General features: G+C 53.6%; 4 protein-coding genes and 4 non-coding genes across 22 annotated transcripts in view; 4 read left to right on the top strand and 4 right to left on the bottom strand.

Moving 5' to 3' along the window:
• Positions 1-84, top strand: part of HES7 (hes family bHLH transcription factor 7) — a 4,657-nt gene extending 4,573 nt beyond the window's left edge. For all 12 annotated transcript variants that reach the window (XM_045570184.1, XM_045570185.1, XM_045570191.1 and 9 more), the window contains one exon: positions 1-84. This exon is cut by the window's left edge and continues 962 nt beyond it. The gene's annotated coding sequence lies outside the window, so the exon portion shown is untranslated.
• TRNAR-UCU lies at positions 50-137 on the bottom strand. The gene is given in 2 exon segments: positions 50-85; positions 101-137. It is a non-coding gene; the product is annotated as a tRNA-Arg (tRNA).
• A 515-nt stretch (positions 138-652) lies between these two features.
• TRNAL-UAG lies at positions 653-734 on the top strand. Its single transcript has one exon. It is a non-coding gene; the product is annotated as a tRNA-Leu (tRNA).
• Positions 735-1,174: 440 nt separating this feature from the next.
• Positions 1,175-1,246, bottom strand: TRNAQ-CUG. The gene has a single exon. It is a non-coding gene; the product is annotated as a tRNA-Gln (tRNA).
• A 698-nt stretch (positions 1,247-1,944) lies between these two features.
• TRNAK-UUU lies at positions 1,945-2,017 on the bottom strand. The gene has a single exon. It is a non-coding gene; the product is annotated as a tRNA-Lys (tRNA).
• A 385-nt stretch (positions 2,018-2,402) lies between these two features.
• ALOXE3 (arachidonate lipoxygenase 3) lies at positions 2,403-21,886 on the top strand. Its single transcript, XM_045570183.1, is given in 20 exon segments — positions 2,403-2,470; positions 2,866-2,951; positions 2,954-2,995; positions 2,998-3,080; positions 3,083-3,151; positions 3,153-3,323; positions 3,865-4,069; positions 5,130-5,211; positions 5,758-5,877; positions 6,214-6,339; positions 8,094-8,197; positions 8,752-8,924; positions 9,741-9,884; positions 9,972-10,175; positions 10,266-10,352; positions 10,837-11,006; positions 11,647-11,768; positions 16,293-16,393; positions 17,003-17,173; positions 21,008-21,886. Coding segments are annotated over 20 exon segments (2,508 nt in total). The 3' UTR covers positions 21,188-21,886.
• A 7,840-nt stretch (positions 21,887-29,726) lies between these two features.
• On the top strand, positions 29,727-40,836 carry ALOX12B (arachidonate 12-lipoxygenase, 12R type). The gene is made up of 15 exons (XM_045570182.1): positions 29,727-30,153; positions 30,982-31,186; positions 33,389-33,470; positions 33,604-33,696; positions 33,795-33,917; positions 34,225-34,328; positions 34,618-34,790; positions 34,997-35,140; positions 36,277-36,480; positions 36,726-36,812; positions 37,149-37,318; positions 37,767-37,888; positions 39,761-39,861; positions 40,255-40,425; positions 40,616-40,836. Exons 1-15 carry the CDS (start codon positions 30,007-30,009, stop codon positions 40,793-40,795), a joined length of 2,106 nt encoding a protein of 701 aa, XP_045426138.1. The 5' UTR covers positions 29,727-30,006; the 3' UTR covers positions 40,796-40,836.
• A 13,037-nt stretch (positions 40,837-53,873) lies between these two features.
• ALOX15B (arachidonate 15-lipoxygenase type B) lies at positions 53,874-61,909 on the bottom strand. Of its 4 annotated transcripts, none has more exons than XM_045570177.1 (14): positions 61,691-61,909; positions 61,377-61,599; positions 61,007-61,088; positions 59,361-59,483; positions 59,035-59,138; positions 57,663-57,835; positions 57,302-57,448; positions 57,000-57,203; positions 55,941-56,027; positions 55,642-55,811; positions 55,352-55,473; positions 55,154-55,254; positions 54,905-55,075; positions 53,874-54,425 (listed from the first exon to the last, which is right to left on the bottom strand). In XM_045570177.1, the coding sequence occupies exons 1-14, from the start codon at positions 61,835-61,837 to the stop codon at positions 54,246-54,248; spliced, it is 2,034 nt and encodes a 677-aa protein (XP_045426133.1). In that variant the 5' UTR covers positions 61,838-61,909; the 3' UTR covers positions 53,874-54,245. The 4 variants fall into 4 exon arrangements, with proteins under 4 accessions (XP_045426133.1, XP_045426134.1, XP_045426135.1 ...); XM_045570178.1 differs by having other exon boundaries at positions 55,352-55,437; XM_045570179.1 differs by lacking the exon at positions 55,941-56,027 and having other exon boundaries at positions 61,691-61,837.
• Between the last annotated feature and the right edge of the window lie 5,420 nt (positions 61,910-67,329).

Here is a 67,329-nt window from a genome sequence, read left to right as displayed (position 1 = left end):
CTTTGAGAAAAAACCGGATAAAAAGGAAAGAAAAAAATTCAAATAAAATCGACTCTGGTGGGATTCGAACCCACAACCTTTGAATCGCTCATTTCGTCACTAGAAGTCCAATGCGCTATCCATTGCGCCACAGAGCCACCTCGCGGGCGGCGGCGTCTTGTGGCTTACCGGTACTAGCATGGGAAAGGGGCAGGGTGAGGTGGGGGTGTGTGTGAGGGAATCGGGAGGGAAGTGTCAGGGGCGTGGGTTTGGATCTCAGAAGCTAAGCAGGTGGAGGGGAGCGGGCGCAAGCTTGTGAGCCAGGTGGGAATGAGGGCGCACAAGAAACGGAGGAAAAGAAACCGAATATGAGCGAGTGAGCGAGTGCAGAGCTCCGGCTGCCTGCTTGGGATGCTTCCAGTTCAGGCGCACCCCACTCCCAGATGTGGTCCCACCCAAATAAACATTTTTTGTTGTAAATTTCTGTGTGTGTTTTGTTTCTTATGGCTTATCTTTTCTACCATCTGCTGCTAGGTGGTTTGAAGTCTCGATGGTTTCCTATTTCTGATATAAAAAATGTGGAATAAGACATCAATATAGCTGTATCCACCTTTGCCCCACTTCGTCCTACTAGTCTCTTAGGAGGACAACGGGGACAGCTCACTTCCGTGCAGGTAGCGTGGCCGAGCGGTCTAAGGCGCTGGATTTAGGCTCCAGTCTCTTCGGAGGCGTGGGTTCGAATCCCACCGCTGCCAGGCTGGAGTTTTTCTCTTGGTCTAAGCCCTATATAAGGCGTCATCTGGCATATTCCTGCAATTTTATGAAGCTCCTACTAGTGGTTTCACCATCACCATCTGTCTTTGGTCTTCCAGACAGATCTTACGTTCCTTCCGTGCTCAAATTAAGACTGAATAGAAACTGCTGAAGAAATCTTCGTTTCTTCATGTCTGATCTCTATTGTAACATGTTTTCAAATACAATATTCTCATCTCAAAAGTAGCCCAACCTCGAATATACTCAGGTGACTTAACTGTATGTTCTTTTCGTGGTATGCCAAGTCCTCTTACACCATGAGAAAACCTCAAAGATTAGCGTCTTCATTCGCTTTAGTTTTTCAGATGCTCTCGCGTCATGAAAGAAACATATCATTCATGAAGCCAACAATATGACGTTTTAGTGTTAGGTTAAAAGTTCAAGGTTCCACCGAGATTTGAACTCGGATCGCTGGATTCAGAGTCCAGAGTGCTAACCATTACACCATGGAACCCCCCTACTTAAAGTGCCTTCAGAGATTATATACGTTACTGTACTTCCTAGTCTGCACGTTTTCCGCATTCACTCGTTATTTACAGAAAACAAGAAGAAACAAAAGAAAATCCCATGCTGACTATGGTGGACACCATGGAACCCCCCTACCTAAAGTGCTTTCAGACATTATATACGTTACTATACTTCCTAGTCTGCACGTTTTCCGCATTCACTCGTTATTTACAGAAAACAAGAAGAAACAAAAGAAAACCCCATGCTGACTATGGTGGACACCGCTATCAAACACCTGAAATATAAATTGAGATGTACTGTCAACTTCTATACACCTCGGATTTAGAAGCCAGCATAAAAAAACCACAAAATTTTATTAATAATTTTATATATTGATTACATATTAAAATGACACTTTGGAATATCGGGTCTTAAGTAAAGTATATTACTAAATTTTATTTCACCTTTTTTTTACTCTTTTTAAAGCAAAATATTTAAATTGGAATATATGGCTTACATATGCACTGCTCTAAAACATCTTTATTTTCCCTCCACTGTCATTCTCTCTACTTTTCTGAAAGTAAGTTCCCGCCCCACTTAATACCATTTCCTTTTAAAACAGGTAAATGTGTTTTTGTTACTGTTCTACATTGTTTTATTTGAAGGGGCACAATACATTAATTGCACTCAAAAGCAAAAGGCAGACGCCCGAACAGGGACTTGAACCCTGGACCCTCAGATTAAAAGTCTGATGCTCTACCGACTGAGCTATCCGGGCTCTTGTAAAGCTTTTGCTCTGCTTTCTATAAGAGACATTCGTAAACGGAAGTCCCGGCTGACAAAACCGAGAGAGAATTGCATCTGCGCAGAGGACTCTGGCACAGAGTCAGAGCGAGCGAGTGAAGGCCGCCTGCTGCTTATTGCTCTTTTTTCTTTTGCCTCTCTTTCTCAAAGGCCCCGCCGAGGCTGGGACGCTGGGACCGCCAGTCGCGGAGGCTGAAACTGTGCAGCGCCGGGACTGGCCGCGCGGGGCCGCTGCGGGCTACAGGCCTCCCTCGCACAGAGCTTCCTCCCCAGGCCCTGTGACCTAGATCCCGGACACCTCGGGCACCTAGCTCCGGCCTATCGTCTCGCAGGCCCAGGGAGGGCCTGGAGTGGAAAGCATGCCACAGGGGGCCTTCAGACTCCACTTCGGTTTCCTGGCCGGCCCTATTCCAAGGGAGAGACTGAGGTCGGGCGTGCCCAGGCCGGAGACAGAGAGGGCCAGGCCTGGGGAAGATGGGTGTGTGGGTGACAGGACAGGTGTTCCTGACCACCTGCCGGGTGCTGGAATGCGTGTGCGATTCACCTGCGTGTGACTGCGAGATTGGTAGTCAAGTGCGGCTCCCCTGTGTATAGTGATTCACACGGATGATTCACGTATAGGAATGCAGGTGCCTCGCGCTCAGTTCTGACTGGGAGAGAGGAGAAAATGGTCCTGGGGGGAAGTTGGGGTGTGGGCGGACAAGGGTCCCACGGCATCAGTCGGGCCCCTGACCAGGTGAAGGGCAGTGTCCCAATTATACAGGGACACTGTGTAATTATCCTCCCTGTGTCCATCTCAGCATCTAGTCCCTCCCTCCCCAGTGGGACCCAGGCTCCCGATATCCATCTGGGTGAGTCAGCCAGAGGGACCGGCTGTGCTAGAGGCAGGCAAACAAGTACTAGAGCGCAAACTGTGGGCGGGGAGAGGGAGCTCGAGCCTCCAGCGAAGAGCTTTGGAGATAGCCCAGGAGCACCCTGGAGAGAGCTGGGCCCTTTCTCAGGCCCACGCTGCCCCCCAACCCCCTAGGCCGCCCCCGCCCAAGTCCAGCCCTGCCGGACCTGCCGCTCCCCTCCTCCAGGCCGGCTGCTGCTGTGGCCAGTTTTGCCGGGGGCATCCCTCCATCCCTTTCATCATGGCAGTGTACCGCCTGTGTGTGACCACTGGTCCCTACCTGATGGCCGGCACACTGGACAACATCTCTGTCACGCTGGTGGGCACGTGTGGTGAGAGCCCCAAGCAGCGGCTGGATCGAATTGGCAGGGACTTCACCGCTGGATCGGTGAGTACAAAGGAGACGGGGAAGTGCGACCCTGAGAGGCAGGGCCTGCCTGCAGGGGACCCTGAAGGAGAGGAGGAGCACTCCTTCTGGACTCATCAAATCAGGATGCCGGCTCTAACCTCGTCACTGTCCCTTTTGTGGTCCCTGAAACTCATCCTCAGAGAGCACTGAGCAGGGAGTCGGGAGATGTCCTCTGGCTTCCCAGCTGTTCCTATAATTGATGTTGGCCATTGGAGCCTGGGTATCCTCTTCTCTGGAGGGGACCTCCCTGCCTTCATCAGCCCCCAGGACTGTTTGCTGGTGGCCTACACAAGGGTTCCCCAGTGCCCAAGGAGGCTAGTGAAATCCACTAGCGTCCACTCTGTTGGCACACCATGCAGGGTGCCTGCTTCTACCTGGATGAAGGGCTTGCCTTTTTCCAATTCATACAAAGGCACCCTGTGGTTAGCAGCAGGCATTGGTGTAGACACACATTGCAAGGTGCAAGGACAGTCTTGGTGGTTCCCTGACTCTCACCTGCTTGCTGCCTCGGTCCCCTCAGGTACAGAAGTACAAGGTGCGCTGCTCAGCAGAGTTGGGCGAGCTCTTGCTGCTGCGCGTACACAAGGAGCGCTACGCTTTCTTCCGCAAGGACTCCTGGTACTGCAGCCGCATCTGTGTCACTGCCCCGGATGGTACCATTTCCCACTTCCCCTGCTATCAGTGGATTGAAGGCCACTGCACAATGGAGCTGAGGCCGGGAACAGGTGGGCCAGAGGCGAGGGCTAAACTGTACTGCAGAAGGCGTCTTCGGGATTAGGGGTGGGGTATCACAGAGCCCAGGGTGCAGAAAATAGGATTGGGGTTGGGAACTCTGGGCTCCCAAGTAGATGCTTTCGGAAAAAAGTGAGCCTCTCAAGCCTTGAAATTGAAAGAGCCTTATAGGCAGTATTTACTCCTCTGGAGACACACACACACACACACACACACACACACACACACACACTCACACTCATGTAGATATGCACTGTTTTTCACGGCCTCCCTCTGCACTGCCCCAGGGTGAATTCCTCTGGAGCCCAGAGAGGAATTAACCTCCCAGCTGAGTAATTAGACTTCACTAGGCGAAGAAGCCCTGAGTGTTTAGAGAATGTGGCCAGAGAGGCCCTGTCCTCTATTGCTAGTTTTTCGAGTGTGGGTGAAGTCCCTGTGAGGTGTTGTTAGGGTCCCTTGTGGAATCTGTGGGGCCTTTCAAAGACGCTGGGCTTGACTGCCTGCAGCCTGCAGCGCTGTCTGACCCACAGAGGCAACACTAGGGCCACTCTGAGTGTGGAGCTGAGTCTCAGGGATGAGAGATGGATATTCTAGGTCAAGGTGAGGCCAGTGAACATTAATCCACAGCCCACAGTGAGCTCTTCACGTCACCGTGAACTCCCATCCATTACTATGGCACATCCATCCATAGCGTCACAATATATATTTGCTTATCAGTCGTTTATCAAGTGCTTGTTATGTGCATGGTGCCAGGCTCTGTGCTAGATGTGGGAATACAAAAAATGAACACAGCATGACTTCTGCCCTTGAAGAGTGTATAGTCTGGAGCGGAGACAAACATGCAAACAATTAGGAAGGTTTTTATCAGGTTGTCTCAAATCCCTTCTCCTGGTGAAGTAAAAGAACACAGGGGCGTCCTCATGTGAGTCACATGGATGTGGCTGCGTCACATGGATGTGACAACTCAAGGGTTGGGGGGGGGTTCAGGCAAGGTTTGCAAAAGGTGTTGTTTGAAAAGAAGCTTATGCCAAGAGTAATTTTCATTCCCCACAGCAAGAACCATTTGTCAGGATTCCCTTCCCCTCCTCCTGGATCACAGGAATCGCGAGCTCCGGGCCCGACAAGAATGCTACCGGTGAGGGTGGCCTGATCTGGCTTCTTCCCCCACCTTTGTTCTGACCTCAGCCTCCATCAGATTGTTCCTAACTCTAACCTCAGTTCCAACCTTGGGGACCCAACTTCAATCAGGACTCTCCTTTAAACCTAGTCCCACTTTAACAATGACCCTGAGTCTGAACCCAGAATACCAGTATTAACAATTGTCCCAATATCATCAGTGAATTCATACTCAACCCCCAACATTCCTTGGTGAAATCCAGATCCCAATAACAGCAATGACCCTGGTACTCACCAATCTCAGTCCATTCTCTCCCTCCCAAACCTGCCATGATCTTAATCTCCACACAAACCCATCTCTAAACCAGTATGGGCACTAATGTCATCCTCAAATGCCACCTTGATCTGCAGCCCAGTGCCTTCATGGAGAAAATTCCAGCACTTTATCTCCTGTCCGGAAAGTGGGTGGTTTCTGGAGTTTTCATCTGAAGTCATGTCTTTAAAGGCTAAGACTTCTGTTTATCCCAAGCTTGACCTGCCACCTCTGACCTCTTTCCCTTGGAAGCTGGAAGATCTATGCTCCTGGCTTCCCCCGCATGGTGGATGTCAGCAGCTTTGAGGAGATGGAGTCAGACAAGAAGTTTGCCTTGACCAAGATGCCACCTCGTGCAGACCAGGGCGACAAGTGAGGACCAAGGCTTGGGAGGGAGGTGGAGGGGAGTGAAGTGGAGGGTCTGTTGGGAAGATGGGTCCCTAGCAGCTTGGAAGGAGGGGTCAGGGTCTGTAATGAGTGCAGTTTCATTCAAGAGTCAGGGGGAGAGTAGACCAGGGATGGCCCTGAGGAGTCTGGCAGAGAGGACAAGAGTGAGGAAGTCATTTCAGGTCAAGAGTAGAGAGGGCAGGGGAGGAGCCAGGAGGGAGAGGAGACCTGGGGACTCTGAGGGCAGAACAGAGGTAAGTATTAAGGGGAGTGGACTTCAGGGCCCACTGACTGGTTCCTGTCCTGTTCCCCCATCCCCAGCAGTGGGAATCGGTACCTGCCTGGCTTTCCCATGAAGATTGACATCCCTTCCCTGCTGCACATGGAGCCCAATATTCGATACTCAGTCACCAAGACGACTTCACTGCTCCTCAATGCCATCCCTGCGTGAGGCCGCTGTCCTCTCTGCACTCCCACTCACGTCCCCCTGCCCCTTTGTTGCCCAGTGAATGTCTCTGCCCTCAATCCCCCTCCCCAAGCCCAGTCCCCACTCCCTGCCCCCAGTGTTCCCTCCCTCCCTCCCTCCCTCCAGGCCCTCCTCCCTGACCCCAGTCCCCCTTCCCTGACCGCTTTCCCCCCCCTCCCTGACCCCAGTCTCCCCTCCCTGAGCACAGGTGACATTGTCCCTGGACCTGTCAGATCATTAATCCCCGCTTGCCACCCTGCCTTTCCTCAGTGCCCACACTCTTCAGGGCAGATCAGCATCTTCACACATCCTATCAGATTGACTGATTGCCACAGACCTAACTGTTCTGTGTTCCATTCCCTTTCCTTTGATTCAGCCCACCTAGTGAGTGCTTGTTATGCGCTGGGTATGTCAGAGCTCGTAGTGTAATGCTGGATGATGTGCACCCACTGGGTTTACCGTGTAATGCAGGGATTGATGAGTATTTTGTGAAAGATCCAAGACATGTGTTTGGGGGGAGATCAAGCAATGCTTCACAAAGGAATTTGCTTCTGAGATGTACCCAGAGGAACAGATAGATTTTATAGTAGGTGGAGACGTAGGAGATGGCTTTCTAGGAGAGGAAGCTTAAATGAAGCCCTGGAAATGGGGGAAAGCCAATTTAATTTCAAGCATTTTTTTCCTTATTATAAAATAATGCTGCCAGGCACAGTGGCATGTGTCTGTAGTCCCAGTTACTCAGGAGGCTGATAAGAGAGGACCGCTTGAGCCCAGGAGTTCCAGGCTGCAGTAAGCTATGATCATGCCTGTGAATAGCCACTGCTGCTGAACCTGGGCAACACTGCCAGACCCCATCTCTTAAAATAGTAATAATAGGCCAGGTGTAGTTGCTCATGCCTGTAATCCTAGCACTCCAGGAGACCAAGGAAGAAGGATCTTTTGAGGCCAGGAGTTTGAGGCCAGCCTGGACAACATACCAAGACCCCTGCCTCTACCAAAAAAATTATTAAAAAATTAGCTAAGCAGGGTGGCATGCACCTGTAGTCCTAGCTACCCAGGATGCTGAGGCGGGAGCATCGCTTAAGTCCAGGAGTTCAAAGTTACAGTGAGCTATGATGGTACTACTGCATTCCAGCCTGGCTGACAGAGCAAGACCCTATCTCTAAAAATATTGATATTCACTGTAAAAAATTCAGACAGTATAGACATCCACAAAAGTGAAAAGTGTACATCCTTCAGCTTGCCAACCCCACTTATACCAGCCCAGGGTACAAAGTATGTCTCTGGTTATGTTTGGTGAGCAGTCTTGGTTGGCCTTGCCTAGTCCCCAGGGTGGGAGAAAAACCTGGAAAGGCTGGTGGGAACCAGCTGATGGGGAGCTTCATGGGCTAGCCAGGCTTGGCAGGTGGGGCTTTGTTCTTCAGGCAGAGGGGAATGTGACAAGCTGGAAGCTTGGAGAAAGAAGGCCAAAGCACCAGTGAGGATGACTTGTCTGTATCATAAGGCCATGTGCACCACCTTTGTCCACACGTGTGATTCTCCCTCCCAGGGATGGTTGCATTTGAACCAGAGTCCCCCCAGGCTGCAGAACCTCAATTGGGCACTAGACTTTTTCTCCTATGTGGACTGATCGGCACTTCTACTCTGGGGACTGACCCTCCAGGCTGAGGGCGCAGTGGCTCCCAATAGATGCCAGATCCCACCCTCACCTTCCCCTCCTTCCCTTCCCCCTCAGGTCCTTGGGCATGAAGCTTCGAGGGCTGCTAGACCGCAAGGGCTCCTGGAAGAAGCTGAATGATATTCGGAACATCTTCTGGTGCCACAAGACCTTCACTATAGGTGTGTAGAGCCAGGCAGAAGATGTCTGTCCTTTACCTTGCCCCATGCTCAGACCCTTTCCTCCCCTTCCTGGGAAAAGGCCTGCTCCTAGTCCCCTGGGGAGACTGCTGGATTTGGGCAGGAGGGGCTCCTGGTTTCACTGGTAGCATCTCCCAGTTTCCCCTCAGGGACCCAAGCACCTCGTCTGAAGAGGCCACAAGAAGCGGGAAGTGAGAACAGAGACACTCTGCTTGTCTGGAAGAGGGTCACGGTCATTTAGATGATGCTAATCCCGATCAGGGGGCACATGACTCTCTTTCCCTACTCCTACCACTATGGGTTCCCGGCTTTGGGGCCAGAAAGGCTTAGGTTCGAATCCATGTTCTGCCACTCCACCGGGAAAGTCATTCCATCTCTCTGCCCCTCAGGGTGCAGTATTAAGTTGAAGATATATTTATACCTACCTCCTAGGTTTGCTGGGAGGAACACCTAATGGTGTTGACCAAAGGCCTTGGCAGGACCAGGACCTAGGGAAGTAGTTTTCAGACCAACTGGTCCCATCTCTTGCCCCCTAGAGTATGTCACAGAGCACTGGTGTGAGGACCACTTCTTTGGGTACCAGTACCTGAATGGCGTCAATCCCGTCATGCTCCATTGCCTCTCCAGCTTGCCCAGCAAACTGCCTGTCACCAATGACATGGTGGCCCCCTTGCTGGGACCAGGCACCTGCCTGCAGACAGAGCTAGAGGTAGGTGAGGACCTCAGCAGTAGGCCTGATTGGTGGGGTTGCCACTGTGGATGAGGGTGCATGTGGAGGGTAAGGGGAATAGCCTGGCCTGCGTCCTGACTGGGGGCCTCATCCTCTGGGCAGCCCTGGTCCTGCACCTTTAAGTAGAGCAGATATGGATGAGGGCCGGCTGGGGCTTGGGAGGCTTTGTGGCCTGAGATGGGGCCTGGTGGAGGGGTGTGAATGAGCAGGGCAGCTGCAGGGACAGTTGGGAGAAGGCCTTGACCCTGTTATGGGGCCTCCAAGGTCCTAGGTGCTGAGGCCCAAAGAAGGCTTCTTTAGGACAGGCCAATAGCAGGGCCACCAGTTATAGCAGGGACAATCAAGAGGAGGAGCTCTGAGGCTGCGGGGTAGATGATGACCGGAGCTCTCTGGGGCAGCCAAGCCTTCAGGCATTCTCCAGAAGGCTAGAGCTGTGGTTGATTAATTCTCATCGCGTGCTGATTTTGCTGTTTTGGATGCAGGCAGGTCAGATCTCCAAGGGGATTCCAGCTGAGTTGAGAGAGTAGGAAGGTCCAGGAATGGGGGGAGGAGGAGAGGACGGTGGCTGGGAGGCCAGGTGAGAGGTTGCACAACCAGGGACTCAGCTGGACCTCATTCCGGACATTCTGGGAAGGGCGGGGTACCCAGTGTTGGCCATTAGTGCAGGCACCAAGAATTTCGGGGGCTGGAACATGGGACCTTAGCTCCTCCCTGGGGTAGAAGTGAGCAGAGAACGGAGACGGAAGCGGAGCGCGGGTTGAGACGGCACTCTAAGTCTCTGTGCACCTTCTCCAGAGGGGGAACATCTTCCTAGCAGACTACTGGGTCCTGGCGGAGGCCCCCACGCATTGCCTAAACGGTCGCCCCCAGTACGTGACCGCCCCGCTCTGCCTGTTGTGGCTCAACCCCCAGGGGGCGCTGGTGCCCTTGGCCATCCAGGTGAGCCCGGGGGCGGGGCTTCGGAAGTGGGGGCCCTCAGGGAACACACAGTCTTGAGCCCCACCCTTTGATTACTCTCGGACGCAGCTCAGCCAGACCCCCGGGCCCAACAGCCCCATCTTTCTGCCCACTGACTCCGAATGGGACTGGCTGCTGGCCAAGACGTGGGTGCGCAACTCTGAGTTCCTGGTGCACGAGAACAACACGCACTTTTTGTGCACGCACTTGCTGTGCGAGGCTTTCGCCATGGCCACGTTGCGTCAGCTGCCGCTCTGCCATCCTATCTACAAGGTCCGTGCGATCCCGGCCGAGACCAAAGGGAGCGGGGTCTGGGCCTCCTGCCCTGACCTTCGGCTCACGTGTCCTCGCTCCGCTCCGCAGCTCCTGCTTCCGCACACTCGCTACACGCTGCAGGTGAACACCATCGCAAGGGCCACGCTGCTCAACCCTGAGGGCCTCGTGGACAAGGTGCGGCCTCCCCGCAAGGTCCCCGAGGCCCCGCCCTCCTGCCCTGTTCTGCGCCCAAGCCCGTTCCACGAGCCCCGCCCCACGAGCCCCGCCCCTCTCCGCCAGTCTCCGGTTTGTCCCCCCCCCCCCGCCGGTCCCACCCCCGGGTCTCACTCCCTCAGGCCACGGTTCCACAGGCGGGGCATCCCCAGCCCCAGCACTACTCTCAGCTGACCCTGCGCCCAGCCAGGCTCCTGCCTCTCCGGCTTTCAGTTCATTCTTTTAATTACCCAATACCGAAGGGTCGCCTTCTGTGCACGGAATAGGGCTGCAACCTGAACAGCCCGCGTCAGGCGGGTCCCCATGGGTGTTTGATCCGTGGTCGTGGACTGCTTGATTAACCGAGTAAGCCCCTCCCTGGGCCGAGTCTCTAGCCCCACCTCGTCCCCAGATGCTGGGTTAGGGGTTGGGCTAGCCCCGGAGCCGAGCTGTGCTTTGTCCCCAGGTCACGTCCATTGGGAGGCAAGGCCTCCTCTACCTGATGAGCACGGGTCTGGCCCACTTCACCTACACCAATTTCTGCCTTCCGGACAGCCTGCGGGCCCGCGGTGTCCTGGGCATCCCCAACTACCACTACCGAGACGACGGCCTGAAGATCTGGGCAGCCATTGAGAGGTGTGGGACGGGACCCTGCAGCCACTCCAGCCCCACAGGGCCTCCTGGGCTGGGGCAGTGTGGGCCCCGTGCTCCTGCCCCTGCCGGCTGGGGCGCTTGGGGGTGGGGATTCCAGGTGTTTTCCGACCCGGGCATAGAGAATTCTCAAGGCTATGAATTGTGTTTGGGGGTCCCTGTGAAATGGCAGGTAGCTGTGGTCTACAGAGGGTCTGGGGTGTGCGAATGTAGTGGAGGGAGGGAAAGAAGGGGTGTCTGGAGGAGTCAGGGTGCCAGGGCTGGTGCACCAGCTAAGCATGGGCAGGGGTTCCAGGCAGGCAGGTCTTCCTTCCTCCTGGGTGCTGAGTGAGGAGGGGGAGGAGGAAGCACGAGCCAGACTCTCCTCTCCTGAGGGCACCTGCCCTCAGGTCCCTGTGCGGGAAGGAGGCACAGAGCACCCGTGACTCAGGAGTGGCGGTGGGGCTAAGGGGAAGCCTGGGCGCTCAGGCTCCAGTTGGATCCAGGGGTCCCCTCTGAACCCCTGTGGATGCTCAGTGGACCCTGGCAGTCTGCCTCTTCCCAGCCTGAGTGGTGTGGGCCTTGGTTTTCTGGCGAGGCCTGAGCCCAAGGTTACTCCAGTGGCACCAGCCTCTCTCTCCTGCAGCTTTGTCTCGGAAATCGTGGGCTACTATTATCCCAGCGAGGCCTCCGTGCAGCAGGACTCGGAGCTGCAGGCCTGGGTCGGCGAGATTTTTGCACAGGCGTTTCTGGGCCGGGAGAGCTCAGGTATTCCCTCTCCAACCCACCTCCCCCGTAAGCTTTCATCCTGTTCCCTCCTCCCCCATTAACCAGTTCCTATTTATTGACTAGCCTCTGAAGTACATATATTATTGTCCCCACTTAGCAGATGAGGAAATAGGCACAGGGCAGGTGGCAGAGGCAGGATTCAGTGCCAGCTCCCATTGTCTCCAAAGCCCTTGCTTTCAACCACTGCACTGTGCCCCTCTTGTCCCTTGACCCAAATAAGAGCCTGTCATTCACTTCAGCTCGCTGGGCTGTCCATGCGCTGCATCATGCAGTAGGAGCTATCTCTGACTTCAAATTATTCTAGTACCTTCGCTCATACCCTCTTGTGCCTGTCCTGCCAGGTGGTCCTTCAAGCCACCAACCTCTCTTCACTTCCTTTGGCTGCAAACCTCTTCATGGAGCAAGTTGGTCTTGCTGCTACCTGAGTCTTCATTTACGCTTGTCATCTCACCTTAACTCTCCCCTCTCTCTGGCACTACCTTAGAGGCCTCTGAGACCCACCAACACCAGGGCCCCCTCTTAGGCCACCTTTCCTTAACGTCAGTGCCCAGCAGATGCCCCAGACCACCCTCCTTTCTTTAAAGTCTTCCTTAGCTCCAGGGAGGATGTGTTCTTCTGCCCTTCCCACTTCTTCCGGAGTCCCTGCCACATCCCCATCCCAGCTGCTGGCTTGTCCTGGGTCTCTGACTCCTCTCTCTACCCTCCCCTAATAGAATTAGACTTTTTCCCCCTCTTTCCCCTCTATAGCTGATTCCCAGACTTGGAAATCTCCCAAGCATCCACTCTCTGAAGGACTTTTCTTTTTCGTGTCTCATTGTCGCCCTTAAGACCAGCACGTGAAAACTCTATGTCGCTCCTCTATAGAATGACATCTGTCTATAGAATGACATATGCCCAGGTTACATAATCTATTGCTACTCTTCGTCGCCTACTTACCTAGTGCCACTGTATTATGCAGTCTGTATTCCAGGCACTCAAAAACATAGAAGAGCCCTCTATATCTGGGTGCAGTAGAAGAACAGGAAAAGCTTAAAGTGGCACAAATGTCCGTCCTCCAGTTTCCCCAGCGCTGGCCTGGGATTTCTCTCAGCAGACAGATGGCTTTCAGCTGACTTAGTGCTTCTGGAGGCCACCCAGAGGGGTTCCTCACTGGGGAGACCCAGGGAGGAGGGAGGGTCTCAGGTCACCTCCAAATAGAATAAGTAGCTATTGCAGCCCTACCTGTAATAGGCTTGGAAGATTTTCTTTTTAAACAAAAATGTTCAAACATACAGAAAAGTAGAGAGTACAGTGAACACTCACCACCAGATTCAACTATTGCCAACATTTTGCCATATTTGATTAATCTGTTGTTTTTGTTTATTGCTGAAGGCTTTTAAAGTAAATTACACTCATCATATTTCACCCCATCCATATGCATCTTAAAAACTGACATTTTTCTACACAATCACAATACTGTTATCACACTGAACAAAACTGACAATAATTTCCCATGTCACCTCATATCTAGTCCATATTCAAATTTCTCCACGGTCCCATTTTTCCCCAGCTGGTCTGTTGATTAAGGAGCTGATCAAGGACTATATGGTGCATTTTTTCGGTTTAGACTTGAAAGTCTCTGTTAATTTAAAACAGCCTCCTCTCCTGTGCTTTCTAAAATCACATGATATAGACTTACTGCAGAGCCCAGACTAGCTGTTCTGCAGAATATCTCACCTTCTGAATTTATCTCATTGCTTCCTAATGCTGTCATTCATCTTGTTCCTCTATCTCCTGTGTTTTTTGTAAACTGGAAGCAATATCTGAAGGTTAGACATTTTTGCCAAGAATGCTGTGTCCTCTGCATTGCATCATATTGGGACGCACATAATATCAGGTTGTCTCACTATTAGTGATGCCAAGACTGATATATGGGTTAAGGTGGTGACAGCCAGATCTCTTTTGGATTTTTTAAAGGGTGACCCTTCCCTGTGTTTTGCAAGCCTACTGTTAATCGTGAGCATTCCTGATCCGCTCCCCTCGGGCGGCTGTTTCATATTTGAGGGTGTCTGTTTTCTATTTAAGACCCAGAGGTGGCTCTAATTACTGTTGGTTCACCTTGATTCCCTTCTCCTATCTTACTTTATTAAACTTGTCTCTGTTTTAACACATCGGAACATTCTTCTGGTTGACGACAGCTCTTTTGACCAGTACGAGCTCACTCTAGATTCATATACAATATTTAATGGCAAAACACACTCATCAACCTCAGTCAGTCTGATTTGGCTTCCATATTCCAAGGGAAAAAAATTAACACTATGAACTACAGAAAAATCCCCATAGATAGTCTGACTCCTGCTGTACTTTTCTATTCCCAGCCTCCAAGGTTAGACAGTCAACCACAAACAGGACATTCAGAAAATTCCCACACACTCCCAGCCTCACTGTCCTGTTGCATCAGCCTGTCTCCAGTCAGCTTGACTCCAAACCTTGAGGCCTCTTTGACTCACCTTCCCTCTTTGTCTTCCTACATCCAGTTGGGTGGCTAATCCCTATTGTCCCTATCATTTCCCATTGTCGCCACCCTAGTCCCAGTCCTCCTTACAGTGCTCCTGCATGGTGGCAGCTGCTTCTCAACCAGACCCGCCCCTCCCAGCCTCTTCTTGCTTGCCCACCAAGCCTGCAGGGCTGCCACCCTGCTAATCCTCTGAAATGCTGCCCAGGGACCGCATGACCTTGCTCTCTGCTGCAGCCTTGCCTCCGATTAGGTTCCCTCCCTGTCCTCTCACCTTGCTTATGCCCCACATCTTCCCACTCTGGCCTCTTAGCCTCTCCTGCATTTGCTTCATTCAACCAATAATCACTGGGCTCCGAATATTTATTAGGTACTGTTCTAGGTGCTGGGGTTTAGCAGTGGACAAGACAGATAAAAATCCTGGCCCTCATGGAGCTTGGCATTCTTTTGGGGGGATACAGAAAACCGACAAACAAACATGCCAGGTGGCTGTGTGTGATAAGAATAGCAACACAGCATGGGGCTGTGGCCTGTCTAGGTAGGGAGATATTTCAGATAGGTGGTCGGGGAAGCCTCCCTGAGGAGCCGATTCTGGAGTAGGGACTGAAGAAAGCACGGAGCTAGCTGTGCTGGTGACTGGGCTAAGAGGAGCAGGTGGAGGTGGAGGTGGAGTGCGAGTAGAGGCCCTGAGGTCTGAGGATGCTGGCGTGTTTGAGGAACACCAGGAAGGCCTGTGTGGCTGGAGTGGAGTAAGTGAGACGGAGAAAAGTCCAGAAGTAATGAATTCAGAGAAGGAGCCGGAGCCGGATCATGTAGAGCCATGGTGAGGCGAGTGAGTTGGGAAGCCCTTAGAGGTTTTTAGCGGAGGATGACATAATCTGATTTATGACCTTAAAGGATCACTGTGGCAGTCATGTCAAGAGCAGGCTGTAAGGGACAACGGTGGAAACTGCAGGATTCATCCAGAAGGGAGGTGACAGAGACTGGGTGGCAGTGGCGGGTGAGGTAGTGAGGAGAGACTGGCTTCTGGAAGTCTCCCATGCTGGTACGTGCGGGATGAGGTGAAAAGAGGCGGAGTGCGCTGATAAAGAGCACTGAAGCAGAACCGCTGTTGGGGGGGACAGGGGTGGGGAGCGAGTGGGGTAGGGAACGGAGCAGTTGGTCTTGCTCAAAGTGTCTCGTAGACACTCAGGTGGAGACGTCAGGGCAGCAGCTGCAGGTTCATGCCCGCTGCTAAGTGCAGACTTCAGGAGCCAGGCACAAACAGAGATGTGAATTTGGGAGTTGTTGGCAGTGGGAGGTGGTTAAAGCCGTGGGCTTGGATGATATTAGTGAGGTACAGAGGGAAGAAGAATGAGGACTGAGCCTGGGAGCTCTTCTGCCTCCAGCCTGAGAATGCTTTCCTCTCTCACCTTTTCCCATTCAAAGCTCACCCACCCTTCAGCTCGAGCAGGCCCCTTCTTGTCCTGTAGGAAGTCCCCACAGCCACTCTGGCCCTGGTGCCCATTTCTGTCCTACTTTCCCTCTCATAAAAGAGCCAAGCGCTGGCTTTGGATGCTCCCTTCTGCTTCTGTCACAGCAATCTCTGTGGTCCTCTGTCCCTGCTGCTAAGCCCAGCAGAGGATGGTCTGGTACTGGGTGCTTGGACAGACATATCTTGGTGAACTGGGTAGAATTAAATCATTAAGTGCTAATATGGGCTGCAGACTGAAGTGCCTTGGAGGTCACAGAGAGGCAGCGTGGTGCTTGGCTTGAGCTTGGCTCTGTCCTGGCACCCACCTGCCGGGCATCTCCTGGCCCGATTCCAGCTCCCACTCCTATCCTGTGCCCCGTCAGAGACCACAGATCTTGGCAACATCCATCCCTAGCTCAACCCTAGTCTTAGTCTTAAGACAGTTGTGGCCAAATGTTCAGCCCTTACGTCCTCACTTTCCCACTGTGGTAAGCCCCAGCCCTGAGCTGCCCCTCGGAATCCATCCCTACCCTCTTCTCCTCCTCCCCACACCCAGGCTTCCCAAGCAGGCTGTGCACCCCAGGAGAGCTGGTGAAGTTCCTCACTGCAATCATCTTCAACTGCTCCGCCCAGCACGCCGCTGTCAACAGTGGGCAGGTGAGGCTGCAGAGGGCAGGCCTGGGGGCAGCGGGCCTCAGCAGTGGGCTTGAGCTCAGGTTGAGAGCTTGGGTAGGTCAGAGTTGGGGTGGGTCTGTGGTTAAGCTTGGGCTTGGAGTGGCTACTGGGTGGAGTGAGGGGCCGGCCTCAGGTGATGCCTGGGTGGGGCTGGGCCCACAGTTGTAATGGCCACTCACGTTGATGTTACCTTGGGAGTAGAACTTAGGGGCTCCTGTCATGGGTAGAACCTGGCCAGGTGGAGTATCAGGTTGCTCCGTGTGGCGTGCCAGCCCTAGGCCCTTTGCTAGGATTACCTGCGCTCTAGGTCCTGCGTGACTCACTCCACCCAGTCCTGGAACATTGGGCGGGGAGTGACAAGGAATGAGCTGGGCTCCTGCCCTACTTCTGGGACTTTCCACCTTCTACCCCTCCTCTCTTCCCTTTCCACAATCCCCTCACTTCCCAACTGCAAGACCTGGGATGGTGGAGGTGGGGGCAGGGGTGGTGGAAGTGGGGACAGGGATGGTGGAGGAGGGGCAGGGATGGTGATGAGGGAGCTGGTCCTCCCCCTCTGGCCTGCTGACCCAGCTGGGGTGGGGTTCTCCACAGCATGACTTTGGGGCCTGGATGCCCAATGCTCCGTCTTCCATGAGGCAGCCTCCACCCCAGACTAAGGGGACCACCACTCTGAAGAGTTACCTAGACACCCTCCCAGAAGTGAACATCACCTGTAACAACCTTCTCCTCTTCTGGCTGGTCAGCCAAGAGCCCAAGGACCAGGTGTGTTGGAGAGGATGCTGAAGGGGGTAGGGTTTTGCAGGGCCTGGGCAGTGGAGGTGGCAATGGCTGTTCCAGGGGTCTTGAGGACTGACTGCCAAGATTTATGCCCACTGCTGAGCTGCTTTGTGTTCTTCAGTTGATAATTGACCCCGAAAGACATCTATCGAAGCAGATACCAGTTTAGTGGCTGGGTCACAACTTCCATCCAATTCACAGGTTTACCAGTCTGTCCATCCATTCATCTAACCATTCATCCATCAACTACTCACGCATTCATCCAAACATTGAACAGTTTTTGAGAACTTTCCCTCTGTCAGCGTAGCACTGGGCTCAGGGATATGAAGTCAAGTGAGACCTTCCTGCCTTCAAAAAGCCTGTGGCCTAGTTGAGGTAAATGAAAAGGGCATTACAGTTCTGTAGAAGTTACTTATATATTAATTCCTCCATTCAATACCCATGGTGGGCCAGACACTGCTACGGTCAGCTGTCAACCTTGTTCTTATGAGCTTACAGTCTGGTGATAGAGGTAAGAGCAGGGCCCCGTGGAACCTTACTGGGTCTGGGGGAACCCAGGAAGGCTTCTTGGAGGAAGTGACATCTAAGCTGAAACCTGTGGGACAAGTAGGGGTTTGGCAGACAAAGGAGTGGCAGGTTAGTTTCTAGGTAGAGGGAGGGACAGGACCAAGGAGCCAAGGCGAGAGTTCCCTGGTGTGTTTGTGGGATCACAAACGGTTCAGTGTGCTGAGGCAGCACGGTGGAGAGGCAGGTAGGGGTCTATCTGCACAGTGTCATTCAGAGGAGAATCAGGAGCATCTCAAGAATTTCAAGCCAGAGATGATGTGGGTAAATTTGTTCTGGCAAGGGTGCTCCTGTGGCTGTGTGAATGGATGGAAGGGGCAATTTTGGAGGCCGGAGGACAGAGGGGAGGCAGGTCTGTAGTTTAGGCCAGGGGAGCCACCCTTTAGTGACCAGTTCCCATCATCTCCGTTTCCACATTGCGCCACCAGTCGCACTCCTGCCCGACTTGTCTTACCCACAACTTCTCTGGCAGGTGAAGATCCTCATTTCTCACGTTTGACTCTGTTTGGTGTTAGAAAGATTGCAGATGTTTCCTGGGAAGGGCAGGAACTTGTCCGTAGGTCCTGCCCCTTTCTGGTCCCAGAGAGATGAGGGATGAGTAGGCAAGAGGATGGGGGTGGGGGCTCTCCCCTCGTAATCTGGTAAGAGTCAGACCTGGAAACTTATAATGACAGTAATAAAGGCAGCTGTCACTTACTGAGGCTCGCTCATGTCTCAGTCATTAAATCAGGTATTTTGCATATGCTATTTGAAAATACAGATCAAACAAGTAGCCATATTTAAAATATTTGGTACAGTGCTGACATATGTATTCAATAAATGGTAGTTCCATTTTACAGAGGAGAAAACTGAGGTTCAGAGAGATTAAGCAACTTGCTCAACATCACGTCGACAGTAAGTAGGCTGTGAATCCAGCTGTCCTAGTTCTGTGTTCTGTTGCTTTGATGGCTACACTATAGTTTTAGAAATTAGATATCAATTTGGTAAATAAGATTTAAAACTGGTTCTTTGAAAAAAAATCAATAAAATAAAGCTTTAGACATTCCAATCAAGAAAAAAAAAGAGAGAGGGAACAGAAGTACACAACATTAGGAATGGGAAAGGCATTCAGCCACAAATACAGAGAAGATTTTTAAAATCATAAGAAAATACTGCTTATAGTTTTATGCAAGCAGATTTATAAATCTACATGAAATGAATGATTTTCTAGGAAAACATAAACAACCAAAACTTAACTCCAGAAGAGATGAAAACCATACATAAATGTAATAAAAGGTGTGATCCTTTTAAACTTTCAAGGAACAAGTAATTCCCTAGTCACTCATACTGCTTGAAAGCATAGAAAAAGGTTGAAGCTTTGCGAATCATTTCACTGGATTACAGAACCCTGATACCCACACCTGGCAAAGTCAGTGCTCCTTAACAAGGGTTAAGATGGGTCTCATGTACAGGGCTCCAGTCCTAGATCCACACTTACCAACTCTGTGACATTAGGTATGTATTAGTAATTTGGCCTCCCTAAGCCTCAATTTCTTTATCTTTAAAGTGGAAATGGAAAGCACCTGTCTCAAGGGATGTTGTGTGGTTGTTATGGTCCGTGCAATGTGCTTACATGTTAGCTGTTGTTAAGAAAATGAAATGATAAACTTGTTCCACTTAGCTGTAATAATCTTAAAAGGATATCAGCCAATGAAGGCCAATAGTGAATAATAAAATAATAATATACCATGACAAAGTCTAGTTTATGGAATGAAAGGAATGAAAGGTTGGTTCAACCTTATGAAATCTAGCAATATAATTCCTTACGTCAGTAAAGAAGCATACCATATAATCATTTCATATACGCTAAAAAGGCATTTGATAAATGTGAACATCTAATACTAAGAAAAACTCAGTGTAAAATGAAACCCCCTTAAGGAAACATTACGATAAAAGTATATTTCAGAAAACAAAAAAACCCACTGTATTTCTGGTCAAACAATAGAGGTCTACTCATTAAAGTCAGAGACAAGAAAATAATGTCCACTCTTATTGCTGTTACTTGATACTGATCTGAAGGGCTTTGCCAATGCAATAAAACAAGAAAAGTAATTTTTTAAACAATGTTATTGTATATCAGTTAGATTGCATGAAGGTTATACTAGATGGGAAGTGTGCTGGCTAGGAGGCTGGGCCCATGCATTGTCATGGTGAACTGGTTGTGTGATGTGATAATTGAGGGAGGGACAGTCCTGTACACAGGATTACATTGACTGAAGTTCATTGTGATAGTTCTTGATTGTGGTTGGTTGTGCTATAAAGTGTAATGGTGTATGGTGACGGTGATTGTGTTGGAAAAAGTTCCATTATGTTGGTTGATTGTGAAGATGCCTCAGAACCAGGATGCTGATTGTTTTCAAGGGTTGAATTTTGTGAAATTTCGAGGGTGATAGGTGTTTTCTTAGGTATGTTTGCTGAAGGCTATTTATGTTGATTTCAGTTGTGTGATGAATGTGGTTGTGTTCTTTTAGTTCTTTGAGCAGTGGATCAGGCACTGGAAAGGACCTTTAAAATTTTTCTAGTTCAGGCCGGGCACGGTGGCTCACGCCTGTAATCCTAGCACTCTGGGAGGCTGAGGTGGGGGGATCGTTTGAGCTCAGGAGTTCAAGACCATCCTGAGCAAGAGCGAGACCCTGTCTCTACTAAAAATAGAAAGAAATTAGCTGGACAACTAAAAATATATAGAAAAAGTTAACCGGGCATGGTGGCATATGCCTGTAGTCCCAGCTACTAGGGAGGCTGAGGCAGGAGGATCGCTTGAGCCCAGGAGTTTGAGGTTGCTGTGAGCTAGGATGACGCCACAGCACTCTAGCCCTGGCAACAGAGTGAGACTCTGTCTCAAAAAAAAAAAAAAAAAAAAAAAAAAAAAAAAAAATTTCTAGTTCAACCTATTTACTTTCAGATGCAAGAACTGAGTCTCAGAGTCAGAGTAACCGGCAGAGGGTTACCAGCAGAGGGAGCCCTGAATTTAGGATGGGTGGCTCCCAAGTCACATTCTGTCCCCTATGCTGTGTGGGCTTGGGGTGTTGGAGGGCTGTTCTGTGTCAGGTTGCACGGAACGGTGGTTTGGGGTCCTGGTTGGGTATTTACAGTGGCTGCGGGGTCGTGTTTGAGATGCCACCTTGACTCCATTTGTCTGCACATGGGATCCTTCATTATTCTCCATCCCATCCGGAATTGAACATCATCCTGACCTCTCACCCGATTTTCCCCCAGAGGCCCCTGGGCACCTACCCAGATGAGCACTTCACAGAGGAGGCCCCGCGGCGGAGCATCGCCGCCTTCCAGAGCCGCCTGGCCCAGATCTCAAGGGACATCCGGGAGCGGAACCAGAGCCTGGTGCTGCCCTACATCTACCTGGACCCTCCCCTCATCGAGAACAGCGTCTCCATTTAAGCCCCTCCTCATACGACCCCAAAAGAAAGGAAGGTCCAAGCACGAGGAGGACAGCTTCTCAGGGTCCTCCAGACCCTCCCATCCTTCGTTCTCAGCCAGCCTGAACTTTCTTTTCCCACATGTGGGGAACCATTCCAGCCAAGACGGCTCCAGCATCATACGAACTGGGCCAGAGCTGGGAGGGACGAGTACAGCCGTGTCCAGGGTGAGAGGCCGCTGTCTAAAGTCAAGTGCACAATCGGCCCTCCAAAAGGAAGGAACCCTTCGTCCTTTGCCCTACTCTGGGCAGCCTCCTGTTCCAGCCTCTTGTGGGATCCGTCTCCTACCATTCGGATGCCAGCGCGGGTTTCTGAGCTCGCCTTCCCAGCCCTCCCCATCTCCAAACTCTCTCTCCCACCATGCCTTTTGCTTTCCCTTTCCTCAGGCCTAAGACCAACCAACCCAGCTTTCTTCTCTGGAAGAGTCTGGAAACTGGGCACGCAGGGTGTGTGCCTGGATCTGACACGTGGTCCCCTTTGTTCTCAGCAGCCCAGCTTACCTGGACCTCTAACTGCAGTTCTCGGAGACAGGCTTCCTGGCCTGTGCACGTATGTGGGGATCCCTCTCCAGCGCTCTGATCCCACCTCTCTACCCGACTCTGATCCCATTTTTTCTTTTTGTCCTTGAGTCCAGTGAGTTCAATAAAAACCAACATATTTGGCTCCCATTTCGTTTTTATGCTGTGGTGTGTGTGTTTGGGGCGGGTGGTGGTGGAGGTGCCAGGGACGGCAGACGCAGGGAGCAGCAGTGAATCCACCTGTGGATCAAACGTTCCGAAGACAGGAAGCCTCGCAGCTCAATCCACCAGCCAGCCACACCCCGATCCCTGCCGTTGCCTCCCAGAGCATGTCATCTGGAGGTGAAGGAATGTCTGGACTGAAGGGGCTGATAGGGAAAAAGTAGGTATTTTGCAAAGCCTCAGAGTCTGGCTGCTGGGTGTGGTAGTTGTTAATGTTACCACTGACATCCAGTTCTTCTCCTGGACGCACAGAAGACTCAGCCTCTGTCCCTCTTATGGATGGGTGGAGTCACCAGATAGGTTTTGGCCGAGTTATGAGCAGAAGCGATGCTGGTCACCTCCAGGCTGGCGCGGAGGCTCCTAGAGTTCTCTTCTCTCTGCCTCTCTATTCTGGAAGCCCGTGTTGACCTGGCACTTGCTTGTGTGTCTGAGGGACTAGGGCAGAGGCCCCTGCTGACTGAGTCGGATGTGGAACTGAGTAAGACATAAACTTTTGTTGGGTGAAGCTGTTGCTATTTGGGGAGTGTTTGTTATTGCAGCGTAATCTGGCCTATCCTGACCGAATGGGTGCTAATCTGGGGGATCTGGTTTTCTCCATTCCAGCCCCACAGCCCTTAGAAACAGAGACTTGTGCAGCCCTCACGTCAGTCCCCCGTCTTCTCTCGCCACAGCCACCCAACCCTTTCCTGGTTTCCTGCTTTCCTAGACCTCAGATCCAGCCCACCTAACCTTCTCTGTCACCCGGGTCAAATTCTGGGCCTGACTGAACCCTGGTCACAGCCTCTCTCTGGCCAGAGTCGCATTGTCTTTGGAGAATGACACAGTAATTGCTCCTCCATCCATAGGGTGCTGGTGGCCAGGGGATCAGATGGCTTTAGTGTCAGAATAACCAAGGCCAGGCGCGGTGGCTCATGCCTGTAATCCTAGCCCTCTGGGAGGCCGAGGCAGGTGGATCGCTCGAGGTCAGGAGTTCGAGACCAGCCTGAGCGAGACCCCCGTCTCTACTAAAAATAGAAATAAATTATCTGGACAACTAAAAATATATATAGAAAAAATTAGCCAGGCATGGTGGTGCATGCCTGTAGTCCCAGCTACTCGGGAGGCTGAGGCAGTAGGATCGCTTAAGCCCAGGAGTTTGAGGTTGCTGTGAGCTAGGCTGATGCCACAGCACTGTAGCCCGGGCAACAAAGTGAGACTCTGTCTCAAAAAAAAAAAAAAAAGAATAACCAGTGACCCACCAGGCGCCTTACATGGCTGAGGACTTTGCCGAGTGCAGAGTCTGACAGCCCCACCATAGACCACTGTCAATTCATTCTTCCAGTCAGTGGGGACCCACCAGCTGCCTTGGCCTGGGCCGCCAGCATCTAAGAAAACAAAAAGTGCTGCAGTACAAGCGCAGTTTCCACAGACAGCTCCACATCTAATTTCGTTTGCTCCCTAAGTTGCCATCCCAGGGCCCCTGCTATGTTGAAATTTTGGAGCAGCCACAGTTCCACAGACCTGGGAAAAAACACTACCCATCCCTTTCCCCCATTCTTTCCAACCCAAGGATCTTCTCCTTTTACCTAACCCCTTCTTTGTGTGTGGGCGCATGCACGTGTGTGTGTGTGTGTGTGTGTGTGTGTGTGTGTGTGTGTGTCTGTGCGGTGGGGTAGGCTGTCTTTGGCTGTTGGATTTTCACTTCCTGCGTCTGTGATTGTTGGAAGAGGATCCTCATGCAACTGTGCACCAAGAGGTGTGTTTGGGGCTATCTCAAATGTAGATCCCAACCTAAGAACTTAGCCAAAATCGCCATATTTGTTCTCCCTAGAAAAAAGTTAAAGGACTAAGAAACACCCAGAGGGGCACCCTTGTGGCCAGCAGGGCTGTGACCGAGGCTGGAAGCACAGGACCCTTTAACGCTGCCTTTGACTTAGCACCAGCAGAGAGCAAAGTCGGGGCGTGCTCAGGCACCCCCTCCTGCCAAGAGGATGAACGCTCCTTGGCCTCCAGGAAGGCAGCATTAGAAGGCATACCTATCCTGAAAAATGCCCCTGAGCCGGAGAGGGAGGGACCAGGGCGGATCCTTGGAATCTGGTTTCCCAGAAAGCCAGCTTGGAGGGAGATTTATTGGGCGGACACACCTGGCTGCACATAGGACTTCTGCCCTGACTCTGGGCACCTCTGGGGACAGGATGTGGGGAGGAGACTCACACCAAGCTGCCGGAGCCCTGTGAGGTGTGGGGCTTCCTCCAGCTTGCACCGTGGACCCCTCCGTGCTTTCTGGCCAGTCTGAAAGGCCAACTGGTACAGTGGGAACCGCGTCAGGTGGCCTTGAGCAAATCACTCTGCCTCGGTGGCCCAAATCTGCCAGATAAATAGGTGGGACAAGAAGACCTGGAAAGTCCCTTCCAGCGTTGACATCTAGATCTGCTTGCCTCATGGCTCTTGTCTCCCTGGACACTGTCTTCGACTTCCGACTTCCGGGAAGTGGCTATGAATTCCCCAGGGGCAACCCCTGCTTCCATGGCTGGTGGAAGCGACAGACAATAAACATGTAAACACCTAAATCCTTTTGTACAATGGCTAGTGCAGTCGGAGATACAACCAGGTGGTGGGCCAGCATGACTGGAGACTGGGGAGAAACATTATGTTCAGTGGTCAGGGAAGGTGACCTCTGAGATGTGACACTTGAATTGAGACAAGAACAAAACACTCTTGAAACAGCTTGGGGGAAAGGTATTATAAACCAAACATGGAGCACGTGTGAGGGCCCTGAAGAGCACATGCTTGGAGCACAGAGAAAAGGTCCAAGTGGCTAGAAAAGGTGTTGGGTCATGCACGGTCCTGTAGTCCATGATAAGTCCTTGGATTTGATCCTACGGACAACACTGTTTTAAGCTCTGCTGAATGAATTTTAAGCAAGAGAGTGACCTGATTTGATTTTTTTTCTCTGTGTCCTAGGGGAGTGGGGCCCCAGGAGTTGCTCCCTGCCTCGCCGGACTTGGGGTGTGGCCAAGCAGTGGGGATGCCCTGGCAGTAAGGACCCGGCTTCCTATGTGGGTGGCCCCCAGTGAGACGCCCTGGTAAGTTCGCATCCTTCCCAGGAGCCTCTCCTGCTCTCTGGGTCCACCCCTGGTCCAGGAGAACCAGTTCGTCAGCCCAACGAGCACCTACCGAGAGTCATGCGTCCACATTTTGGTCATACCTGGGGAGTATCCCGTCTACATCCTCATGCCTAATCCCATCTGGTCACATCCACAGCCCCACTGTCCCCACTGTCCCCACCTCCATCTCTATTTCCTGCAGGAACCTGGTTCCCACTCCAGACTTGCGCCCTGAGCAAACCCAGGGCCACCACCCCTGATTTTTCGGTAGAGGGACTGGTTGGGGGGAGACCTATTGATAGCTGGGGAGAGACTTGGGGAGTTATTTTTAGGTCGATCTTTCGCTTGCAGTTGCACCCATCCTATGCCTTGGCTCCCTTCTCCCATCCTGTCCTTCAGGCCTCTGTGTGCCCCTGCCTTCTCCTCACCCCACGCACAGTGATCTTACTACAGGATTACAAAGGTTAAGGTTGGGCCTCTCACTCCAAATGCCCCAGGACACTGCATTCCCAAGGGGCCTGGAGGTGCAGTGTCCCACATCCCTGAGCCTCAGTTTGCCCACTGCGCTGCCCTGCTCCTCCCCCAGCCTGAGCAGCTAGAGAGGGGAGCAGCTAGAAAAGAAGAGGCTGAGAGAGTTTGCAAGGAATTTGTATCTTTTTAAAATTAAATTAAGTTAAAGTCAGTTTTTATTTTATTTCAGAATATTATGGAGGTACAAACATTTTGATTACATAAATTGCTTTTGTACTGTTTGAGTCAAAGTTATAAGTGTGCCCTTCCCCAGGTAGCATGCATTGTACCTGTTAGGTGTGAATTTACCCATCCCCTCCTCCCCCTCCCTGGAATTTTCATCTTAAGATACAAATTTGCATCTTCAGGCTCCCAGCGTCCTGCAAGAGTCACCAGGGTGGCTGAGCAGAGCCCAGGAGGGAGACTGAGCCTGACTCCTCCTGTCTCCAGCCCAGGACAGGCATCCCTGCCACCCAAAGCTCAGCATGACCCTCATCCTCAGCCTTCTCCCTTCTCCTCACTCCATCCCCTTAACCTCTTCCCTTTCCCACATCACTCCTGGCCCCTCCCCTCACCCTTAGCCCAACCCAACTCTCCTTTCTGAATCTTCACCCTAATTCTAAACCCATCATTGATTCAGTCCCCAACCCTGACCTTGTCCTTATCAGTAACCCATCAACCATGTTTCAAGAGTCTCCCAGGTACCAGGTACTGTGCCAGGAACTGGGGAGGAAACCAAACCAAGTTATGGACTAATCTTTAGGGAAGTCTAATCTTTAGGGAAAACAGACATCAGAAAAAGGTTGTTAGCTATAGTACTGTGAGAGCCATTTATATTAAATTTGGCTTTCCTTGAAGAAGAAGTTATCGAGCTATGATCAGTAGGAAGAGGAAGTATTAATATTAACCAGGTTCATGAGGTAGGGGGAGGAACAGCATGTGCAAATGTCCTGGGGTGGGAAGGAGCTGACCTCCCTTCCTTCAGGTCTTTACTCAAAAGTATCCTTCCCAAGGCAAATTTACATAAAAAATTTACTTCCATATATATATATATATATATATATATATATTTTTTTTTTTTTGAGACAGGTTCTCTTTCTTTTGCCCAAGACAGAGTGCAGTGGTGTCACCATAGCTCACTGCAACCTCGAACTGCTGGGCTTGTGAGATCCTCCTGCCTTGGCCTCCTGAGTAGCTGGGACTACAGATGTACACTGCCACACCTGACTAATTTTTCATATTTTTTGTAGAGATGGGGTCTGGCTATGTTGCCCAGGCTGGTCTTGAACTCCTGGCCTCAAGCAATAGTCCCGTCTTAGCCTTCCAAAGTGCTAGGATTACAGGAGGGAGCCACTATACTCAGCCCTGCTTCCCTATACTTTATATTATGCTTCTCTGTTCTATTTTTTCTCTTCAGCATTTACCATTATTTAACAAACTATTTGATGTATTTGATTATTAGGCAATATTGTCTGTTTCCCCCCCCAGAACTCAAGCTCCATGAGTACAAGGGTTTGCTTTGGTTATGTCCCACTCTCAGGGCCTGACACAGTGCTGGGAACAAGTAGGGGCTTGAGCAGTGTCTGCTGATGAATGAAGAAAAGGCACATAGTCCCACACAGAAGAAAGCAAAGGGGAATGTGGCCAATCAAACAGGCCATGGGGGCCATGCGAAGGCACAATGTCACCGTCCCAAAGGCAAGGAGGAGCCACTGCCAGGCCTGATCACGGTTGACAGGAAGGAGTAGAGGGTGATGTGAGCAGATTTGAGTCTTGAAAAAGATTATTTCAATTCATAACTCCAGCCACATCCCTATCCTTAAACTAAACCTGAACTGCAGTCTTTTTTTTTTTTTTTGAGACAGAGTCTCTTTCTGTTGCCCGGGCTAGAGTGAGTGCCGTGGCGTCAGCCCAGCTCACAGCTGCCTCAAACTCCTGGGCTTAAGCGATCCTACTGCCTCAGCCTCCCGAGTAGCTGGGACTACAGGCATGTGCCACCATGCCCGGCTAATTTTTTGTATATATATTTTTAGTTGTCCAGATAATTTCTTTCTATTTTTAGTAGAGACGGGGTCTCCCTCTTGCTCAGGCTGGTCTCGAACTCCTGACCTCGAGCGATCCACTGCCTCGGCCTCCCAGAGTGCTAGGATTATAGGCATGAGCCACCGCGCCCAGCCTGAACTGCAGTCTTAACCGAATTCCTCATCCAGAATCTACTGGAAGCTTCTTTGCATCTTAGAATCCCAGCCCCTTTGGCCCTAACTTAGCCCAGGCACTGTGTGACCTTCCCTTGATGGTGACAGAAGGGTGCCACCAGGAAGGAAACCAGGGCTGGTGCTTCCTGGTTGGCAGGAGCTGCCCCTGGGAGGTGGAAGGAAAGAGGGCAGGTCCGGAAAAAGGGGAGAGGAATGTGACTCTCACCTTACTCTCCCTGGGTCCCAAATGCTATCTGCTGAGAGTATAATTCTGACCCTCTCTAATTACTGCTCCTAATTTTTTTTTTAGAGGCAGGGTCTTACTCTGTCACCCAGCCTAAAGTACAGTGGTGGGATCATAGTACATTGCAGCCTCAAACTCCTGGGTTTAAGTGATGCTCCTGCCTGAGTAGCTAGGATTACAGGCGCACACCACCATGCCGGCTAATTATTTTTATTTTTGTAGAGACAGAATCTTGCTATGTTGCCCAGGCTGGTGTTGAACTCCTGGGCTCCAGTGATCTTCCTGTGTCGGCCTCCCAAAGTGCTGGGATTATAGGCGTGAGCCACCCTGCCTGGCCTCCTGCCCCTAATCTTAATCCTAACACTTTCTCCCTATCCCAGGGCCTGACCCTTCCCCAGTCCTTACTGCTCTGGCTTCTATGACTCTGTCAGAAACTAGCCCCCAATCTCACCCACACCCCCCTGCAGGTTTATTTTCTGCAGAGCACTTAATATCCAAAATCATAGTGAACAAATTATAGTTTACTGTTTCTTGTCCTTCTTTCCCAGCTATTCAGTAAGCTCCTTGTATGTTTTATTTCTTCTTTGTATCTGCAGTGCTTAGAACACTATGCATCATGCTCAAGAAACATCTGTGGAAGAAGGAGGGAAAGAGGGAAGGAAGGGAGAGAGGGAGGGACAGAGGGAGGGAAGAAGGAAGAGGGGACTGACCTGGGTCCTGACAAACCCAGTTCCACTAAAGCCCAATCTGGATTCCAGCCCTCTTTCTGGCTTCATCTTTTTTTTCAGGTGAGTGTGTGTACCTTATAACATTAAGGGATAACATAGATATAGTAAAATGCATAAACCACCAGATCAAAACATAGAACACTTTCAGCTGCCTCTGTGGCCCCCCATTCCAGAGGTCCTCTCTGGCCTGACTTGCGTTAAGAATCGCTTAGTTTTGTCTGTCCTGGAACTTCTTATCAATGGACTCATAGAGCGCATCTTCTTTCATGTCTGGCTTTTTTTCCTCAATATAATCTTTGTGAGATTCATCCACGTTGTACTTTTTTTTTTTTTGATTATTATTATTCTCGGGTAGAATTCTGTTTTATGATTATTTAAAACCACAAATTATTTGTCCATTCTTTAGCTTAATTCTTATGCCTCAGATTTCACTTCATCTGCTAATTTTGTATTCAACTCCAATCAATCCCCCCTCAGCTGATCCTGGTCCCACACCCACCATCCTCTGTGGCATCTCGAGGGCTCTCCGCCCCCATGCAGTCCCTGAGCCCTAGCTTCAACACCCACCACCCTTCCCGTCGTGGACTCTGGGCCCTGGGGCAGAAGGATGGGCCCGGCTTCTGTCTGCGGCCACTGCCTGCCCCATTTCCCAGAGAGGAATTGCCAGGCAGCAGGCCGGCTGGCCGGCAGGTTAGTGCTGCTCCCCCGACCCCTGCCCACCAGGGGCCCCGGGGCCAGTGCAGGTCACCCACTGCCTGTGGCCCTGCTTAGCAGGGGTGCCGGGCACTGCAGCCAATGGGTACCAGCAGGAGGAAGGAGCTAGTTAGGCTGATAAAGATCTGGGGGCCCCGCCCTGCCCCCTCCCTCAACTTCCCTGGGGCCCTGGCTCAGGCTGGACTGGCTCCCCCACCCTGAAGGCTCCTTCATCCGTGGCATCTTCCATCCGCCCTCTCAGAGGCAGGCCCAGCGCCCTGCCTGCTGTTCCTGCCCCAGCTCCCAGAAGGCTTGGAGCCCAGACGCCTGCTCACCCGCCACCGGCCGCCCCGCCCCGGCCTGCCAGGCTGGCACCCACACCCCGGCCGCCAAGGGCATCGGCTTCTCCAGGCTCTGGGCGGCTGGCGGGCCCAGTCGTCCCGCCTCACCTCTCCACCTCAGAGGCTGGCCCTTGGCACTCTGCGCCCACCCGGCTTCTCTTGCCTGCCTTGGGCCCACCCACCGTGAGACCCCCCCGACACAGTGTCCGGATTGAGCGCCCCTCTTGCCTCCTGAAGAGCAGCCATGGCCACCTACAAAGTCAAGGTGGCCACAGGCACCGATCTCTTGTCGGGAACAACGGACTGTATCTCGCTGACCATCGTGGGGACCCAGGGAGAGAGCGATAAGCGGCGGCTGAACCACTTTGGGAGAGACTTTGCGACTGGAGCGGTGAGTGCATGTGTGTGTGGCACGGGGAGGGACGGAGGGCTGCAGGGGGGGCCAGGTGAGATGAACTTGGCCAGGAGGGGCTGGAGAGCCAGGGACAGCTCTGAAGGCAGTGGGCTCCTAGGGTGCTCTGGATGCCTCACCCCAGACCTGGCTCCTGACCTCCCTTCTCTCTCATCCCTTTCAGCCATTCCCATCTCTCTCCCTCCCTTTTCCCTAACTCCTCTCTCTCTCCCATTCTTACTCTTCCTGAGCTAAGTTGCGTCATAACTGGCTTACATTTGCATTGAATTCTCTGTGACCTAAAATGGCATCAGACTGTCCAGTGGAAAGCCCCCTTTTTGGGCCCTCAGCCCTCAGCCCAGCCACCTGCTGCTATGTGACCACACTAGGGCCCTCTGTCTATGTGGCCATTTCTGAATCTCCACATCTTCACTGATACGTGGGAGAAGGGGCTGGCTGGACCACCTCTCCCCATTCTGAGGCCATAGGAGGCTTGGGAAGCCTTGGGCCCCACTTGAACCCAGGTTATTGCACCCTCAGGTGACTGGGGAGGGCAGTGGGAGAAGACAGGACTTCAAGAGCTGGGGATGGAGAGAAGGCGGGCTGGGGTCCTGCCCAGCCCTGGGTAGATGGGCCCAGCAGAGGACAGCCAAGTTTGACAAGTCAGAAGGGAGCTCAGTGGTCAGGGTGACAGCCCACCTCTCTGCCAGTCCTGGGAGGTGAGCATCGCCCAGCAGGAGCAGGGCCTGGGTGAGGGGCCAGGGCAGTGGGGGCCTGAGGAGCCAGGATTGAGTCTTGCCCGGCTGGCCGTCCCTGTGTCCTGCCCAGGTGGATGAGTACACTGTCCAGTGCCAGCAGGACCTGGGGGAGCTCATCATCATCCGCCTGCACAAAGAGCGCCACTCCTTCCTCCCCAAGAACCCCTGGTACTGCAACTACGTGCAGATCTGCACCCCCAACGGCCGCGTCTACCATTTCCCCGCCTACCAGTGGATGGATGGCTACGAGACCCTGGCACTGCGGGAGGCTACAGGTAAGCCCTTGTCACCCCCATCCCAGGCACCAGCCCCACCAGGGACTCCCAGTCTCTCCTGCCACTCTCAAGCATTACCTCGGTCATGGTCGCTGCTGCCTCTCTGGGCCCAGCTTGGGGCTGCACGCTGGAGGAACGGAGATGCCTGAGGCACCAGAGCCTGGAGGCAGACAGCATTGCAGAGCGTGTGCCTGGTGCTTCCCTAGGCCGCCCTCGACTCCGGCAGGACGCCTGGCCCCTCTGGAAAGATCCCTTGTCACGTATGCTAAGTACAGGCCTCAGCACTCTGGCAGGACACCCTATCTATTACGCCAAATAGCAGGTCCTGCTACTCCAAAAAGACTCCCTGTTACCCCGGTAGGATTCTGTCACAATAGGACGCCTTCCTGCTCCAACAGGAGGCCCCATTATTCCAGCTGGCACCTTGTTATTCCATGAAGAATAACAGCTCTCTATGGCCCTCTGGTCTCATACATTGTCACGATGCCTTGGCTTTCGAACTGAGCATTCTGAGCATTTTTTAGACTGATGGGATTTTCTATTGCTCCAAAGGACTCCCTATTACCCCAAAGGGACCCTTTATGTCTTAACAGGACTCACTGTTACTCCAAAAGGCCCCCCTTAATCCAGCAGGGATGTGTCCCATGCCAGTAGGAGGCCCTGTTATTCACACAGCCTGTCAGGGTTTCTCCAGGGTCAAGGCTGCCCAAGGCTGCCCAGTTGTTTTCTCAGTTGCTTGGTTGCTCCCATGGGAGAGGGACAGGACCTGAGTGCCTGGGCTCCTTGCACCCATCCCTGCCAGAGGCCCTTGTCTGGCAGGTGGGCTGAGGTCAGCTGCCTAATTCGTGGCTGCTCCATGGGGACCGGAGGCCTGTCCTCTACTATCCCCTGGCTCCCCCACTGAGCTTCTGCTGGCTTCCCTTGAGGCAGATGGGAAGGGAGGCAGAGCTGAGGACACTCGGAGGCCTGGAGCCCCATCCTCCCTGCAGCTGACTACCTTCCTCCATTCTCATTGCCCCGTGCTAGGTCTTCCTCAAGGAGGGGCACTGGGGCCTGAGCCAGGGAAAGGCAGGGGGCAGACGGAGGCAGGCCTAGGGGAGGGTGGGCGTGCCAAGGGGAGGGTCTTATTGGGGGCTCAAAGCATCTTCCACAGTGGTAGGTCTGAGTGACATGGAAGCAAGGGACAGGCAGGGTGACGCTGGTGGCCAGGCAGGAATGAGGTTGGGTGGAGCAGCTGCCATGCAACACCAGGGCAGGGAGACCTGAGTCACCTGCTGGGCCTTCGAAGAAGTGGGGCTCCCGCCCTGAGGATGAAACCAAGCTGGGTCTCTGGGTTGCACAACTCCAGGGGGCACCATCCACCCGGAACACAATGTGAACTGAGGCAGGTAGAGAAGGGAGGGGATGGTGACATGGGGCCTTGAGGGAAAATGATGAGCTGCAGGATGTACAGGCTGGCTTGGCGACCACCAGTAGGACACTGGAGGAAGACGGCCTAGACTGGGATCTCAGCCCCTCCGCTTACTAGCGGGACATGTGGGCACAATTCCAAATTCTAATGCACACACACACACACACACACACACACACCATATAATATGTGATACATCCACCACCAGGGCATCCCCAAGCAAATATACTAATATTTCTCAGCAAAAACTATGAACATCAAATGAGTTAAATAAAGATTGTATATAGCCTCAGGTAAATTTAGAGCAGGTTTTGTCCACCAGTGAATTTGTTGTGAAACAAACAAACTTGATTTCCACAGCCTTTTGTATTTCGGAATTGTGGGGAATGGGTTGGGCCTAGAATAATAGTCATCGGCCTCATAAGGTTGTTCTTGTGCAGCTTTAATTATTAATATAAGTAAAGTGCTTAGCAAGTGCCTGGTACTTCATGGGTGCTAAATAACTGTCATTTCAACATTTCAGTGGGCATAAAGGGGGGACTTCCTTGCAGCAGCAGAGCCCAGCTTGAGGGGTGGAGGAAGGAAGAGGGTGGGCCTGTGATCCTTTCTTCTGAGATTCTGGGAAGGAGTATACCCTCCCTCTCCCAGGGTGAGCCTTTCCTATCCTTGGCCATGGGCCCCCAGAGCCAATCTGGGGGCAGAAGCAGAACTCTTGATCCCTGAAGTGGGCAGGGGTGGGTGGGGCAGGTGCGGGAGTCAGTCCCCGAGCCTCCTCCTTGGTCTCCCCACAGCAAAGACAACGGCAGACGACTCACTCGCCATCCTTCTGGAGCACAGACAAGAGGAGATCAGAGCCAAGCAGGACTTCTACCAGTGAGGGGGAGGGCGGGAGGGTCTGGGGGGCCTGCTGGACTCAGGGGAGGTGCGGGGCTGGTGATGGCTCTGGCCCCCTGCGCCCTGGCACGGTGCACGGCACCAGGCTCACCATCTGGGCTTCTCTTTGCAGCTGGAGGGTCTTCGTTCCCGGCCTACCCAACTACATTCACATTCCCAGTTACCGCCCTCCTGTCAGGCGGCATCGCAACCCCAACCGGCCTGAGTAAGGACCCCAAGCAGTGCTGGGCCCCTCCCATGGCTGCCCCCTCCCCGCCCCCTGCGTCCCAGTGCCAGGCCCCAGCCCTGCGCTTCTCCCCGCAGGTGGAACGGCTATATTCCCGGATTCCCCATTCTCATCAACATTAAGGCCACCAAGTTCCTGAACTCAAATCTCCGCTTCTCCTTCGTCAAGACAGCCTCTTTCTTCTTCCGCCTGGGGCCCATGTGAGTGTGTGAGCTCAGGGGAGAGTGAGGGCTCCTGCCAAGACAGTCTCTGTCCGCCTGCTCCCTGCCTGCCTCCAGGACAGCCTCGGAGGCTGGAACGGCCAGGAAAGCCGAGGGAGCTGAAATGACAGCCCCAGAGAATAGGAGGCTCCATACCCAGAGACCTAGAGATGCAAAGTCCTTGAGACATGGGACCCAGGACTTTGAAACTCAGAGACCTAAGGGGACCGAGGCAGCCCTGCCACCTGTCCCAGCCGGCCCCCGGCTGCCTCTCTGACGGCCTCCCCCCTTGAACCCCTTCTCCTAGGTCCCTGGCATTCAAAGTCCGCGGCCTAGTGGACTGCAAACGGTCGTGGAAGAGACTGAAGGACATTAAGAAAATTTTCCCTGGCAACAAGTCCGTCATCTCCGGTATGGGGTGGGGCATCCCGAATTGAGCGTGGGGAGCCGAGTGGTCCCGGGGCCCCCCGCGTCGGGGCGGAGGGAGGCGCGGGGAAGCTGCCCAGGGCGGGCGCGCCCCCTGGCGGCCTCGTGGAAAACGTCGCCCGAGGCTCCTCCGGCCGCTCAGGGCGAGGCTGAGGACTCTGTTTTCCTCCCCAGTCGTCTCGGTGCCCATTATCTTCTGTCCCATGCCTCTCCATTCCTGGGGGGCGTGGGGGGTCCAGGTCACGTTGTGACGTCCCCGCATCGTCCTCCCCAGAGTACGTGGCCGAGCACTGGGCAGAAGACAGCTTCTTTGGGTACCAGTACCTCAATGGCATCAACCCAGGCCTGATCCGCCGCTGCACGCGGCTCCCGGACAAGTTCCCTGTCACAGACTGCATGGTGGCCCCGTTCCTGGGCGAGGGGACGTGCCTGCAAGCGGAGCTGGAGGTGAGCGTCGCTCCCTGCCTCCCTCCCATGCACACTGGTCTCGCCCCACCTCCAACGCCGGCATGGGGCGCCCCCACGCTCGCGGCCCCTGCTGCCCGGTCCCCACCCAACCTGCGCCTGGGGGCCAGCGCACTGTGCACCCACGGCGTGGGGCGTGGGTGCCTCGTGTTGGTTCCTACCCGCCGCCCATCGCTGCTCCCCTCCAGAAGGGGAATATTTACCTGGCAGACTACCGAATCCTGGAGGGCATCCCCACCGTGGAACTCAATGGTCGCAAGCAGCACCACTGCGCCCCCCTCTGCCTGCTGCACTTCAACCCCGAGGGCAACATGATGCCCATCGCCATCCAGGTGCCTGGGCCAGGGGCAGGGCTGCTGCAGACGCCTGTTGCCGGTGCTGAGCCTCTGCGTGTGCGTGAATGTTCCTCCGTGTGTGTGCACACACTTGAGTGAGTGTGTGCGCCTTTGTGTATACAGTTGTCCCTCGGTATTCGTGGGGGATTTGTTCCAGGGCCTCCCCAATACCAAAATCCATGGATGTTCAAGTCCCTTATGTGAAATGGCACATTATCATATAACCTGGCACAGTCCCCCCCATACCCTTTAAATTATCTCTGGATTTCTTGTAATACCTGTTACAATGTAAATGCCATGTAAGTAGTTGTTATACTGCATTGTTTAGGGAATAATGACAAGAAAAAAGTCTGTACATGTTTAGTACAGATGAAATTCGTTTCCCTGAATATTTTTCATCCTGGGTTGGTGGAATCCATGGATACGGAGGGTCAACTGTACTTGTACACCCCTACATGTGTGCATCTGTGAACTTGTGTGCATCTATGTGTAAGCATGTGTTTCCCTGTGAGTGTGTTTGTCTCTTTGACTTCATTCATTCATCCACTTGAAAAACCAACCTCTGTTGTGGGCCAGGCCTCTGCTGCAAATACTGAGTTCATGAGACTTAGCCGCTGCCTTCAGTCTGGTCTGGTAGGGGAAGGAACTGAGGTGTTTCCCTCCCAGAAGTCCCCACAAGGGTCACATGTAAATTAGAAAAATGTATCCCTCTTGGGTTATCAGCCAAGCCTTAACACTCCTGGCTCATTAGTGAAACAGTGTAGGCTGGATCTCACTGACCTCCCTCCCTGCTGAGGGACTGGGCACCCTTGTGCAGTGCACAACCTGCACACCTGAATGTGGCAGCCATGGGATTGAGGTAAGGAAGGCTTCTCAGAGGAGGCAGCTTGTGAGCTGGTTCTTGAAGAATAAGTGGGAGCTGCCAGGTAGAGACAGGGCAAGGGGAAGGTACTGCAGGCTGAGGGAACAGCAGGAGCAAATGTGGAGAGGGAGGCAAGGCCCTGGTATGCTCAGGGGACCAGCGGAACTGGAGTGTAGAGGGTGGAGTTTTCACCTCTTCAGGCTCCCTTCTGCCTCCTTCCTGCAGTGGGGTCTCTGCTTTCACCTAACCCTCCCTCTTTCCCCACCCCCAGCTCAGCCAGACCCCTGGGCCGGACTGCCCCATCTTCCTGCCCAGCGATTCTGAGTGGGACTGGCTGCTGGCCAAGACGTGGGTGCGCTATGCTGAGTTCTACAGCCACGAGGGCATCTCCCACCTGCTGGAGGCCCACCTCATTGGCGAGGCCTTCTGCCTGGCCATGCTGAGGCACCTACCCATGTGCCACCCCCTCTACAAGGTATGGGCTTGGGGGAAGAGGCCTCTACGAGGCATCACAGCCCTCACCTGGCCTCGCAAAGCCTCTTGGGACTCTGAGCAGTCAGAGGGTTCCAGTTAGCCCTGGGAGGCATCTGGGGACCCAAGAGAGAGGGCTTGGGGTGGGGACTTCCCAAAGTGAGCGGCTCTGCTGTTGCACAGTGGAGTGCTGAGGTCCTGGGGGACAACGTCAGCCCTCTGTCCTTGTCCTTCTTACTTTCCCCACAGCTCCTCATCCCCCACACCCGGTACACAGTCCAGATCAACAGCATCGGGCGGGCCCTCCTCCTCAACGAGGGAGGCCTCTCCGCCAGGGTAAGACTTCTGCTCCCACCCTCACGGAGACATTTGCTTTCCTCTGGGCCTTGCAGTTAGACCAAAAGCAGGACTTCCCAGTTGCCTTCAGATCATGAGAGGACATGATCCCAAGGGAGGGAGGGGAACTGGTTAACGTAGGTGGTGTGTCTAAAAGAGCACAGGGGTGGGGCTGGGTGTTCTGGCCTGGAATGTGAGGGTGCCTGGCGGTGGGCTGGGTCTGGGGTGAGAGGCGCACTCACTGGACCCCCGAAGGACCTGAGGGGGGTGTGGTCCTCAGCGAGGAGGACTTGCAGAGATGCCCGGCCGACTCCAAGGTCTGCCTCCTCCCAACAGGGCATGTCCCTGGGCCTGGAGGGCTTTGCCCAGGTGATGGTGCGGGCTCTGTCAGAAATCACCTACGACAGCCTCTACATGCCCAATGACTTCGTGGAGCGTGGGGTCCAGGACCTGCCCGGATATTATTACCGCGATGACTGCTTGGCAGTGTGGGACGCACTGGAGAGGTGAGGTTGGATGGCAGTGGGTGGCACTCGGGGTGGACAGCCGGGGATGATGGATGGGCTATGTGGAGCTTTTCAACACCTGAGCATGGTGGGTCTGGTGCCAGCCAGGGCTTGGTCGTGGGGAAAGGGCCTGTATGTCCAACACACACCTGCTCCCTAGGCCCAACGGGCCCTTCCTTGCTTCGGCCCCCAGCCCAGCCCCACCAGCCAGACCTCTTCTGGGCTCCGAGCTGCCTGTGGACCTTTCCTGAACCTTATCAGGGAGCTCTCTGCATGTCTTCGGATCTTGTCAAGCCGCCCTCTCACTCTGCCCTACAGGACTTGCCCACCCACAGGCCTGGGGCAGCTCTGGGGCCAGCCAAGGCCAGAGCATCCTGGGGGAGGTAGGAGAGGCATGACTGAAGAGGGGGAGGGGAGGATCAAAACTGAGGCCCTGTCCCCTGGTCAGGTATGTGACAGAGATCATCACCTATTATTACCCAAATGACGCAGCTGTGGAGGGTGACCCGGAATTGCAGTCCTGGGTGCAGGAGATATTCAAGGAGTGCCTCCTAGGGCGCGAGAGCTCAGGTACGGGCCAGGGCACCTGGGCACCCATCAGGGACAGGGGGCTGAGGGGCAGCCCTCAGGCAGGTCCACTAAGGCTCTTTTGGGCTGGATCAGAATATATTTCATTGGGGGCTGGCGGAGGCCAACTCACTGCTCTAGGATTTTCACAGGGCTCTTCCCTGGCCCTGGAGCAGTGGAGAGGTTGGGGAAGAAAACATGGCTGGCCTTTGGTCTCTGTCTGAGCTCAGGGGCTGTGGGTCATCTCTGCAGAGACCTGGAGGGGTCCCAGTCCCCCACCCCAGAGACAAATCTTTGTTGGACTGAGAAATGGGACATGAATCCCAACATGAAAGGGGACAGTGTGCTGGAGGCTGGGGAGCTGGGGGGAGCTGGCAGGCTCCGGGGGAGGGCTGGGAGCATCCTGAGGTCTTGTCACTTGGGCACATACTCAACAAACATTCACTGAGCATCTACAATATGCCATTGTGCTGGTTATTAAGGAGGCAAAAGGGAACAAGACAGGTGAAGGTGCCCACCCTCAAGGAGTTCACAGTCTGGACTGGAGGGTGTGTCCCTCAAGCAAATGGGTGGTTCCACTATAGCAGGACTGGCGCAGTTTGGGGGGAAGCCTGGAGAGGGGCTCTAGGAGCCCAGGGGAGGCGCCTAACCCAGAACGGAGAGGGTTGGTGATAGAAGGTAGGGGTGGGTCAGCAAGCTGAGATCTAACTTCTTGGCTAACGTCTAGCTAAGGGCTGCAGGATGGGGAGGCCACCTGTGAGATGACAGAGGGTGGGGTTGGAGAGTTCTGAATGGGAGCAGCATGTGGAAAAGCCCAGAAACCACAGAGAGCATAGTGAGTTCTGGGATCTGCTTATTGGAATCAAGTTCCCTGCACCTGGAGCTTAGGGTGGGAGGTGGGCAGGCTCCCAGTGGACTAAGGCTGGGACCTCAGCAGGGGCCAGGGACACAGCCTGGTTAAGGAGCTTGGAGTTACCCCAAGTGCCAGGGGGCACCACCAAGGGGTTTGCCGGGAGACTAGACTGTCTGGCTGCTCTGGGAGTTGGGAGACAGTTTGGGAAGCTGTTGTGTTGTCCAGGAGGGAGGTGACAGGGACCTGAGTAGGGTGAGGGCTGTGGGATGCAGAGCATTCCAGAGCTAGAAATGACAGGACTGGGTGATTGGTTTGGCTTTGGTGGTGAGGGTAGGGTGGAGGGAGGGAGGGGCCAAGGGTACCTCCAGGTTTGGGGCTTTTGCAACTGGGTGGATGACGTATGTCACCCCTTGAGCTGGGGGCTGGAGGGAGGAGCAGTTTGGAAGGAAGATGATGGGTCTGGTTTGAATGTGTGGGGCTTTTGGAACCTGGGGTCACCATGGCAACCAGGGCGGACCCCTCATGTGGGACAACAGGAAAGAGGAGCCAGAAGCTTGGCCGGGAAGAGGTGTGAGACTGAGAGCCAGGCTGCTGAGAAATCCATCTGCAGTGAGCGCAGTCTCCAGGGAGGTGACAGGAGGGAGTGGTTAGGGCACTGTGCTGAGTCAGGGCAGGAAAGTCTCTTCCACAGGGAAGCCCCTGTCACCCTCCACCCTGAGCCTGGGACCAGTGAGACCCCGCTACCCCAGTGAGGCCCCCCTCTAGAAGAGAGATCTGAGGGGCCATCTCAGGCAGGGGCCAGGGACATCCCCGGAGGACTCTGGCAGGGGCCTGTCAAGCCCCTCTGCCCCCAGCCTTGTGGTCTGGGCTTGTGGCCACAGGAGGGCCAAGCAGGCAGGATGGATGCAGCGGCTTGACTGCTGGCAAGTCAGGGAGAGCTGGGCTTAGTGGCACCTTCTGCCGGGCATCCAGGACCAGGGCAGGACTGACACAGTGTCCTGGGCCTTCCCCTTGCCCCTCAGGCTTCCCCACGTGCCTGCGAACGGTGCCTGAGCTGATCCGATATGTCACCATAGTCATCTACACCTGCTCTGCCAGGCACGCAGCTGTCAACACAGGCCAGGTAGGCGTGCTCACCAGCCCCAGTCCCAGCCCCAGGTCCAGACCTGCTAAACTTAGTTCCAACCCAACCTCAAACCCAGCCTCAGCCATAATCCCCAGGCCAGCCCCAACTTGACTCAACTCGAGTCCCAGCTCCAACCTCAGTCTCAGCTGAAATCCTGGGCCCAGCCTCTCAGCCTCAGCCCCAGCTCGGACCCTACCCGAACTTCAGCCCCCACCTCGGCCCCAGCCCCGCCTTCCTCTCTAGGCAGCCCCAGCTCAACCAACCCAGCCCTGCCCTGCCCACCGGCCAGGAGTCCAAGGCCGTGCTGGGAGAGCGGGTGGTCAGGGCCTGGTGGAAGGGAACCGCTGGGGTGCTGTCTGACCCAGAACCCCTCCTCTACCCCATCTCCAGCTGGAGTACACCTCCTGGATGCCCAACTTCCCATCATCCATGCGAAACCCACCGATGCAGGCTAAAGGGCTGACCACCTTGGAGACCTTCATGGACACGTTGCCGGATGTGAAGACCACGTGCATCGTGCTGCTGGTGCTCTGGACACTCAGCCGGGAGCCTGATGACAAGGTGCGGGGTGGAGGTGGGGGACCTTGAGCCTAGGCAGTGGGAGGGACAAGGGCAGTTGGGGGTGCCAAGGCCAGGGAGCAGGAAGTGAGAGGCAGCCGAAGGGAAAGGGCGGAGGGGCCAGGGCCTCTGGCAGGAGGGGCGGTGGGGTTTGGGTCCGGCTCCTCCCAGCTACGCTGTTCTGTGCCCTCAGCGGCCCCTGGGCCACTTCCCCGACATCCACTTCGTGGAGGAGGCCCCGCGGCGCAGCATGGAGGCCTTCCGCCAGCGCCTGGCGCAGATCTCGCACAACATCCGCCAGCGCAACAAGTGCCTCCCGGTCCCCTACTACTACCTGGATCCGGTGCTGATCGAGAACAGCATTTCCATCTAGAACAGCCCTTCCCTCCTCGCCTCTCCCGCCCTGCTGTTTTCCAACAAACTCTTCAAACACTTTCCCTGGGTCTTTTACTGGGGGCGGGGCGCCTGGCCCCGCAGGGCTCGGGTGAAGACTGGGGTCGTGGGGGGCGCTCACACGGTGACAGTGACTCTGTTGTCCACGACCGACCACGTGGTCCAGGTAGGTGTAGGGCAGCGCCAGGCCCGGTTACGCTCCCGATGCCCCTTGAGATCTGGGCTAGGCAGTTCTGGAAGGCCGCCGGGCCTCCTCCGTGAGGTGCTCCTCTGGGTAGGTGCCCAAGGGCCTCTGTGGATGGCGGAGAAAAGGCTGGGACGTCAGCCCCATCTTTCAACCCACAGCAATTCTGGTCTATCTTTCGTTTTTTTGAGACAGTCTCGCTCTGTTGCCTGGGCTACAGTGAGTGCCGTGGTGTCAGCCTAGCTCACAGCAACCTCAAACTCAAACTCCTGGGCTCAAGCAATCCTCCTGCCTCAGCCTCCCGAGTAGCTGGAACTACAGGCATGCGCCACCATGCCCAGCTAATTTTTTCTATATATATATTTTAGTTGGCCAGATAATTTCTTTCTATTTTTTTAGTAGAGACGGGGTCTCAGTCTTGCTCAGGCTGGTCTCAAACTCCTGACCTCGAGCGATCCACCTGCCTCGGCCTCCCAGAGTGCTAGGATTATAGGTGTGAGCCACTGCGCACAGCCTCTGGTCTATCTTAAGTCCCTCTACCTGGGGACTTAGTCCACCCAAGCTCCAGCCACCTAGGGGACCCAGACCTGTCCAACTTGAAACATAAGCCACCCACCTGCCTAGGCAAAAGCCTAGTGGCCTGTGAGAAACCTATACTGCCCCAAGCCACTCTCACCTGAAACCCAGACCACTCTGATCTCCACCTACTAAGAATCCATACCACCCTAAACCACGCCCCAGCTACCTGGTCACTCCATGCCCTGTCCACCTGGGAGCTCAGCCTGCCAACTACACCTTCCAAGTAACCCTTGGAGGGTGCAGTCACCCTACCCACTCCCCTGGAACCTGAAACCCCACCCACTGCCACCCTAGGCCTTGCTTACTGTGTCTTTGGTTTCATTGCTGATGCCCCAGAAGAGCACGAGGGCGTGGCACGTGGCATTGACCTCAGAGAGTGAGGCCACCAGGTGTGCCTGGCCCTTGGCGGTGGGTGGGGGGACCTGCATGGTGGTGGGAATATTGGGCATCCAGGCACTGAATTCAAATTGACCCCCTCAAACTCAGTAAGCACGAAGCTGCCAGTGCCACTGCTAGGTCCATTCCTCCCATGACCCAGCTTGTCCCCCCAGGTCTGGCACTGGCTCACCTTGCCACCGTTAATGACAGCATGTTGGGGTGAGCAGCTGATGATCATGCAGAGATGCTGAATGAGGCCAGCACAGCTGTGCAGGGTGCAGGAGACCCCTAGATGGGAGTAGGGTGGAGAGAACTGAGCTGAGACCCAAGGAGGTGCACTGCCCTGGGGAAGTGGGGTCTGGAAGGCAGGAGGCAGGGATGGACACCTCACCTGAGCTCATGTGGCTTAGAAAACCCTCCTGGAAGATCTCCCTGACCCAGACCTGGTGCTCTGAGTCCCTGCTCACTGCCCCATTGTCCAGGTAGTAGATGTCACCAATATTGGTCACAAAGCTGGGGATCCAGGAATGCAGGGTGACTAATGGTTGGGGGAGCCAACACTGACCTGGGGTATGGGGGTGGAAGAGGCCACTGAGACCAGATGCCTCCAAAGGAGAAACCAGGCCAAGGAAGGGAGGCAGCCAGGCACACAGAGCCCGGGCTGCAAAGCTGAGTTTCAAACCTGGAGGCTGCCCTCTTCACTGGGAGGTGCAAACCAAGGGCCCGAGAGCCAAAGTTGGTCTGCAGAAGTGTTTTGATTGGCTGGCAAGGTTTTTCTGTTTGTTTGTTTTTCAAGTTGAATCATTTGCTGACATTTAAATATTAGAAGATGTCTAGTTTCTCTTGAAAAATCTGAAGATCTGGCCATAGTGATAACTGGGTTACCATTGTCCCCACTAGACAAATGCATTCTCCACTGCCCACAGTCCCTGCCCACCCCTCTTCTCTAGCTTTTTTCTACTTGCTGGTCCTGCAGGCATTTGAGTTCCAGCCTTTTGAGCTATATCAAGCCATAGGGAAGGATTAGACATGTGGCCCCTCTGTGTTGGGACTCTGATTGGGCCCATTCCTAGCCACAGTAGGGCTCAGGAAGGGTGTGTGGATCACTGCTGAGAAGATTTGGGCAGAGGAAGCTCCTGCTGCGAGTGTTCACACAGGGGGATCCGTGAGGACTTCGAGGGAGAGGTGGGACATGAGCTGGGCTTGGAATAGAGGTGTCGTTTGGGTAGGGAGGGAGGCGTCTCTTGGCCCAGTGCATGCTGAGGAGGACGAATGGAGGGGGCAGATCCAGAGGTGCTGAGACGCCGCAGTGAACTCGTCATTGCATGTGGCAAGAACCTGGGAGCCATGGGAGGCTCACAGCAGCGGCACTGTCATACATCCCAGTGCTTGAGGGAGGTCATTATGCAGGTTAGCGGCAGGAGGTGGGAACCCGCAGGAGGCCAAATGTCAAGAGCATCTGGCCGCCTAGATGGAGGCCAGAGGTATGTCCCCAGGAGGTCTCGTAGGAGGAGGATTTAGAAGGAAAAACCTGGAGACATAGTGACTTAATCTATGGGGTGAATAATAGTAATACTCCGGGGGTGAATAATAATATTAATAGCTAATATTATAGCTAATCTTCACAGAGCACTTTCTATTCCCTGAGGTTTGTTCTCAGGATTTTACATTTAATGCTAATAACCTATAAGATAGCTGCTCTTATTGCTGCCACTGTCAAATGAAGAAATAGGCACAGAGATTAAATGACTTGCCCAGGGCCACACAGCAGGGAAGGAAGAGAAAGCAGGAAGGGCCGTGTGTTTGGACAGGAGATGGGTGGAAGTTGAACAAACCACCAGAGAGGTTCAGAGCCCTCAGGCCCAGGGCAGTGTCACCTCTCTATGGCTGCCCAAATCTGGAGCACAGCATCTTGGCAGTAGCAGTGGGCAAGGTCCTGGACCTCGCAGTCGTCCAGCAGGCAGAGGGAGCAGTAGGTGACAGCTGCCAGCCCTTTGGCAATCAGCTCCAGGCAGCCCACTTGTCCTGACCACCTTGACTGTGATGAGCAGAGAGCCCTCTGCTGCCAGGAGCTCAGGAGTAGTGGCCTCTGGACCAAACCTCAGCCCCCTCCTGGCCCCCTCTGCCAACCACCAGGATGGCAGGCCTCCCAGGCCCCTGACCTGGTCAGTGAGCTCTCCTGGTGCAAAGAGCCCAGTGCGGGCCTGGATGTCGATGTGGAAGGTATAGGGGAAATGAGAGTGAGCAGCTGGGAGAGCCAGAGCTAGAGGTTAGCTGAGGCGGCCCTAGGTCTCACACAGCTCTGGGCACTTTTCTCTACCTTGAAAACAAGATGGCACAAGGGCAGCTGCCGCAGCATGGACAAAGCAAAGGTCTCCATCACTAAGTGGGTTCCAAGCAGATGAGTGACCTTCTCGTGCACCAGGAACTCTGAGTGTTGCACCCAGGTCTTGGCCAGGAGCCAGTCCTCAGCTGGGTCACGAGACAGGGGGGACAAGATGGGGCTGTCTGGGCCAGTTGTCTGAATCAGGTGGAGTTGGGGACAAATGGGAGGGCAGGCATCAGGCAGAAACTGGGGAAGAGCAGCCCATCACCATGGGGCCAAATCACACGATCAATTTCTTTACTAGCTGTGTGACCTTGGGAAAATTAATTAACCTCTCTGTGACTCAGGTTCCTCAACAGTAAAATGAAGTTGACAATAATCTCTCTGTGAGGTGAAGTGACCCAAGGCCACCTTGTTGGCATAGCTGGCAGACTCCCTGGTACCAGCCAGTCATCCAGGGCCCCAGTGGTGCAGTGCAGAGATCGGAAGGATGGAGACAGAGGGGGACACCTCCCAGAAGGGGTTAAGTTTTTAACTGTTGGAAACATGATCAAACTGTCAAAGGTAAATGATTCAATAGAGGCAGTTTTGTCCCCAATGTCAAGATGTAATTCGTTCTCTGACACTATCAGAACCTTTCTATCAAGCTGGAAATCAAAGAGGATAAAGAGGAAAAAGTAGGAAAAACAACAAACTCAGGAGGGGCTGGCTAGGATTAGAGACATGATCTCTAGCCCTGGGCACAGCGGCACTGGGAAGAGACAACCTCTCAGTCACCCTGAGGACAAGGATATGCTCCCCACCCCGCCCACCAGCCCCCAGGGCCCTCCCTTGTTCACTGGGATGGCAAGGCGTAGGAGGGGCTGCTGCTGGGGCGCTGGTGCAGTAGGGTCAGGGTGCAGCCGGGAAGTGGGGCCTTCCATTAATGACACTGGGGCAGAGGCCTGAGAGTATGATGGCCCACCAGGTGCAGAGAGCCCCTCTAGGAGAGGAGAGGAGAGGAGGAAGGCTGAGGGAGTGGGCCACCCTGCTCAGTTCTGGGAAGCTTGGGGGAGGGAGGAGGACTAACCCTGAACCTGAAAGTATTTCACTTAAAGGAACCTCATTTTCTGGAGCCAGGGGGGCATTTCAGCTCAGAGCCACCTTCTGGTTCCAAGAAAAGAGACCTCCCCCACCCGCCATCCTCGCCCAGGTATTGAAGGTGCCTCTGCTGTGGCCAGACCTAAGCATCAGTGACAGGCAGTGAGCCCTGCTGGGGGTCAGTGTCTTGCAATGCAGAAGGCACTTTTCCGGGGTTGGGGTATGTCTTGTCCCAGTAGCCCAGAGAGGAGAGAGTGGCAGCTTTGGGGATCACTCAGTGGACCAGCTGCAGGGCATTCTCAGTAACCATGACAACTCATCACCATGGTTTCTGAGCTGGAGGGGGGGCCCTGTCAATGCACAGAGCCTAGCAAGGACCAGTAGAGGGCAGTCCCCACTCAGCCCTGCCCCCTTCAGCCCTCTCAGAGCCACTCCCCTCCCTCCAGGGATGAGCAGGAGGTAATGACTCACAGAAATGGCTGAGCTGAGCAAGCTGAGGATGAGCAGCTTGACAGAGGAGCCCGAGGGGAAGGACAGCCAGGGCTGGGTGGGAAGGACAGGGTCTGCGGCTGAGGGGCGGGGGGACTAGGAGCCTGGGCATGTGGGTTCCTACGGGCACCAGAGGGCAGGGAAGGGAGGCTGGATCTCTAGGCCCCTCACCTCCAGCTCAGCCTGCAGACTGGTCCCAGGGCCCAGCACTGGGGCCACCATGACGTCAGTGACCTGGAAAGTTCTTTGTTAGGCAGCGACAGTGGCAGATCAGGATGGGGTTGAGGCCATTCAAGAACTGGGAGGCAAAGAAGGCATCCTCTGCTAATGTTCACACACGTACTCTGCAGGGGGTGAGTGAGGGGAGGGTCACCTTGGTCCCCTGCCTCCAGCACTGCCACCGCTCTCAGACCCACCTCCAGCTTCCCAGCATGGTCCCTTCCTGATGCTGGTGGGTGGGCCGGGCTCCCTAGTCCCTACTCTGACTAGCTGGATGACTATTTTCTGAGTGTTTTCCAGAAAACAAGGGATTGGAGATTTGGGTTCTGCCTGAGGAGTCGTGTGAACCACCCATTTTGGGGGAGGCCTAAGGTGCCCTGTGGTGCACACCAAGACCACACCTAGGATGAGAACAGACCGCGAGAACATCAGAAGACTGAAGAGTGCTGGATCCCAGCACAGCCTGTCCCAGCCTGGCCACTCCAATTCTCTGTCAAACGCACTGGTCCCATGTCCCATTCTGCTGCTCCTTTGTCTTTTGACAGTCTGGATAATTTGTTAAACTAGAGTAATCATTCAAAAAGAGTTTGCACCACTTTGGGGCATGGCGCTGGTGCTTAGGTTTTTGAACCAAGGGTTCACCATGTGTAGTTTGAACCCAGGGTGCGCCCCGAGGGCCTTGGGGACAGGAGAGTGGGCGCTCCTGAGTCCTCCGGCTAGGTTGGCTTTCAAGTCTGCGTGCCTCAGCTCCAACCAAGGGGGCACGATTTTGAAAGGAAAAAGTCTTTCTGCTTCAGACGTTTCTTCCTAATTTGCTGAGGATATTCATGGGACAGGTGTTTTCAGTGTTGGGCACAGTTTGAAGCAGTGGGTATGGAGCTGGGGGAGGGGAAGGACCAGCACACAGGCCCAGGGCCCTGACGGGGGAGCAGCTTTAGGAGTGTGGTTTGCTATAGGACAGAGGTCACAGGAGCATTGGTGCTGGAAGTGTTTGGGACCCCAGCTTGCCTTGACAAAGAAGTGTTGTTAGAACTTACTTTCTGGCCCTTTTTCCAAAGCCCTGATAGGTGAGAGAAGCTGGGTGAACAGTGGGCCTTAGCCCACCATGAGGAGGACATGTTTTGGGGGGGCATCCTCCTAGGGTCCCTCAGCCCCACCACCTTTTTCCTACACAGAGGCCACCCCTGTCGGCCCCCCTAGGTGACAAGTGTGCCTTCTCAGGGCAGAAATGAGGGTCTGTGAAGGACAGGGGAGGGAGCTGGCAGCAGTGCAGTCCTGTGATTTCCAGAACATTCCAACTCTGCTTTCTGGTTCTCAGTCCCATAAGGTGACCACTGAAGACCCTCTGGCCCTGCCACTGCCTCCTCACCCCCCCTCCCTCACACTGCAGACCTGACACTCGTGAATTGGGAAGACGAAGGCACGCTGGATCTCCTCCAGGGCATTTGACTGTCCAGCCATCCCTGCAGCTTCAGGGCCATGTTCCCGCAGAAGGAAAGACGGAGGGCATGGCTGGGGAGGGAACCCTGGCACAGCGAGGGAGAGGTCCGCTGGGGTCCAGCAGGCTCCCTGGGAAGGTGAGGTGGAATTTCTGGTTGACTTCTTTGGTGACCAAGTAGCACAAGTCAGGATCAAGCTCCTTGCGATGTTCAGCATCCAGGCAGAGGGCTATCCCTGGGAAACTCCCTCCACCTGGGCAAGGGCAGACATGGAGATGAGCATGAGTTGCTGCCAGCTGAGCTCCACCCTTCTGGGACTGGAAAGGGTAACAGGGGATGTGGGTCCCTAGGCCTGATTGTACAGAGTGCTGTGGGACAGGGAGCTCACAAGAGGGTGTGTGCCAGGACTCAGGTGTGCTGTTCTTGGTCAGAACTGAGGCTCAACTGACTTCAGAAGGCAGGAGCAAGGGAGCCCCTTTGTCTCCAGAAAACTGTGCAGGCACATGCCAGAGGCAGGCACTCCTGGGATCACAGCCCCAAGTCCCCTGAGCTGCTCTCCGTATTTCTGCTGTCTCTGCTTAATCTCTGCCTGGTGCTGGGCATGGAGCAGAGGATGGCTGTCCTGTCAGGTGACTTGGGGGGGGGATGGAAGGAGTGAAGGGGGACCTGTCCCTACCCCTTAGCACCCCATCCTCCCCCTCCTCTCCTCAGCCCTGGGGAGGGCATCTAGGAAGTGGAACATTGGCAGCCACTGGCCTCTGGGGCTGTTTTACTTCTTCCCCCTGCCCACTCTCCTCCCATCCAAGGCAGACCCTGCCTCAGCACCTGGAGTTTTCCCCCTTCCTTTCATTGACCTCCAGCTCAACAGCTCAGGACAGAGGGGGCCAAAGAGTCCACTCTTTCTGGGAAGAAAAAGGAAGGGCCACAGCCACAACCACCCGCCCCCCACATTGGGCTGCAGTAGCCTCCTCCCACCTATCCGCTTCAGTTCCATTCTTCTTCCACCAGCCCCTCCTCTGCGAAGCATTGTCCTCCCCAACATCCCTACCTGATCCACTGTCAGAACCAGTCTTCCCTTCCCCATGGGTCCTCCACCAGCACCCCCTTAAGGATGATTCCCCAGCCATTCACCTCCTCCTTCCCTTGTTCTCATGCCACCCCCCACCCTTCCCCACTATGTCTACACCAGCCCACCAGTGCCCTCCCCTGACCTACGACCACACCAGCCTCCCTCACCCGCTCTGTGCCAGCCTGCAGTCCCGCACCTGCCCTCTCCCGCAAGATCAGGCTGCCGGACCCCTCCAGCCGCTGAGCAGCAGGGGAAGCGGAGCGGGGCGCCCCGCGGGAACCAGCGGCAGAACCAGGCGTCCGGAGCCAGCGGCCAGAGCGGGCGGGGCAGCGCCGGGGGCGCCTAGTGCACGCGCAGCAGAAGCACCGGGCCCAAGTACTAGGGGAGCGTCACCTCGAAGTCCTCCTCCTGGGGGCAGTGGGCAGAGGGAGAAGGCTCATGTGGGTGGAGGGGCAGCAAGGAGGAGGCCAGGCCGGGCGGCGCGGGCACTCACCGCGCCCGGGCTGAAGTTCTTCCCAAAGTTGCCCAGCTGCAGGTCCCACGAGGCTCGCTGACACGTTGTCCCAGGTCCTCGAGCCTAGGAAGGAGCTGGTGGCCACGCGCCCCCGGCACTCGCCCATGGCCTTTGGTCGAGGGGGTCGGGCAGTGCCGCAGAAGCCGAGGCAGGGGCTGGCTGGCTGGGGGCTTGCGGCTCAGCTGCGAGGGGGACTGAGAGTCGCTGGGACGGCGGCAGGAGGTGCTGGGAGACCTGTGTGCGCCTGGCTCGGGAGCCCTGGAGAGGAGAGGTACCTCCACCCAAAGGCACCCGGCCCAGCATCCTCCCTCCAGAGGGAGGAGCGCAGGGCGGACTCGGAGAGGTTTCCACCGGATCCGCAGCCCTCGCCTCCACCCCGCAGTCAAACTCTAGCTCCTTTGGCTGTAGGCTTTGCAGTCGGTGCTTGTCTCCACCTCTCTGGATCTTAGGGTCCTAGGTCTCCTTTTGGCTCTGGAAAACACCCTGTCCCCTCCGCCAGACGGCTCCGGTTGGCCCCCCACGAAGAGCACCGGGCGCCTCCTCTGCATCTCCACCTTGTCCACTCCCTGCCCTGGAGGGCTTGTTCTGTAAATCAGTTTGAGTGTCAGATACTGAGTCACCGCGTGTCCTCCCACTGCCAGCATGCCCCTCTCCATTTCTGCGTCTCCTGTCTCTGTCCCAGGCCTCAGCGTTTTCCCAGGTCGGTGAGAGTGGGGATGGGGATAGGGGAGTCTGCTTTCCATCCTCCAGGGGTAGTGAGCAAAGGCATCTGGGAGGTCCGCATGGACGGGGAGGAGCACAAAGATCCGGAGGAGGCTGGAAGAGGACCCAGCACTGAGGAAAGAAGGGACTGGGGCTCTAGGCACCAGGCTGGGTTGGCATATGGGCCCCTCCCTTCAGCCTGTCAGCCTGTCAAAGTATAATTTTCAAAATAATTAAAAAACATGACTCTAGCAAATTAGAATGAACACAAGTCAAAGATTTTATTCAATTCACTCAGATAGTGATGTTGATTCCAAGAACAATTGAGAAACTGAGTCTTTATAAGGGCAATTTAATAAAGGAATGATGCTAGGATATGATTGCTGGGTTAGATATGAAACTAGTGAATGTGCTACAGGGCAATAAACTACAATCTTTGGGGTTATCTTTTTTAGTAAACAGAAATAATTTGCATTGCTCTTAAATTTTGATTGAGGCTTCCGAAGTGTTTTCCTCCAAAGCTACACTGTTACATTGTTATACCAGGGCCCAGTTGCTTCAGACCCTTGGCAACTCTGAATACACTTCCCTAATGACTAGGAAGGTTAAAAATCTTTTCACCTGTTTATTACACATGTAGGTTTATTTTATGAACTGCTTTTTGTGAATTTCCTATTATATTGGTTGCCCCTTTCTGGCTGGGTTATTCATTTGTAGAAGCTCTTTGTATATTTTGGATATTTACCATTTATTGCAAATAGTCTTTCCTGTTGGTTGTTTGCTTTTAATTTTTATGTCTGGCAACCCTGGAGACCTTCTATGCTGTCTCATCAAACCCTTCAGCAGCAGGAATTCATTGTCCCTGTTCTGTGCTGTCTTAGAATCTTACATCTCTGTTTCTATTCCTTTTTTTTTTTTTTCTGGAGGTGGGGATAGGGTATTGTTCTGTCACCTAAGATAGAGTGGTGTCATCACCTCCAGAGCAGCTGGGACTACAGGCACATGCCACCATGCCCAGCTAATTTTAAAATATTTTTGTAGAGATGGGGTCTCAATATATTGCCCAGGCTGGTTTCAAACTCCTGGCCTCAAGCAATCCTCCTGCCTCAGCCTCCCAAATTGTTGGGATTACACATGTGAGCCACCGCACCTGGCCATTTTTTATTCCTTTTGCTACTACATACTCACACTCTTTTCCTCCTCCACCCAGTCCTGGAATATAGGGCAGAGAGTAAGCTGGCTCCTGCACCACTTTTAGGACTTTCCACTCTCTCCTCCTTTCTCTCTTCTCTTTTGTTGATCCCCTCATTTCCCAACTGCAAGACCTGGGATAGTAGAGGTGGGATCAGAGATGATGAAGACAGAGCTGGTCCTTCCCCTCTGACTGGCTGATCCAACTAGGACAGGGGGTCTCCACACCATGACTTTGGGGCCTGGATGCCCAATGCCTCATTGTCCATGAAGAAGTCCCCACCCTAGTGCAAGGGGACCACCAACTAGGGGAGTTAACTGGACATCTCCTAGAGGTGAACATTACCTGTAACAACTTTCTCTTCTCATGGCTGGTCAGCCAAGAGCCAAGGACTAGGATTTGTGTGTGTGTGTGTGTGTGTGTGTGTGTGTGTCTGTGTGTGTGTGTGAGAAAGAGAGAGAGAGAGAGAGAGAGAGAGAGAGAGAGGAGTAGGACAGGGAGCTCAGAGGGCTCACAAGTTCATAGAGCCCGCACAGTGGAGGTGGTTAGGTGGATAGCAAAGGTGGTTAGGGACTAATTGCTGGGAATTTCACTGCTGAGCTGCCTGGGAATCTCCAGTTTCTCCAGGAGATAATAGTTGATCCCAAAAGACATGCATTGAAACCAACACCAGTTTATTGACTGGGGCACAACTGCCCTCCAACTCACTGGTTCATCCACTGCTGCATGCGTGCATCCGTCCACCCATCCATCCAATCATTCTTCCCATCACCCAACATTAAGCAAACACTTGTTGGATCTGTCTCATGTGTCAGCGCAGTGCCAGGTGCCAGGTAGATCAAGTTGAATGGGACCCAGCTCCTGCCTTCAAGAAACTCATGGTCTAGGCCGGGCGTGGTGGCTCATGCCTGTAATCCTAACACTCTGGGAGGCCGAGGCGGGCAGATCGTTTGAGCTCAGGAGTCTGAGACCAGCCTGAGCAAGAGCGAGACCCTGTCTCTACTAAAAATAGAAAGAAATTATATGGACCGCTAAAATATATATATAGAAAAATTAGCCAGGCATGGTGGCACATGCTTGTAGTCCCAGCTACTCGGGAGGCTGAAGCAGGAGGATCACTTGAGCCCAGAAGTTTGAGATTGCCGTGAGCAAGGCTGACACCATGCCACTCTAGCCCGGGCAACACAGTGAGACTCTGTCTCAAAAAAAAAAAAAAAAAAAAAAAGAAGCTCATGGTCTAGTTGGGTACACATAGGTAAATGAAAAAGGGCACCACAGGGTTTTAGGAATTATTTGTGTATTAATTCCTCCATTCAGCACGAACTTACCAAACACCTGCAGTGTGCCATGCAACTGTGGTGGGCAGCTGTGACCCTGTCCTCCTGAGCTTACAGTCCTGTGATAGAAGTCAGGATGGGACTCATGTCACGTCGAATATGCCTCCAAGGTAGCTTCACAGCAGGGCTCACCAGCTCTTAACTGCCTCATCTTGGAAGGGACATACATCACTCCTTTCACAGGTCTTTGGCTAGAATTAGTCACATGGCTGAGAAATGCTAGGAACTATATGAAGTATTTGGAGAGCACAGACTCCTACAGCGACCAGTGGTGTCTGCCACTCTAAGTAAACAGACTCTCCCTCATGGAGTTTGAACATGGAAGCAAATCATTCAAGGAAAAAAAAAATGGTAGGAGCCTTATTATTCTCACGGCAGTGCCTGGGGACAGTCTATTGGTTCTTGTGCCCCAGTTGCCTGGAGCTTCCTGGGTTTCTGATCTTTCCTGAGACTGCATGGGTTAACTCTTTAATTCCTCCGGGCACTCAGTTTCTTTTCCAAACACTCCTTTATTGCTTAAGTTAGTGGGAATTGTTTTCTATTGATTGAAAACAAAGAAGTTTAACATATACACATGTCTAAATCACTCTTGGTACGCTGAATCTCAATGAGGAACGAGTAGTTCATGTGCTGCCTGCGAGGCAAGCCTGCCCTTTCTGAAATACTGTCCCATTTATTTTAATGGTTGTATTTATGCAGTGATTGTATCTATACTGCATTTTGTCCACATTGTTTTATAAAAATTAGTGAAATTGAAAAGCCAAAGTACTCAGACCTGCAATATGAGACAGAGATAGACATCATTAGGTGAATTCCAAAGGACACATTTTTTAACTTTAATCGATTCTCACTGAATCTGAGCCAGAAGAAAAACAGAAATAAAGAATGTGTATGAAATGTTGGAATTCCACCACTGAAGGTGGAATCTAGCAGGCAAGATATGATTAGTGATGTGATAATGTTTTCTTTTTTTCCCCTTGAGATGGAGTCTCACTCTGTCACCCTGGCTAGAGTGCAGTGGTGTCAGCAGAGCTCACAGCAACCTCAAACTCCTAGACTCAGCCAATCCTCCTGCCTCAGTCCCGAGTAGCTGGTACTACAGACATGCACCACCACGCCTGGCTAATTTTTTCCATCTTAGTTGCCCTGCCAATTTCTTTCTGTTTTTAGTATAGACAGGGTCTCATTCTTGCTCAGGCTGGTCTCGAACTCCTGACCTTGAGCTATCCTCCCGCCTTGGCCTCCCAGAGTGCTAGGATTACAGGCATAAGCCACCATGCCTGGCTGTAATAATATTTTCTAATTCTCTGGAAGTGGAACCTGCTTTATAATATACAATTATATTTTGTATATTATACTTTGAGGGAAGATTTAAGAAAGCATACGTGGGCACTGTTGGCATTGGCCCAGGAAGTAGGTCCTCCTCCTTCTGTCTGGCTTCCAGTGATGCTTTTTCAGTGTTTTGTTCATTTTAAAGCTGGGACAGTAGGTCACCATCAACGTCTTGGGCAGTTTTTAGGCTGAGCCACTTCTTGCTGGCCGCCCTTGAGTAAGGAGACCGTGAGGCCCAATCAGCGGTGGTCAGGGGCACACGGCTCCCCCCATGGTAATGGAACGAAAAGCAAGACCAACTAGCAAAACCCTTAAGGGGGCTGTGCAGGCACTTTGAGGCTTGGAGTCTCCAAAAGGCTTGGTGGTGCTGTCCTGAGATTCTATTCTCAGTGGGGTTGCTATTTCTCTGTTTTGATTTTGTTTTTCTGTTTTTTTGTGTGTGCGAGGGGGTGAGGTATGTGGGGCCTGGTTGTCCCAGGAGAGGCACATGGAGGCCTGTTTTTCTGGGGGGTCCTTTTCTCTGGGTGCCGGTTAGCCTAGAGCGATGTGGTCAAGGGATGTGTGTCACATGGGCCGTGTTGTCCCAGGATTTAGATGGAGACGCTGTTCTCGATGAGGGGAGGGTCCAGGTAGGTGTAGGGCAGCGCCAGGCCCCGGTTCCGCTCCCGGATGCCCCTCGAGATCTGGGCCAGGCGGCTCTGGAAGGCGGCGATGCTCCGCCGCGGGGCCTCCTCCGTGAAGTGCTCATCTGGGTAGGTGCCCAGGGGCCTCTGGGGACCAACCACAAAGCTAGGTGAGGGGCCCCTCTGAGGTCTCGCATGCCAGATTCCCTGTCCCCATCCTCTGAGCAGCTATGACTTGCCTTAGCTGGCCCCAGCCCCAGCCCCTGCCCTGGGGGACCTGAAGCAATCCCCAACTGGGCCTGTTTCATGCCCCTCCCCTCAAACAGGGCCTCTCCAAGTGATTCTCTATCTGTATAGGAAGCTCTTGGGGAATAAAAGCTCAATTTAGAATTTCAAAGGAGCACAGTCACACATTGTCTTTGTAGCTAAGGGGGACTCTCTGCATCATCTTGTTTGGCCATTTGACCCTCACTGTGACATGTCCAAGGCTCATGTCCTATTGGAAGGTCCAATGCGGTGAAGGGTCCCAGGCACTTGATGGCAGGGTCAGGTCTGGGCCAGGAGGGTAAACAATACACCCTCACTTAGCCCAACTGGCCTGCCCTGCGTCCCAGCCCCAAACTCACTCGGTCTCCAGGCTCCTTGCTTAGCAACCAGAGGGCAATGACAACATCACATGTGGCATTGACTGGTGGGAGTGTGGCTATGAAGCCCTCAGGCCTTGCCTGGCCTTTGGAGGTGGGTGGTGGCAGTTGCATCGTGGGTGGCAGGTTGGGCATCCAAGCACAGGAGTCAAACTGAAGGCCGAGAGGGCAGAATGAGGCCAAGGAGCCAGGCCACCTCCACCCCTCACCCCAGCACTGACCTCTCCTCACCTGCCCTGCACTGACAGCAGCGTGCTTGGCTGAGCAGGTGAATATCACCATGGTGACATACTGCACCAGGGCTTCCCGGGTCTCCAGTGAGGAGGGCATACCTGTGGGGAGAGCTGGGTTGGGGACAGGGCTACCAGGGACCTGAGGACCAGGCTGCAGAGGCCTGAGGGTGGACCCCAAGGGCTGAGCTTCCCCTACCTGAGCTCTCCCGGCTTAGGAAGCCCTCAGAGAAGATCTCCCTCACCCAGGCCTGGAGCTCTCTGTCGTCTCGGACAGACACGTCACTCGGGTAGTAGATGCCAATCATTTCAGAGACAAAGCTGCAAGGTTCACCCAGGTTCGGTCCCAGCTCTCTGAGGAGTGCCCCTGCCCAGGGCCGTGAACGTCCGGCCCTCCTTGTTGTCGTGAGCCTCCCTGGACCCTCCTCTCCTTTGCAGGCTTCCTGCCTCCCCAACAAGCCCTGGGCCCTCTGGGGACAGCCCCCTCACCACTCCACTGCACCCCAGATCTGCATCCCGTCATCCCGGTAGTAGTAGCCCGGGATGTCTTCAACTCCTCGGGTCTGGATATCCTCGGGCAGACAAAGGACAGAATAGTTCAGCTGCTCCATGTTCCTCTGTATCAACTCAGAGAAGCCTCCAATGCCAAGGCCTGTGGACTGGGAGACAGGACGTGTGGGTACTGGAGACCTCACTCCAGAAGCAGGAGGTAGCACTGGTGTGGGGGACCCCAGAGTCTTCAAACTGAAGGAATGGCCCACCCACTGCCTCCCCACGGCAGCTCTTACCCTGTCCACCACCTGCCCGGGTGAGATGAGCAGCTCGCGGGCGAGTGTGTTGATGTGCAGGGTGTACCGTGTGTGCGGGACCAGCAGCTGTGTGGGGCAGGCATGGCAGAGCTGGGGGGGCGGGCCTGGGTCTTTCTGGCCCCAGACCTTCCCCCAGAGGCACCAGCCCTGTAAGTCACTAAAGAAAAGACAACAGGGACAAGAGGGGCAGCCTGGACAGGGGCAGCACTCCAGGAGCTGGGCTCCACCAGCATCTTGCTCTGTGACCCCAGGCATGCAGCTTTCTCTCTCTGGGCAGCAGGTCATTTTGTCCAGTGAAGGGGCTGACGGGGGTGAGCACTGTGAGGCTCTGACATCTTGTGGTTTCCTAACCCTGGGAAAGCACCACGGAAACCAGGGCCCGTGGGCCTGGCAATGTGGAACCGTCCCCAGAGTCCACCTCTGGGTGCCAGGCCCTGGGAGCTACAGAGGGTTGGAAAGAATCAGCCAGGACTGGAGAGCAGAGAGCAGGGCCTGAGTCTGGGACCAGGAGTCAGAGACTCTGAGCAGCCCCCGGGAGGGGAGACCCTGTCCTGCACAGAGTAGGCACCTCAGATCTCTGGGGAGACATGAATCTGTGCCATCTGAAGGCTTAGCAGGGCCGTGGGACCTGCAAAGCCCTTCCCAAAGCCCATGGGTCCCCTCCCAGGGCTCCCTCACCCCTGGAACTCTGTGCAGAAAATCTGTTGGTCTCTCAAAGCCATGTTCACACTTTGACATCTGCCAGCTTCAGGTCTCTCCTTTTCTAGGATGTGGGCTTCTATGATGGCTGTTCATCCTGTCTGGCCTCCCTTAAGAAGGTGCTCTCTGGGCACAGGATGTGCCCCAGGGCCTGGCAGAAAGCAGGCTCCCGGGGGAGTTGTGCAGGGAGACGCTGCCGAAGCGGGTGGGGGCTCTGCCTCCCAGCCGGGAAGGGTGGGACCAGCCCAGCAAAGGCTGCTTAGAACAGGCTGAAGGCAGGCCAAGGTGCAGGGACCTGCAGCTTGGGCACAGTCTGGGCCACCTTGCCAAGCCACTGACCTTGAAGAGTGGGTGGCAGTGGGGCAGCTGGCGCAGCGTAGCCAGGGTGAAGACCTCAGGCAGCAGGTGCGAGTGCAGCAGGTGCGTGAGGGCCTCGTGGAAGGAGAACTCGGCGTTGCGCACCCAGGTCTTGGCCAAAAGCCAGTCCCACTTGTCATCGCTGGGCAGGAAGATGGGGCTGTTGGGCCCAGGAGTCTGGCTGAGCTGGGGGGAGGCAGCAGGGGAGACAGGTAGCCATGAGTGTCTGCCAGCCATTCACTCAGACCCTCCCCCTGCCACCCTGCCTCTGCCCAGCCACAGACCTGGATGGCGAGGGGCAGCAGGGACCCACACCCTGGGCGCTGGTACAGCAGGGTCATCGGGGCTGCGGAGAACTGAGGCCGCCCATTAACGACATTGGTTTTGATGCCAGACAGGATACCGTGATCCACCAAGAACAGCGAGCCCCTCTGCGGGAGAAAGAAGGGGAACTGAGGCTGTCACTTGACTTTCTAAAGGACAAGGGTGTGGTGGAAGGGAGAGGATTCAGGGCTGGGAGAGGAGTGGGCTTGGTACACAGCACACAGTGGGTCCCTAACAAATGTGGGTGTGCCCCGCCCTCTCCTCTCCAGTAGGGGATGGGCCTGAAGGCACTGAGATGGCCTGGACCCCTGTGCCCCTCACCTCCAGCTCAGCCTGCAGACTGGTCCCAGGGCCCAGCACTGGGGCCACCATGGCATCAGTGACCGGGAAGTTCTTTGGGAGGTAACGGCAGCGGTGGATCAGGACAGGGTTGAGGCCATTCAGGAACTGGGAGGCAAAGAAGGCGTCTTCCTGCCAGTGCTCAGACACGTACTCTGCAAGGGGTGGGGCATGTGGGGACTGAGTCACCCAGGTCCCGCAGGTCTCAGCCTGACATTCACAGTGGTTTCCTCCTGGGTCCCTCATGGGCACCCTATGCCTTTTTCAGGGTGACCTCCTCTGGCCCCTTGGCTTCAGTCACTGCCCTTTTACCAAACAGCACCTCTTAGCCCCTGGCCCACGGGCCCACCGTCTACCTGACATTCCCCCTGGATGACTCACCAGCCTCAAATGCAACGTGTCAGAGACCAGATGTAGGCTCTTCCTCGCATTGCCTGACACCCTGGGGAATGGCAACTCCATTCCCCCAGCTGCCTGTGGCAGAGCCTGAGGACCTCTCTTGGCAGCTCCCCGTGCCCCACCAAATCCTACTGATGCTACACCCTGAGTACCTCCTGCCCGCCCCGCCCCCCGCCCTGCCGCCATCCACTCCACTCTATCGGCACTGCCTTGTTGAGGCCGCCATCCTCTGCTGACCACAGCCAGAGCCTCATGGCTGATCCTTCTGCTTCCACTCTTGCCCCCAACAACGCACTCCGCAGAGCAGATCACCATGTCATTCCCCAGCTGGCAACCAGTCAACAGCCTTGCCCTGCACTGAGGAAGGGCCCAAGTCCTGCCGTGGCCCACACAGTCCTGCACCATCCGGGCCCCGTGCACCTCTCCTACGTCCTCGAAAGGCGTCTCAGCCTTCTGTCTTCAGGGCCTTCACATTTGCTGTCCCCTAAGTCTGGAACCCTCTCTGCCCCAGACCCCATCCTTGGCACTGTTAATGCCTGCTCAACTCTAAGGTCTCAGCATTTGCCACCCCCAGACTAGAGCAAGTCCCCCCTTTACACATTCACTGGAACCAATGAGCATGTTTCACAAGTGAAATGAATTATTTCAGCCTAATAGCCAAGGGCCTGCTCAGCTGTAGGCCCTGTGAGTACAAGAACTGCATCCACACCCCCTAACCCCATGTCTGATGTGTAGTAGCTCAACAAATGTCTGCTGGGTTAGAAGGCACTAGAAGGTCAGGAATCCCCTCAGTCCATATTCTCTTTTGTCTCTGTGGAAGAAGTAAGGTCTAGCAAGGGACAGGGCCTGCCCAGGGTCCCACAGTGAAGTGGAGCTCAGTTTTCTGAGATTCTTGACAGCCATGGTAGCTGATGCCCCAGAGAAGAGGTTGGGAGCCCTGGCCCAAGCTGCTCACCGGCTGCTGGGGTCGTCCGGAAGTTGAAGATTCTTCTCATCTCCTTCAGACTCCTCCAGAGCCCCTTGCGGTCCAGCAGCCCCTTGATTTTCAGCTCTGTGAACCTGCCAGGGATATGAGGGATGGGAGACGGGCGGGATCTTGAACCAGCCTCTGGGACCTGAGGTAGTCACTTCCCCTAAGGTGGCCACTGCCCTGTGGGAATAGGTAGTGGCAAGAGGCTACATCCCCGGTCAGGCTGTGTGACGCATATCACCAAGGGGCGGGGGGAGCAGGGGTCGTAGGGCATCTGAGACCCAGGGGCAGGACAGGGCAGGCATCCTCACGCAGAGAATCCTTGTAGGTAAAAGTTGGTGTTCTTGGCCGTGGAGTATTTGATGTTGAGGTCCAGGTCTTTGACGGTCACCTCATCGAGGCAGTGAGGCCATCCTGGGATGTAAGTCTTCCATCTGGGGGACAGAGCAGGAAGGTGGTGAGCACGAGGCCTCAGGGAGCCCCTGGACTAGGACAGAGGGAGTGGCAGGCTCCTTGGGGGCCTTGGTAGGCATGTCATGGAGAGGCACTTCAGCCTCTGCAGCTTAGGGGAGCCACAGCAGTTTACTCTGCCCTGGCCTGAGGCATCTCTAAACCTTATTATCAAACAAGCAACACAGCCCGAGACCTTTGGATGAAATGGAAAAATCATGCCCCTGCAAACTGAAGACCCCTCTCCCCACAAGCGGTCCTTTCCTCACTCATTCTTTGGTGCATTCAACAATTGATTTTGGGTTTCAAAGAGCAATTTGCAATTAAAGAACACTGCCACCAGGTGGTGGCCAAACCCTGCTTCTCAGACTTTAATGTGTGTACCAAGAAAATTTGGTAAAATGCAGATTCTGATTTCTAACAAGGCCCCAGGCGTTGCTGATGCCATGGATCTGAGACGTCACTTGAAGTACAGAGTGCCTAGAGAGTTGCAGCAGAGTTAACCGAGGGACGTCACCAACAGTAACAGCACCCATTTGTATGGGGCTGTGCAGTTGACTAGCTGCATTCTTAACCATTTTCTCTTTTGTTCTTCTAATAACCCAAATGAGATTGGTACTCATCGTTTCTTTTGCAGAAGAAAATAAGAATCAAAGAGATTGAATGACTTGCTTAAGATCTCACAGCTCTTTTTGGCAGGGCCCTGGGTCTCCATGGCCACAGCAGATCTCAATATCTATTCCCTTTCCTGGAGCTGTTGCTGGCAGATTTGGTGTAATGGTTTTGCTGGGGGTGGAATTCATGACATATGTAGAAGCACTAGGAACCAAATCAGCTTGTGGCTCCTGTGTCCCCAGAGACCAAGAGCAGAAGGCTGCAGCTCAGGCTTTAGACAGCAGTCGAACTGGCCAGAGAGATCTTTTTAAAATCTGTGCCTGAGTGCACTTCCCAGCTTTGTGCTGAGGGAACCCTCCCGGGGGCCCCAGCTCCTTTGCAGCCTCCACCCTCTGCCAGGGCGGCCTCCAAGGCCCAGGTCACCCCTGTACCTCCAGTGCTGAGCCCAGAGCAGAGAAAGAGCCCCCCATCTCACCCGTTGCCCACCCTGGAGGCTGAGTTTCCTGGGGCGCGAGTGGTGGTATTTCTGATTCTGCCCGTATTTCCCAGAAGATACAACAATGATGTGTGAAAAAGCCCCGTGGCAAGGAAGACACCAGCAAGGGTAAGGCATTTAGAGCAGCGGTTTTCCAACTTTAGTGGGCACCAGAGCCGTCTGGACGGCTTGTTAAAACAAAAAGTGCTGCTCCCCACCTTCCATGTCTGATTTAGTAGGTTTGAAGGGGTCTGAGAATTTGCATTTCTAACGCGTTCCTGGGTGATAATGATGCAGCTGGTCCCAGGAGGACTCTTTGCTAAGAGAGGTGGAGGCAGGAGCTGCCATGGCCAGCTGCACCCAAGCTGCCCCTCATCCCTTGGCCACCCCTCCCCTCAACAGCAGCCCCCTCCTTACTGATACGTCTCCTGCCGGGCTTGCAGCTCCTCTTGGCGCTGCTGCTGGAGCACGGGGTGGTGGTCTGCCCAGGGGACCTTGGCTGTGGGAGGAGGGGAATAGGTGGGGAGAAGACACCCCATCTCCGGCCGCAGCCACCCTCCCCTCCACTACTGCCATCCCCTGCCTCTCCTCCCCTCAAAAGTACAGTTTCTTCCACATCGGGCTGCCACCTTCTCCTCCCCACGGCCCCACCATGCCCCCTCCTCTGCCCCCTGCCCGTTGGCCACAGCGCCTCACCTCTCTACGCCACTTGCCCATCCCCCCAACAGCAGCCCCCTGCCGCCTCCGGTGCCCCAGGTGCAGCCCCAGCCCGCCCGCTGCCCCGCACCTGTTCCCTCCCGCAGCACCAGGCTGCCGGCCCCCTCCAGCCACTGGTAGCAGGGGAAGCGGAGCGGGGCGCCCCGCGGCGGCGCGAGCTGGAACCAGCGGCAGAACCAGGCGTCCGGGGCCAGCGGCCCGAGAGGCCGGGGCAGCGCCGGGGGCGCCTTGTGCACGCGCAGCAGTAGCACCGGGCCCACGTCCTGGGGGAGTGTCACCTCGAAGTCCTCTTCCTAGTGGGGTGGGGGAGGTTCAGCACGGTCCCTCCTGCTCCCCCCTCCCTACACACCTCTCCCCCCTTGTCCTGTCTCCCCGCGCACTCACAGCGCCCGCAGTGAACTCCTTGCCGAGATGGTCCAGGGGCAGTGGCGGGCTCTCTCCCCGGGTCCCCACGATGGTGATAGACACTTTGTCCCACGTACCAGCCCCGCAGGCCTTCCCAGTGGACACCCTCACCCTGAACTCGGCCATGGTACCAGCCTGAGTGTGGCCGTCTACTGCGCGCAGGACAGCGGAGCAGGCTGCTCACCTTCGGGACACGCCCCGCCCCGCCCCGCCCCGCCCCGGCCCTCTGCAGGCGACGCTGGTTGGAGCCCTATCGCCTCCCCCTGATTCAGGGCAGGGAGGGGCGGGCCCAAGGGGCTGAAACATGGAACTGAGGGATGCGGAAGGGGTGGGGGGGGTTTTGGCAACACTGGGACAGGGAGAGACCTGAGAGTCCTGATGGTTTGGGGAACAGGACCTTTCAGTGATGGTGTCAGGCCAGAGAGCCAGAGTTGGGACCCAGCTGGGATTGGGGGTACATTTGCACACACACCTCCCCCGTTTGTTTGTTTGCCTTTTTAACCTTAGAAGTCTAGGCAGAACCACCTCCCCTCTTCCCACAACTCTTCTTGGACTACATCCATTATTTCCTTCCCTCCCTCCCTCCCTCCCTTCCTTCCTTCCTTCCTTCCTTTTGACAGAGTCTCACTCTGTCACCCAGGTTAGAGTGCTGTGGCATCAGTCTAGCTAGCAGCAACCTCAAACTCCTGGACTCAAGCGATCCTCTTGCCTCAGCCTCCGGAGTAGCTGGGACTAGAGGCAGGAGCCACCACTCCCGGCTAATTTTTTGTTTCTATTTTTAGTTGCCGGGCTAATTTTTTTCTATTTTTAGTAGAGACTGGGTCTCCCTCTTGCTCAGGCTGGTCTCAAACTCCTGGGCTCAAGCGATCCTACTGCCTTGGCCTCCCAGAGTGCCAGGATTACAGGTGTGAGCCACCGTGCCAGGCCTATTTTATTTTTTTCAACTAATTTTCAGAACCAACTCTGTGCCAGGCACTGTGTTAGATGGTGTGGATATATGCCCAGGAAAGACCCAGTCTTTGCCCTCATGGAGATTAAAAAATCAAATATCAGAGAAAATAAATAAGTAAACAGCACATAATATAATCCCAGATGATAGTGCGTGCTATAAAGGAAAGAAAACAGGCTGATGTGAGGGAGTGAGAAGTAGAGGTGGGGAGGAAGGCTCCAAGAGGCTCAGAGCAGGTGACATGTGCGCTGAGATCTGAGAAAGGGTTCACCTGGGGAAGGGAGTTTTGTGCAGAGGGAACTTTCCTTGCAAAGGTCCTGAAATTAGGAAGAGCTTCCTTATCTTGTTAGTGGACAGAAAGGCAGGAGTGAGGGAGGGAGCGGGGAGAGGTGTCAAGGGGAAGTTATGGATTTTACATTTGGGGGAATAACAGATCTGAGGTTTCCAGTCTGGAAATGCTAAGTCTGAGGTGCCCATTAGACATCCAAGTGAAGAAGCTACATGTAGGCATAGAGCTCAGAGATGGAGGGTGCCGCCAGTTGCTGGGAGCCACAAGCACACAGATGTGTCTAGGCCACAGGATGGTGGTGATCACTAAGTTAGAACATGCTGTAGTTGGACAAGAGAAGAGGGAGCAAGCTGTGTCCCGAGGTCCTCTGATATTTGGAAGTCATGAAGAGGAGATAGAAGCAGCAAAGAGCAGTCAGTGAGGCAGGAGAACCAGGAGAGGATGTTTCATGAAAGCCAGGAAGACATTGGTCACTTGTGTTACCTGTTGCTAAGAGGCTGGACAAGAGGGAGACAGAGAAATCACTGGATTTACCAACAAGGAGATCTTTGAGTTTATGCTGCCAACTGATGAGCACGATTGAGGGAATCAACCCACTTCTGTGTAACCGCACACAGCAGGATGCCACTGTTGCTCTGGCGACCTGCCCAGAGCAGTTTCAGTGGTGCGACAGGTGGGTGGAAGCCAGATTGGAGTGGACTAGAGAATGCCTGGGGACAGAATTCCAGCTAAACACGCACACACGCCTTCCCCTCTGTCCTCCTGACACGTCACTAAAATACCAGCCTTAAAGCATAAACCTACAAGGACCAGAAAATGAGTATGGAGATGACAGCAACTGATTTAACAAAACAGGAGAAAGGTGAAAGCCCCAAAGTAGGTCAATTCCCACCTCAAAACACCTAAAAGTCACAGGAATTGGGAGACAGACACCTCTGAGAGTGGGGCACAGGTGACACTGAAAACAGGATGCATCTGATGAAAGTTTTTATTTGATGCAGTTAGGCACCACTCCCCTGAACCCTGTACACTTCTGCACCTCACACAACCAGCAGGAGAGGATCCTTCCCCAGCCTCACAGACAGTGTGGGATTTATTTTCTAGAGAAATTGAACTAGAGGGAGTCTAGGCTCGGGGACACTAGCTAGAGCTGAGGATGGACACCATCCTGAAAACAGGAGGATCGGGTGAAAGTGCATGTTGAACAGTGGGATGTACTCGCTTGGGCAGCACATATACTAAAAATTGGAACAGTGGGAGTCCCAACTGCCATCCTTGTATGGCTCCAGATGTGATGGCAGCCACGTGTGTACCACCCCCATCCCCATGGAAAACTGAAGAATTTCTCTCTAGAGGGACTTACCAGCCCAAGTGTCATTTGGGGGTACCCCAGTGAAATGGCCCTGCTAAACTAAGCCCACTATTTGCAAGCCCTGCTCACACGGTTTCCAATCAGTTTTCATTGTCCCACTTTTTTTTTTTGAGTCAGAGTCTTGCTCTGTCACCCTGGGTAGAGTGCAGTGGCATCATTGTGGCTCACTGCCATCTCAAACTCCTAACCTCAAGCAATCCTCCTGCCTCTGCCTCCCAGAGTGCTAGGATTAAGGGCGTGAAACACGTGCCTGGCACCTCACTCTTAAAGATGCATGGATGGCATCTTCAGGGATGCCTGGATCTTCAAGGAAGGCTTCTATCTAAAAGACAAAGACCAAAACAAACAAACTTGATGGAAACACACAATGCAGGGAACAGAAGAAAACTTTAAAGAAACTGTCACTGGCCGGGCACGGTGGCTCACGCCTGTAATCCTAGCACTCTGGGAGGCCGAGGCGGGAGAATCGCTCAAGGTCAGGAGTTCGAGACCAGCCTGAGCAAGAGCGAGACCCCATCTCTACTAAAAATGGAAAGAAATTATCTGGAAAGCTAAAAGTACATATAGAAAAAAAAAATTAGCTGGGCATGGTGGGGGATGCCTGTAGTCCCAGCTACTTGGGAAGCTGAGGCAGAAGAATTGCTTGAGCCTAGGAGTTTGAGGTTGCTGTGAGCTAGGCTGACACCGTGGCACCCTAGCCTGGGCAACAGAGTGAGACTCTGTCTCAAAAAAAAAAAAAAAAAAAAAAAAGAAACTGTCATTTATATCCTCAGAGAGAGGAGAGCATCTGGCTATTGAAAATATTGTTTCTGAGTAAAAAGTTTGGATTTTGTAAACCATTCAATCTTTTTTTCAAATTGTGGTAAAAGTACATAACATAAAATTGACCATCTTGACAATTTTCAAGTGTACAATTCAGTGGCATTAAATACATTCCCATTATCATGGGACCATCACTACCATCCCTCTCCAGAAATTTTTTATCATCCCAACTGAAATTCTGTGCCCATTAAGCAGTAACCACTCATTTCGCTTTTCCCAGTACCTGGTAACCCATTCTACTTTCTGTCCCTATGAATTTGACTATACTAGTGAAATCTTACAATATTTGTTCTTTTGTGTTTGGCTCATTTGACTTAGCTTAACATTTTCAAGGTTCATTAATGTTGTAGCATTTCCTTCCTTTTTAAGGCTAATAATATTCCATTGTGTGGATATACCACATTTTGCTCATATACTCATCTGTCACTGGAACTTTGAGGTTGCTTCCACCTTTTGGCTATTGTGAATAATGCTGCTATGAATATAGATGTACAAATATCTGTTCTAGTCCCTAATTTCAATTCTTTGGGGAATATACCTAGTGGTAGAATTGCTGGATCATATGGTAACTGTATGCTTCATTTTTTGAAGAACCACCGTACTCACCATACTGTTTTCCACAATGGCTGCACGATTTTACATCCCCATCCAGCAATACAGGAGGGTTCCAATTTGTCCATATCCTCACCTACACTTGTTATTTTTTTGTTTATTTGATAATAGCCATTCTAACCGGCATGAAGTGGTATCTCATCGTAGTTTGGATCTGCATTTCCCTAATGGTTGGTAGTGTCATACGTCTTTTCATGTGCTTTTTGGCCATTTATATCATCTTTGGAGCAATGGCTATTAACGTCCTTTGCCCAAACTATCCATTCCTAATTATTATCCATTGCTAGGTCAAATTTTAGATTTATGATGTGAATTATATGCACATTTCCAAATATGTTAAATATTTTCTATTAATAGGTAACTCTCATAATACAAGCAAATATTACACAAATCCATGTGCCCAAAAGCAGTGAGTCTACGAAAAGGTAGACATGCTTTATTGCTTCCCCATCCTAAAATACAACCTTGGATTCCCTTTCCCTGATATTTTTCTCCTTATTTTCACTTTTATAAATTTAAATGAATCTATTTTAAAGGAAACTTTGTATCACTACTATAAATTGAAAATCAATTTCACCTCCCATAATAGAAGGTAACAATAAAGTGAGTGTAATGAAAACGAGTGTTTGGTTCAATTCTAGGTAGATTCTGTTGCCTGCAGCCAGCTCCTTGTTAAAGGGGTGCTGGAAACAAAGCAACACCAAACTGACACTTTCTCCCTGAGAAAGAGAATTGATTTGTGATGCTATGTTAATTAAACCTGTGACCTGACCCAGCCACAGTAGCTCATGCCTGTAATCCTAGCACTCTGGGAGGCCGAGGCAGGAGGATCGCTTGAGGTCAGGAGTTTGAGACCAGCCTTAGCAAGAACGAGACCCCATCTCTACGAAAAATAGAAAAAATTAGCCGGGTGTGGTGCCACATGCCTGTAGTCCCAGCTACTTGGGAGGCTGAGGCAGGAGGATCCCATGAACCCAGGAGTTTGAGGTTGCTGTGAGCTAGGCTGATGCCACTGCACTCTAGCCCAGGGGTGACAGGGCGAGACTCTGTCTCAAAAAAAAAAAAAAAAAAAGCCAGTTCCCAGCCCTACCTAACACTAGTGAGGCAGACTCTCTGGAAACTTTGCTGGGGAATATACTAGGCACAGTACAGTGATTCTTCTTTACAACCACTTCTCTTGAGTATTTAGATATTTGATAACATTCTGACCTGCAGCCCATGATGATCTCAGATAGATTGAATGGGAGCTGTCCTCCAAACCATCAATATATAGATGAAGAAATCAGAGCCCTGACTGGGGAAGAAACTTGATTTTTTTTTTTTTTTTTTAGACAAGGTCTTTCTCTGTTTCCTCAGCTAGAATGCCATGGCATCATCATAGCTCACTGCAACCTCAAACTCCTGGGCTCAAGTGATCCTCCCACCTCAGCATCCCAAGCAGCTAGGACTACAGGTGTGTGCCACCATGCCAGGCTAATTTTTCTATTTTTTGTAGAGATGGTGTCTCACTATGTTGCTTGGGCTGGTCTTGAACTCCTGACCTCAAGTGATCCTCCCACCTAAGCCTCCCAAAG

Source organism: Lemur catta, chromosome 15 (assembly GCF_020740605.2).
Source record: "Lemur catta isolate mLemCat1 chromosome 15, mLemCat1.pri, whole genome shotgun sequence".
NCBI lineage: Eukaryota > Metazoa > Chordata > Mammalia > Primates > Lemuridae > Lemur > Lemur catta.
Note: the sequence above shows the minus strand (reverse complement) of the source record. Positions and strands in the feature narration are given on the sequence as shown.

What these genes read in the sequence shown, in the direction of transcription:
- ALOX12B (XM_045570182.1), top strand. Translation starts at nt 30,007, where the DNA reads ATGGCCACCTACAAAGTCAAGGTGGCCACAGGCACCGATCTCTTGTCG. An exon ending in GCCAAGCAGGACTTCTACCA is followed by an intron (nt 33,471 to 33,603) that starts GTGAGGGGGAGG and finishes TTCTCTTTGCAG; the next exon opens with CTGGAGGGTCTTCGTTCCCG. An exon ending in CAACAAGTCCGTCATCTCCG is followed by an intron (nt 34,329 to 34,617) that starts GTATGGGGTGGG and finishes CGTCCTCCCCAG; the next exon opens with AGTACGTGGCCGAGCACTGG.
- ALOX15B (XM_045570177.1), bottom strand. Translation starts at nt 61,837, where the DNA reads ATGGCCGAGTTCAGGGTGAGGGTGTCCACTGGGAAGGCCTGCGGGGCT. An exon ending in AGGAGTTCACTGCGGGCGCT is followed by an intron (nt 61,600 to 61,690) that starts GTGAGTGCGCGG and finishes CCACCCCACTAG; the next exon opens with GAAGAGGACTTCGAGGTGAC. An exon ending in CCGGGCAGGTGGTGGACAGG is followed by an intron (nt 55,812 to 55,940) that starts GTAAGAGCTGCC and finishes CCTGTCTCCCAG; the next exon opens with TCCACAGGCCTTGGCATTGG.